Source organism: Trachypithecus francoisi, unplaced genomic scaffold (assembly GCF_009764315.1).
Source record: "Trachypithecus francoisi isolate TF-2019V2 unplaced genomic scaffold, Tfra_2.0 Lachesis_group1, whole genome shotgun sequence".
Lineage (NCBI taxonomy): Eukaryota > Metazoa > Chordata > Mammalia > Primates > Cercopithecidae > Trachypithecus > Trachypithecus francoisi.
The window spans coordinates 10,683,122-10,755,210 of NW_022681454.1; the positions used below are offsets into that span (position 1 = coordinate 10,683,122).

Genomic DNA, 72,089 nt, shown 5'->3' on the forward strand with positions numbered 1-72,089 from the left:
GCCAATTTCTGGCTATTTAGAACTACTGTCAAGTTTGTATTGGAGTCAAGCAGCATTGTAGAAGAAAATAAGGCATTTAGGTTTCAGATCAGGTGTGAGTTGAAGAGGTTTTAAGTTCTTGAGAACACAGGCTACAGAGAAGTAGTAGGAATGCAGGGTGGAAGGTTGCCCTTGGTGAAGGAGTCAAGCCCAGAGAAAAGAGAGAGTAGAGACACAGAGAGAAGGAGTTCAGGGGTTCTTGCCCTCCAGAAAAGCAGGAAAGGGGTCAGGGAGCAGAAATAAGGTATTGGGACACAAAAATAAGAGATCGGGGTGCAAAACTAAGAGGCCGGGGCACAAAAATAAGAGGTCGGGGTTCTTGCTCCTCCCCCAGAAAAGCGGAGAAGGGGTAGAAATAGGGAGAGAAAGGGTTGGGGTGCTTGCCCCTCCCCCAGAAAAGCAGAGAAGGGGTAGAAACAGAGAAGGGGTCGGGGTGCTTGCCCCTCCCCCAGAAAAGCGGGGCTTGCTGCTAAAGGTGAAGGACCAAGACAGGTGTCCCTGCAGCGTGGTCAGACACCTCTGAAACGTGGGTGAGTAATCAAAGAGACGTCCCTGCAATGATTAAACACCAAGGGAAGGCTGCCTTCCTCAGTCCGTGGGCGCAGGTGTTTTGGGTCCACGGATAAAACGTGTCTCCTTTGTCTCTACCAGAAAATGAAAGGAATTGAAATTAAGGGAGAGATTGAAGGGTGGTGCCAAGATTGAAAGGAGAAAGAGGTTGAGGGATAGTAAGAGAGGTTGGAGAAGAGAGTAAAAAAGGGGCCACTCACCCGATTTAAAATTGGCGAGATGTTCCTTGGGCTGGTTGGTCTGAGGACCAGAGGTCATAGGTGGATCTTTCTCACGGAGCAAAGAGCAGGAGGACAGGGGATTGATCTCCCAAGGGAGGTCCCCTGATCCGAGTCACGGCACCAAAATGTCATGCGTGTCCCTGTGAAGAGACCACCGAACAGGCTTTGTGTGAGCCACATGGCTGTTTATTTCACCTGGGTGAAGGCAGGCTGAGTCCGAAAAGATAGTCAGCGAAGGGAGGTAAGTGCGGGGCCGTTTTATAGGATTTGGGAAGATAAAGGAAAATTACAGTCAAAGGGGGGTTGTTCTCTGGCAGGCAGGAGTGGGGGTCACAAGGTGCTCAGTGGGGGAGCTTTTTGAGCCAGGATGAGCCAGGAAAAGTACTCTCACAAGGTAATGTCATCACTTAAGGCAAGGACCGGCCATTTTCACTTCTTTTGTGGTGGAATGTCATCAGTTAAGGGGGGCAGGGCATTTGCACTTTTGTGATTCTTCAGTTACTTCAGACCATTTGGGCATATACGTGCAAGTCACAGGAGATGCAATGGCTTGCCTTGGGCTCAGAGGCCTGACATACATAAAATATGATCTGTTCTTAGTCACTGTTTTCAGGCTCACATTGAATTTTTCTTTGTGTTAAGGAACATGGAATAGTCCTATTTCCTTTTTTTTTTTTTTGAGATGGAGTCTCTCTCTGTCACCCAGGCTGGAGTGCAGTGGCGCTATCTTGGCTCACTGCAAGCTCCACCTCCCGGGTTCATGCCATTCTCCTGCCTCAGCCTCCCAAGTAGCTGGGACTACAGGCGCCCACCACCATGTCCGGCTAATTTTTTGTAGTTTTAATAGAGACGGGGTTTCACCGCAGTCTGGATCTCCTGACCCCGTGATCCGCCTGCCTTGGCCTTCCAAAGTGCTAGGATTACAGGCATGAGCCACTGCGCCCATCCTTTCTTTGTAAATTGACACATTTTTTATTGTACTTAAAATATGAGGTACAATTTGATGTTTTGATACATATATAATGATTCAATTAGGATAGTTAGTGTACCTATCACCTCATTCATTGTTTATTTGTGGTGAGAACATTCGAATACTTCTCTTCTAATTTTGTAATGTAAAACACTTTACTCTTAACAATACTCACCCTACTGTGCTGCAGACCACCAGAAATTATTACTCCTAATAGGAGCTTTGTACCTGTTGAACAGTCGTTCCTCATTCTTCTTCCTCTGCCCCACTTCCCCATCTCTAATAATCACTGTTCTGCATTCTGCTTCTTTGATTTCAGCCTAAAAAACTTTTATTGTAGATTCCACATATGAGTGAGATGAGGTATTTGCCTTTCAGTGCCTAGCTTTTCTTCACTCAGATGATACATTCCAGATTCATTCATGTTGTTGCGTTACAGAATTTCACTGCTTTTTATGGCTGAAGTGTTCCATTGAGTATATATACCCCTTTTTCTTTATCCATGCATCCATTGTTGAACACTTAGGTTGATTCTGTATCTTGCCCACTGTAAATAGCGCTGAAATAAACTTTTTTATTTTTAATACTTATGGGTACATAGTAGGTGTATTTATTTATGAGATGCATGAGATATTTTTATACAGGCATGCAATGCATAATAATCATGTAAGGGTAAATGAGATATGCATGACATCAAGCATTTATCCTTTGTGTTACAAAAAAAAATCAATCCAATTATACACTTTTAGCTATTCTGAAATGTGCAATAAATTATTATTGACTGTAGTCACCCTGGTGTGCTATCAAATACTATATCTTGTTAATTCTATTCAACTGTATTTTTCCAAATATATTATGCCCATTAACCACCTCCTCTTCCCTCAAACTCCTACAAACACTACCCTTCCCAGCCTTGGGTAACCGTCATTCTACTCTCCATCTCCATGAGTTTAATTGTTTTGAATTTTAGCTTCCATAAACCAATGAGAACATGTGAAGTTTGTCTTTCTGTTCCTGGCTTATTTCACATGACATAACATCCTCCAGTTCTATGCATGTTGTCTCAAATGACAGGAATTCATTTTTTTTAATGGCTGAATAGTAGTCCATTGTTTCTATGTACCACATTTTTAATTTATTACTTCTGGATTTATTTTTCAGATTATTCAGTGTTGGCGTATAGAAATGCTATTGATTTTTGTATGTTGATTTTGTATTCTGCAATTTTACTTAATTTGTTTATCTGTTCTAGCAGTTTTTTTTGGTAGAGTCTTAAGTTTTCCCACATATAAGATTACATCATCTGGCCGGGCAAGGTGGCTCACGCCTGTAATTCCAGCACTTTAGGAGGCTAAGGTGGGTGGATCATGAAGTCAGGAGTTCAACACCCGCCTGCCCATGGGCAGGGCCTGCTGAAAACTCAGAGCCACTTGTTGGGATGGGTTGTTCACTTCTGTCTAGGGCTTGTTTAAATTCTCCCTCAATGAAAGCCAGCTGAGTCCTTCCCTGTGTTTCTTTCTACTGTGACAGGGCAGTACAGAGTTCCAGTGTAAACTACCATAATTACTTCCCTCTCCCTTCTCCAAGTGAGTAGATTCTCTCTACACACCACACCGCATGGCTGCTGCCACAGAAAGAGGAAAGGGTGATGTAGGTGATTCAAGACCGTCTTTCCTACCCTCTTCAGTGCCTTTTTTCTTAATATAATGTTAAAACTAGGTACTGTGATGGCTCACCTGAATATTGTTACTTATGAAGTTATTTATTTGTGTGTGTAAATAGTTGTTAAATGTGGTATTCCTGCAGTGGAGACAATTGCTGAAGGCTTCTATTCATCCATCATGCTCCACCTCCTCCTCTCCAGCTGCTTTCATTATGAATTTATACACAGTAATGGGATTGCTTCATCATATGGTAGTTCTATTTTTAATTTTTTGAGGAAACTTCATGCTGTATTCCATAATGGTTATACTAGTTTATAATCCCACCAATAATATGTAAATGCATCCTTTTCTCTACATCCTTGCCGACACATGGTTTCTTTTGTCTTTTTGATAACCATTTTACCTGGCATGATGTAATATCTTGTTGTGGTTTTGATTTGCATTTCTGTGATGATTTATGATGGTAATCATTTTTTTGTATACCTTTGGCCATTTGTACGTCTCCTTTTGGGAAATGTCTATTAAGGTATATTGGCCATGTTTTAATTGACTTATTCTTTTCGCTGTTGAGTTTTTTAAGTTTTGTACATATTCAAGAAAATTAGCCCTTTGTCAGTTCTACAGCTTGAAAGAGATTTTCTTCTATAGGTTCTCTTTCCTCTGTTGTTTCCTTTGCTGGATAAAATATCTCTAGTTTGATATAATCCCATTGGTTTAATTTTGTTTTTGTTGCTTTCCTTTTCATGTATAATTTTAAAATTCTTTTGCAGTCCAATATTGTGAAGCATTTCCCCTCTGATTTTTTTCTAGGACTTCTATAATTTCAAGTCTTTTTTTTTTTTTTCTTTTTTCTTTTTTTTTTTTTGAGACAGAGTCTGGCTCTGTTGCCCAGGCTGGAGTGCAGTGGCCGGATCTCAGCTCACTGCAAGCTCCGCCTCCTGGGTTTACACCATTCTCCTGCCTCAGCCTCCCGAGTAGCTGGGACTACAGGCGCCCGCCAACTCGCCCGGCTAGTTTTTTGTATTTTTTAGTAGAGAGAGGGGGTTTCACCGTGTTAGCCAGGATGGTCTCGATCTCCTGACCTCGTGATCCGCCCGTCTCGGCCTCCCAAAGTGCTGGGATTACAGGGTTGAGCCACCGCGCCCGGCCCTCAAGTCTTATAGTTAAGTCCTTAATTCATTTTTCATTGCTTTTCGTATATAGTCAGAGGTAGGAATCTAGTCTTATTATTCTGCATGTGTATATCCAATTTTCCCAGCACTGCTTATTGAAAAGACTGTCTTGTCTTTAATATGTGTTCTTGGCACCTTTGGCCAATATTAGTTGGCTATAGATGTATTCATTTATTTCCAGGCTCATTCATGTATTTCCCAGCTGTCTATTTTATTACATTGGTTTATGTGTCTGTATTTATGTCAGCACCCTGCTGCTTGGGTTACTATAATTTTGTAATATATTTTGAAGTCAGATGTATCGTATCTGCCGCTTTTTTCTTTTTGTTCAGGATTGCTTTGGTGATTCAGGCTCTTTTGTGTTTCCAAATGAATTATTGTACTGTATTTTCTATGTCTGCAGAAAATGCTATTGGTATTTTAATACACATTGTGTTAAATCTGTATTACTTTGGGTACTATGGTCATGTTAACAATGTTTTTCAATCCATTAGCATGAGATTTTTCATTTATTTTCATTCTTCTTAATTTCTATTATCAATGTTTTATATTTCTCCATGCACAGATCTTTCCTCTGTTTATTTAAATTTATTCCTAAGTATCTTTGGGTTTTTTTTTATAGTTATTGTAAATGAATTTGGTTTCTTGATTTATTTTTCACACAGTTCACTATTAACATATAAAAACACTACTGATTTTCTGTGTAGATTTTGTATCTTGCAATTTTGCTAAATTTGTTTGTTAGTTCTAACAGTTTTTTGGTGGAATCCTTAGGATTTTGTATATATTACCTCTCTGTATCTATTAAAATGATCATAAGGTTTTGTCTTTTTATCTGTTAACGTGGTGGATTACATTTCTTAAATTGCATATGTTGAACCATTGTTGTACCTTTGGTATCAGTCCTACTTCATTATAGTGAAGGCTGTTTTTAATGTGTTGTTTAGTTTAACTTGTTAGTATCTTGTTGATAAATTTTACATCTATGTTTATCAGGGTTCCCATCTGTAGTTTTCTTTTTTTGTGTGTACCTGTCCAGTTTTGGAGGTGGAGTATTGCTGGTCTTGTAAAGTGAGTTTGGAAGTCTCCCCTTCTCTTTAATTTTATGGAATAATTTAACAAGGATTTATATTAGTTCTTATTTAAATGTTTGGTAGAATTCAGCAGTGGAGCCATCCAGGTCCTGTTCTTGTCTTTGATGAAATATTTTTAAATTAGTGATTCAATTGTCTCAATCATTATTGGTCTGTTCACATTTTTTATTTCTTTATAATTTTATCTTGGTAGGTTTTATGCATCCAGAAATGTATTCATCCCTTGTATGACATCAAATTTGTTGGTGTAGAGTAGTAGATAATTGTCTTTTATAGTCCTTTGTATTTCTGTGATATCCATCAGAATGTCTTCTTTTTCACCTCTGATTTTACTTCTTCACATCTTATTTATTTATTTATTTATTTTTAGTTAGTCTAGCTAAAGGTTTGTTAATTTTGTTTACCTTTTAAAAAATCAACTCTCATTAATATTCTACTTTTTTTCTTCATCTCTGTTTTGTTTATTTCTGCCCTGAGCTTTATTATTTTCTTACTTCAATTCATTTGTAGTTTAGTTTGTTCTTGTTTTTCTAGTTTCTTGTGGTGCTTCTTTAGGTTATTTATTAAAGTTCTTTTTAAATTTTTTTTCTTTTTTTTGAGAATGAGTCTCACTCTGTCACCCAGGCTGGAGTCCAGTAGCACAATCTTGGCTCACTGCAACCTCCACCTCTCAGGTTCAAGCGATTCTTCTGCCTCAGCCTCCTGAGTAGCTGGGATACAGGCACGTGCCACCACACGCACCTAATTTTTTTGTATTTTTAGTAGAGACAGGGTTTCACCATGTTAGCCAGAATGGTCTCAATCTCCTGACCTCATGATCCACCTGCCTCAGCCTCCAAAAGTGCTTGAATTACAGGTGTGAGTATTTTAATGTATGTGTTTATTGCTACAAACATCTTTTTGAGAATTTTTTTTTTTTTTTTTTTTTGGTGGCTCATAGGTGTTGAGATAACATAGTTTTGTTCTCTTTTGTTTAAAGAATTATTTTAAAATTTCCCTTTAATTTCTTCACTGATCCATTGGTTATTTAAGAGCATGTTGTTTCATTTCCAAGTATTCGTGTGAAAGTTTCCAAAGCGTTTCGTTGTTGTTAATTTCTAGTTTTATACTATTGTAGTTTAAAAACCTTGATTTTAATTTTATCCTCTTAAATTTGTAATACTTCTTCTGTGGCCTAGCATATCATTTATCTTGAAGAATATTTTTTGTATAGTTAAAAAGAATACATATTCTGAAGCTGCTGGATGGAGTGTTTTGTAAATGTTTGTTAGATTCATTTGGTGCAGTTAAAGTCTGATGTTTGTTAAATTTTTTTGTCCATTGTAGAAAGTTGGGTATTGAAATTTCATATTATTATTGTGTTATAGCCTATCCCTCCCTTTAGATCTAATAATATTTGTTTTATATAGTTGGGTGCACTAGTGTTGGGTGTGTATATATACATCTATGTGTATATATATGTACATAGATATATGTATACACACCTGTTATTTTTGTTGTTGTTCAGTTGCTCCTTTTATCACTACACAATGACTTGCTTTATCTCATTTAAAATTTTTATTTAAAGCCTATTTTATCTGAAATGAGTGGCTACTTTCTCTACTTTTTGGTTTCCATTTGCGTGGAGTATCTTATCTTATTCCTTCACTTTCAGTCTGTTTGTCTTTAATAGGGAGAGGAGTCTCTTATAAGCAGCATATAGTAAGGCCTTTAAAAAATTATTCACTACTCTGTCTCTTTTGGTTGGGAAATTTTATCCATTTACATTCAGGTTTATTGTTGATAAGTCGAGAAATATTCCTCTCATTTTGGTAATTGTTTTCTGCTTGTTTTGTAGATTTTTGTTCCTCTCTTATTCTCTTGCTGTTGGCCTCTCTAATATGGTGGTTTTCTGTATGCTCAGCTTTGTTTCCTTTGTTTGCTTCATTCATTCATCTGCTGTAATTTCTTTCTTTATGCTTAACATGGGGCTAACATAGAATCTGGTAGTTATAATAGACTATTGTAAACCTGTATGTTGTTGTTTTTACCATTTGACTTTAAATCTTCATACTAGAGGCATGGAAGATTTACATAGCACCATATCACTGAAAACGTCTGAGTTTGATTTATGCATTTATTTCTATTGGTATTATACTTTCATGTGTTTTCATGAGAGCAATTATATCTTTACTGAATATAGTACTATTGGCTGGCGTTCCCCCCCCACCCTTTTGGCAATTCCAATATATCACTTTACTCTCTCTTGGCCTACAAGGTTTCTGTTGAGCCCCTATACGTGATTTTATGCTTTTCTCTTGTAGTTTTTGGAATTATCTCTTTATCTTGTCGTTGGCTTTTGGCAGTTTCATTATAATGTGATCTCAAGGGTAACTTTTTGAGTGTTATGTCTTTGCAGACCTTCACTTTTCCTGGATCTGAATGCCCATATTTCTCCAAGACTTGGAAAGTCTTTACCTATTATTTTTTAAATTGGTTTTTCATGCCTTTCTCCCTTTCATCTCCCTCTGACAATTCTATAGCATAAATATTTGTTTGCTTAATGTTGTCCTAGAGGTCTTATAGTCTTTTTAATTCTTTTTAAATTGTTATTTTGTTTTCTTTCTGAATGGGCTATTTCAAAAAACGTGTCTTCAAGTTTAAAAATTCTTTTGTTTTATCTAGATTATTATTGAAGCTCTCAATTGTATTTTTAAAATTTCTATTTTTGAATTCTTCAGCTCCAAGAATTGCTTATTTTTATATAATACCTATCTCTTGAATTTCTCATTCAAATCATGAACTGTTTTCCTAATTTCATTGAAATTTTGTTTATGTTCTCTCATATCTCACTGAATTTTCTTTTCTTTTTTTTTTTTTTTTTTGAGACGGAGTCTCGCTCTGCCACCCAGGCTGGAGTGCAGTGGCCGGATCTCAGCTCACTGCAAGCTCCGCCTCCCGGGTTTACGCCATTCTCCTGCCTCAGCCTCCCGAGTAGCTGGGACCACAGGCGCCCGCCTCGTCGCCCGGCTAGTTTTTTTTTTTTTTTGTATTTTTAAGTACAGACAGGGTTTCACCGTATTAGCCAGGATGGTCTCGATCTTCTGACCTCGTGATCCACCCGTCTCGGCCTCCCAAAGTGCTGGGATTACAGGCTTGAGCCACCGCGCCCGGCCTGAATTTTCTTAAGATCATTATTTTTGAATTGTTTTTCAGGCATTTTGTAAATATCATTTTCTTTGAGGTCTGTTACTGGAGACTTACTGTGCTCCATTGGAGATGTTATTTTTCCTTCTTTTTCCATGTTTCCTGTGTCTCTCTGTTGATATCTATGCATTTAGTGGAAGGGTTGGTTTTTCTAATTTTATGGAGTAAATCATAGGTGGGTCCTATGGGTTGTTTGGATATGATGCATTGGCTTTGGTTTTGGTTGGACTCAGTAGTGTGGTCTCCATACAGTTTCTTCATTTTTTATCCTCATTGGTGATGTCTGGGATTGCCTCAATGACTTAAGCTGCAGAAGTTTGTGATAGTGGTGACATGTTTTTGCTGAGGATGAGGGCACTAGGTTGGATTTCTAGCCCAGTGTAAGTGGGCAGGGAGGGCCGACAGGCTATCTGGTGGGCTCTCTGTGCCGGGCTGGGTAACCACTGGGCTGACTGTCGAGCTATATATGCACAAGCAGGCTGGCTAGTTGTGTGATGGTCTTTCCAGAAAATCAGGGCAAATGCAGTGGCATGGTTGACTATTCAACAGCTTCCCTTCTATGAAGATCCATTAGTTTCCTGCAGAGAAGTTGTGGCAGTATTGTGTAGATTTAGATGCTAGGATCTCAATCATTCTGTCAGATCCAAGCTGTCGGCAACCAAGGGCATGGTGTTCCAGACATTCACGGAAATGTGATGGAATGACAGCAGGCACTCAAAGCTGAAAAGGGTCAATAACCCCTGGTCCCCAGAGCAGGACGTGCTTTAGTAGTGTGTCCAGTTTCAAGATGGCACTGTGCCAAATCAGCTTAAGAGTGGAGGCAAAGGGATCTCGATGTGGGCTCCTTTTCTAAGACAATGCAGCCACAAAACCTCTCAAATACTCTCTAAACTGGATAGGAGGCCTGTGAGGAATGGGGGACCCTCCTGAAAAAAAGGAGGAAACAGTAGAGGGTTCTGGGAAAAAAAGACACAGATGGAGCAGCAATAGTTACTGATAGATGTTAGAATTCAGTCAATAGCTAAAAAAAAAAAAAAAAAAGTTTGACATAGAAGTAGGGAGAAAGAGTCTATTGCTGTATACAGAAGTTTCTCATTCTCCTGGAGACGTAAGGGAACAAATTCTGCTCTTGTTCCTTTTTCATAAAGCACAGAACTTCCAGGCTACAGACACTAACTCTTGGCCAGCACTCTCTCTAGTGGTGGACCTATGAACTACCCCTCTGCACTTTTCTCAATTCCATGAAAATGCAGAAGACATTCAGTATTTAATAGTTGTTTATTACATCTGGGGAAAGAGAAATACATCCACATTATATACATATCCATATATAAAATATAGATGTATTCATATGTATAAAAATCCATACACATATAGATATCATATATATTCATACAAATATATTTATTATATTATATAATATATCCAATATATTGGATATGTGTGTGTGCATATATATGTGCAATTCCAATAAAGAAAGTAATTTCCAATAAAGTAAGCATTTCCAATAACGACAAAATAAAGACATGAGATCCCACCTAATAGGAAGAGGTGGCACCTGCAGAGAATAAACTTGCAAAGATATTCGGGAACCCGGAAATCCATGATAAGGGAATGGATCTGGAACAGGCGACGTGTAATTTACTAGCTGTAAATTCTGATAGTTCACATAAGCAATCTATGCCTCAGTTTCCTTAACCGATCTATTTGGGTTGATCGTATGTCCCAGCTTGCCTGGGACAGTTTTGGTTATGCCAATTGTCCCATATAATTATTAATAATTCTGATTTTACTTTCTAAAGTGTCCCATTTGGGTGATGAATGATATGGTCACCATAGTTATGTGATCCAAGGGTAGTTTTTATATACTTTCATGGGGAGAAACCATTAAGCATGGAGCAATTGAGGTACAGCCAGGAGTCAAGTGCTTGGCACTCAGCGCATTTTTAAACTAAGGTTTTGTCTGGGGAGCTAATTTCACCAACGATTGTTAAATGTCTCTTTGTATCTTCAATGTGTTATGTAAAGATGAGAGAATGGAGAGAGTATAAGCTATGGATCTTATCAAATGAATAAAGTTCATACTACTCAGAAGGCAGGAAAACCCTCTTGCATTACACATTTCTCTGCATTTTCTGGCCTCTTGAAATCCTTAAAAATATTTAAAATCTTTCACAAATAACTGAGAAACATTGACATTTTCACTGTATTATAAAAAGATATGGAAAAGGACAGAAAGCAATGATAATGAAAGCATTATAATTTGGGTTTGGCTTAAGCTGGGCATTCCTACAGCCGTACCTTTTATTTCTATAAAAACACACATATGAAACAACTTTAATATCAAACAACAAGTGATTGGAGGAGTACTTATAGAGCATCCATACAATGCAACATATTGCCGCCACTATAAATGATGGTATGGAGTTATATTTATTGACATGGAAAATAGCTCATAACATACCATCAAATGAAAAAAGCTATTGCTTACAAGCAGGTGCAATATTATTATAAATTTATGTACAATTACATAATATATAGTTATATGTGTTTATATGGTTTAGGAATGTCTAAAGTGTTCATCCGCATATTAATAGTGATTTTCTCTGGGTGAGGTGATTGCAGAGAACTTTTATTTCCTTTCTATTTTTTAAACAATGAATATGTTTCCTTTTAAAAAACACAAAACATACAATTTACATGAAATTACAAAAGGAATTCTTTTAAACTGTAATTCAGAGGTTGAAATACTTGTGCACAGATGATGAGAATAGGCATTGATATACGAAAGCTAAATAGTCAGAACCTACACACAATTAGAGCTCTTTTTACCATCAGTATTTGAGCCTTCCTGTAACTCCATTTCTTGTAATTACCCCCTCATCACCACCAAGAAAAAACAGTCGACCCTAAATGTGGCACCACAATTCCTGTGGTGCCAGTTTTAAAGAAGGTGCCAAATAGCCTCATCCCCTGATTTAATACCTTTGTGCAAACCTGTGCCACCTCATGTGGGCTGGACTTGGTGACTAACTTCTGTCAATAGAATTAAACAGAAATCACATGACATAAAAGTAGTGTGACATCACCCAGAATCTATCGCTTTAGTTGTCATGTCACCACTTAGGCAGACTATGAAGAGATACATAGGGTGAGAAACGGAGGCCTTCAGTCAACAGCTGGGGAGAAGCTGAGTCCCGTCAACAATTCAAAAGACTGCAGTCCCAGCCAACAGCTTGATGTAACCTCATGAGAGACCCTGAACCACAACCACCTAGGTAAGCCGCTCCCAGATTCCTGACCCACAAAATGACGTGGGATAAGAAATGTTTGTTGCCACAAGCTGGTAAATTTTGGCAAAATCCATTACAAAGCAATGGATAACTAATACAGTTTTAAACTTATTTGAGAAGTTCTGTCTCAGGAGCAAGTAGCTAAGGAACCCTAATCTCAGCCAGTCTTTGCTTCCATGCCAGGCTCACTTGCTTCTGCACTGATAAAAAGATTCCTTGAATCAGCTGTTATGTGTTTTTTCTTTCTTCAATATCAATCATGTTTCCTGTTCTTGGCACTTAGTATCCAAGTCGGATATCTCAAAGACACGTGATAGTTGTTTTTAGGTTGAAATCTTGCCTGAAATAGGGATTCCAGATGCACTGCTTGTTTTGATCTCTGAGTCCTGACTGTTCTGCCATTTAGTTGGGACTTCCTGAATTTTCTGGGCAGAGACCCATATACCACCTGGACATCTTCCTTTGGCCAGTGACACCACAGTACACACTTGTAAGCACCGTTTCTCTAAAACAGTACAAGGGGAGGAACATGTATTGACTGTCAGTGTTTTAGATATGATTTAATTTAATTATTCAAAATGCTCTGAAAAGAATTATTTTCATTTTATAGACAAACATTGAAGGTTCAGAAAGGGTTAAAAATGTCCTGAATTATGGAGTTGGTAAATGCAAACCCATGTTTGCAACTTGTACATATTTGACTCATATATGCATGTACTTAACCCAAATAATGTATGGTCTCCCTAACAAATAGTTCTTTGTGGTAAGCTAGTGGGAAAAAATCTTTCTGACAGCCCCCTTAGCTGCTTCCCTGAGATCCTTTTACCTGTATATTCACTCCTCTTCAGTGGTCATGATGTATCTGAAGTTGGTTCCTTCTGGTGGGTTCTTGGTCTAGCTGACTTCAAGAATGAGGTCGCGGACCTTCGCAGTGAGTGTTACAGCTCTTAAAGGTGGAACGGACCCAAAGAGCGAGCAGCAGAGAGATTTATGGTGAAGAACGAAAGAACAAAGCTTCCACAGCGTGGAAGGATCCCGAGCGGGTTGCCGCTGGGTCCCCGGCTTCATTCTTGAAGTCAGCGAGACTAAGAACCCACTGGAAGGAACAGACTCCGGACACAATGACAGACCTAACCACAGCAAGGAGAACATTACTATTATTCATGCCACTGGCACGTCGGGTCTGGAATTGTTTTGCATGACACTTTCGCGGTAGATGCACCTCCTGGGCCCATTCTAGTTCATCACTATGCTACCTGTCGACCAAAGTTTATCCATGTGTAACTTCTTCCTCAACTTTACAGTAGGGACTCTGCTCTCCTGCTAGGATGGAAGTCTTCCAGGTCCCAATCATCTGATTTAAAACTCTGACAAGCTATGTGGCCAAGTCCTTTTCCTGGGTGGGTACTGACCTTGGCTTCCAGACACCTTTCCCCCTTGATTTATTTCCAAGAATGAACAAAGAAGAGCAGATCAGGTACAAATATACACAATTGTAATATTGTTACCGCCTGCAGTTTTTGTGTAGTTCTATCTCACACACTGTATTCATTATACCTTTATCATCTTGGGATCATTTTCATCGCAGTAAACTCCTAAACCAGTTGTTCAAACCTTAGTGTGCATGAGATTCACATACTCCACTACTTGCTTCTGTGAACTTGGAGAAGACAAAGTTCTTATCTAAGCCTCAGGTTCTTTTTGTAGTGGTGATTTTTCATAAGAGCTATCCTATAATGTGGCTATAAAAATTAAATAAGATAATCCATGGGAAGCACTTGGTATGCTTCAAGACAAATAGCAAATGGTAGTGTTCTTTGTTATTAAAAGGCACAGGTGGGGCCTTCGGATGCCCATTTTTAGTAAGCAACTCTAGCTATTACAACACAACTTGCCATTAGAGCATACTACAAGAATTACTAACAGAATACAACTAAACCTTGTTTGGTTATTTTGATATTATTGATCTTATGCATTTCCTAGTTTCTCTTCTCCTTAGCCTTTGCATCTGACTCACCAGGGAATGTTCTCTCTGTTTTTAGACTTTTCTGTTTTATTTCTGAGATGCTAAATAGCTGTCTCTCTTGCAAGATATTTTATTTTATTTATTTTTTATTTTTTTATTTTTTCAGACTGACAACCTGGCAATAGTGATTGTGTGGAAAGTGGCCTGTAGCTCTCCCATATTCCACCAGAGCCCCTTCCTCTAGAGTTAGTCCATAATCTGTATTGGTTGTTGTTTTCTCCACATCCACTCAAATAACAAATATTTCAGGATGCAAAGTATATCTTTTTTTCTGGAATAAGAGCCCAAAGATTACGAGCTACTTGCTAGTCACGGAAATGTCTATGATTTAGTATTAAATTTCAAGACAAAAAGGCACTTCCATTTTGGTTATGATGGATAATGGATTTCGGAATTATTCTTTGCTTGTACAAACAACAATGACATGAAAAACGGGACAAATAAATGGAACTAGTTTTAGGTCTTGGCAACAGAGATCTCAGAATGCATGCTGTTTTTAAATGTCAGAAACATTCAAGATAGCCCTTATATTGGACAATAAAATGTTTCAATAATCTTTAAAATTAAGGCAAACATATTGACTATGATAAAATTGCATTAGAAGCCAATTAAATATTTCTAAAAATATCCAAAATATTTAGTAATAAATTGGAACAAAGTAATAATCTATAATAGTATTATTTATAATTAAATCAATACTAAATACAAAATAATGCAAGATAAAATAATTTAAAGATAATTACATATAATTTCTAATATAAAATGACTGTTTCTAATATTTAGATAAAATTTGTGGAATTAAGCTAAAGCATTGCTTGGAGAAAAATCTATAACTTCAAATGACTTAATTAAAAAGATAGGTTTAAGATTAATAATGTAAGTTTAAACATTTGGAAACTAGGAAAAGAAAGGTAAATTGATATTAAATAACAGAAAGGAAATAATAAGGATGAAAATAGAAACACATAAACAAGAATAGCAAACAGCCAACAAAAACAAATCATCATTCATTGAAAGGACCAATAAGATCAATACACCTCTAGATTAAATGATCAAGAAAAGAAAGAGAGAAAACACAAATTATCAATATCAGGAATGAAGGAGACATCGCCAAGAATTCTAACAATATTACAAGAATCTCAAAAGATAATTATGAAAACTTTTGTGATAATAAATTCTTCAAGTTAAATTAAATAGAAAAATTCCCTGAAGTCATATTCCCAAAACTGTCTCAAGACAAAATAGAAAAAGCTGTGTATCTATTAAAGAAAGTTAGTTTCTAATTAAATATATTTTAGTCAAGGAAACTCTAGGCATACATAGCTTCCTTAATATATTCAGGCAAATGTTTAAAGTACTGCACATCTTTTTTTCAGAAGATAGAGAAGGAAGCACTTTCCAATTCATTTTATGAGCTATCATTACTGTGACAACAAAACCAGACAGGTATTACAATGAAGCAAATCTCAAGACAGATCTCTCTCAGGAGCAGATGCAAAAATTCTTAACAAAATAAATATTAACAAGTCATATCTGATAATAGACTGTAATCAAGTCACATTTATTCGAGGCATGCAAGGTTGGTTTGACATTGCAAAGTCAATCAATATACATTATCATATTAACAGATTATTGAAATGACTAATGTATTTAGTCATTTCAATACAGATAAATGACTAATGTATTTAGTCATTTCAATAAATGCAGAAATATTATTTAATACAAATTCTCAGCAAACTTAGAATAAATGGGGACTTCCTCAGTCTGATAAAGACATGTATAAGTAATCTTCAGCTAAGATCTTATTTAATAGTGAAGCCATAATAAAAAAAAGGACAATAATATCCATCCATTAAAAGGGATGTTGCTTTCCCCATTGTGTTAGAGCACCTGACCAGTGCAATAAGAAAACAAACAAGCAAACAAATAGTATGTGTAGCTTTTGCAATAACATGATGATGACAAAAGTTAGGAATAAACTAAGGGACACATTTATAAAACTTAATAAAAAGTATAAAGCATCGCTGAAATAAATTTAAAAATTCAAATAAATGCAAAAATATACTATATTAACAGCTTTGAAGATTGAATATTGTTCCTGGGTTGGTTCTTTTCAGATTGATAGATTTTATACAACACTAATAAAATTACAGTAGGATTTTGCCGCAATGATTCAAAAGTCATATGTTCATTGTAAAAGTCATGTATTCATTTCAAAAGTTATAATTGCCAAAACTGTTTTAAAAAGGAACAAAATTGAATTTAATATAAAGCTTCAGTGATCAAGGGAGTGTGAATTTTGCATAAAGATAAACAAATAGATTAATGTAACAGATTATGGTTTCTACAAATATACCTATAATTATCAAGTTGATTAGTTCTCAACAAAAGGTAACAAACCAAGGAAGAAAATTAACATTTTAAATAAGTTTTGCAGAATCAAATCGATAGCCATAGGAAAAAAACTATTGTCAGCCCCTGGTTCATCCTATGTACAAGAGTAAATTTGAATGGATCTGACACATGAATTTTAAGGTTAAAATTATGGTTTCTAGAGGAAAACAGGAAAGACATCTCTGTGATCAAGGCACAGTAGATAAAGACTTTTTTGAAAGTACAGTTCCAGAAAACATTAAAAAGTAATGAATTGAACTTTATAAAAATTAAATTCCTCAGTTCATCAAATTACTCTTTTAATAAAATTAAAATGTATCATTAGCACAGATATCTGAGAAAGAACTTTTTGCAGAAAAAAAGAATTCCTTCAATTAAAAAAAAGGGGGAATGATACCTAAAGACCAATAAGCACATTACATTTTTTAATGTGCTCAGCATTATTAATCATCAGAGAAATGCAAATTCAAATCAAATTGTGATATAATACAAATCCACAGGAATAGCTAAAGCCACTACACCAAAATGTTGGTGAGAGTGTGGAACTATAAAAAAAGTGTTTTGTTTTTCTTTTTTGAAAATGTAAAACATTACAAGCATTTTGCAGTACTATGGTAGTTTCTTACAAAGGTAAATATTCAGTGATCACACTATTCCACTACTAGTTATTTTAACAAGAGAAATAAAAACAAATGCCGCAATAAGACTTTTATGAGAATGTTCAGAGCAGCTTTATTCATAATATACAAATAAAACAAATTCAAATATCTGTTAACAAGACAATGAATAAATAAAGTATGACATATTTATTAAATGAAATATCATTCAGGACTATCAATATTTGTATGGATGAAATGACATGGGCGAATCTTAAAAAGATAATGTTGAGCTAATACATTCTGACCAAAACAGTACATATTGTAAGATTTCATTTATTTGAAATTCTATTATAGGCAAAGCTTAATTTATGGAGATAGAAATCAGAGTAGCAGTTGCCCCTGGGTGGGAGTTTGAATCCAGACTGCCTTGGGAGGTGGCAGAGAGGCCAGGCTTTCCGAGATGTTGCAAATGTTCTCTTCTGACTGGGGAAAGGTTATATGAGTATATGCATATGTTAAAACATATTGCAATGTAAATTTAAATTCTATGTATTCCACTCTATGTAGCTATATTGGTGTACTTACTCTGTCATAACAGAATACCATAGACTGAGTGGGTTAAACAACAGAAATTTATTTTCTCACGGTTCTGGAAGTCAGAAGTTCAAGAACAAGGTGCCTTCAGAGTTGGTGTCTGATGAGGCCTCTCTGTCTGACCTTTGCTGTGTGCACTAGGGAGAGAGAGAGCTCTAGTATCTCTTCATCTTCTTCTAAGGACACCAGTTCTACTCAGTTAGGGACCTATCTTTGTGACCTCATTTTACCTTACCTCCTTAAAGACTGTACCTACAAAAATCAAAAAAGAAAAAAAAAACTTTATCTTCAAAAAAGTCACATAGGGAGCTAGAGGTTCAACATATGAATTTGGGAGACACACAATTTAGTTCATGACAGTAACTTATAACCTTAAAATGGAAAAAAAAAGGCAAGGAAAAGATACATTTATGTTCTATGGGAAGTTTCATTTCTAGTTATATTAAAACTAATTATTATTATTATTTGAGACAGTGTCTGACACTATCACCCAGGCTGAAGTACAGTAGTGCGATCTAGGCTCACTGCAGCCTCCTCCTCCTGGGTTCAAGCAATTCTTCTACCTCAGTCTCCCTCATAGCTAGGACTATAGGCATGTACCACCACACCTGGCTAATTTTTGTATTTTTTGGTAGAGACAGGATTTCACCATGTTAGCCAGGCTGATCTCAAATTCCTGACCTTAAGTGATCCATCTGCCTTGGCCTCCCAAAGTGCTGGGATTACAGATGTGTGCCTGGTCCTAAATATCAAATATTAAAATACACTTAATTTCCAGTGATACAAAAATTAAAGTGATAAAACATCCAGGGTCACATATTTACCAACAAAGATAGTAACAAATGCTCTGAAGAGTCAGTCAAAGGAAGCCAATTAAATAGCTTGAATTCAACACAACTGAGCTGTTTCCACTATGCTGGTCTTACTGGCAATGACACTTAAGAAAGGAGTGAGGTAGTTTACCTTTAAGTAAGGCTTTGATTTTGCCAACTTAATACAGAGCCACATCTATGATCAGACATTATACCTCTCACTAATCCATTTGTCCTTCTGACATTTAGAATGATTTTTCAAGATTCCACATCAATCACACACCTTCATGTATTACATATGTGGCAAATTACTATTTGATAAAATCTAATTTAATTCCATACAGTCAATGTTCCATAGGAAATAAGCTCTTGAGGGCTGGGCAAAATTGAGAAGCTTGAAATGTTGTTATTTATTTTTTCCTTCTACGCCATAGGGATCACTGTGTAAAGACTCATAGGAAATGCTTTCCTAGATGTCCTCCCAGGAATATCTCCTGTGCTACAACTGGAAAAAGTAATACTCTTTCTTCTGTCTTTGCATTAAACGTATATTGAGCATGTTTTCTCTTTCTAAGCACTGCAGTGGGTGCTGGTGATAAGAAATAAACACAAGTAATTTTAGCCATGAGAACAGTCACATACCCATCACTCCAGGAGATGTGGTGGTTGCCAGCAGAGACAAGACTGTGAAACTCTGTCTTGGGCTAATGAGGAAAATAGATGTGTAAGCTTTGACTGTTTGAGTAAACTGAAGTTTACTGGGTAGAGGTCGAGTGAGAAATGACAAGAAAATCCCAGGTGCAAGGAATAGCAGTGAAGCTTTTAAGACTTGAAAAGAGCATGGAGCATTTCTAGAATTCAGTGGCTCTGTATGCCTTTGTGGAAGATGAAATGGGAAAGGTAGGGAGAAGAGAGAATATGTTGAACAGTGTTGAATATCATGCTTTCGTTCTTCTAGACTTTAGTGAGTTAAGAAATTTTTAAACTGAATTGTATCATTAGATTTCTCTGTCAGAAAGGCAGGAGTCCCAGCTCTAAGGAGGGTGGGGGGAAGGGACCTAGCTATAAAATCACTGTCATTGGGAAATTGGATTACAAAGAGGCCAGCACTAAGGTTGTTTGCAATGATTTTATTAATTGCTTTAATACTTAGTAGACCACATGGAATCAGCTAATGAGCTAGTTACAAGGAGGATATAGAGAACACATTGACATCTCAATAATCTAAAAGCATATAAGTCATTCGTGGAAGCAGACAGGTGAATGAGTACTTAAAAATATCAGGGGCATCTTGACATTTTTTCACGATCACTCTCTTTCCAATGTCTTCAGTGAGCGAAATAATACCAACTTCTCACCTTTATTAGGTATTTTGTAATTTCCAAAGTATGTCCATGTATATCATCTCACTTGAGCTTCACAAAAGCCTCTGTAATGGAGGAATTTATCCTAGGAAGAAACTGGGGCTTATACAAAGAAAATGATTTGCATAACAGCCTAAGAGTAGTCAGGAACAGAGTTGAAGCCAGAATTTATTTATTCCAGTGCACTGCACAGCTTCTCTGTGAACTCTAGTTCCGCATTTATAATCATCTTCTTTATTTCTTTTGAATCTTCAAATCCTGATTGTTTACCCAGCAGGCCCATTGGCCCTCTCTGACCTCTCCTTTCCCAAGAGTGTGATGGTGACTGTCAGCCTTCTAGAGCCTATGCTGCTCCCCCGCCCTGCTCCATATTATTTTGTGTCTTCCCGGTTTCTGTTTGTATCATCGGCCTCTGACCCACAACTTGAGCATCCCAAATCCTTGGGCCTATCTTGTGCTCCATTTGACTGTCTCCTTCTTATACCTGGACTTGACCTACTTGAAGAAAGTTTTCTTCAAGACTAATTTCAACAGACTTTGCAAGAAATGGCTGGCAGCATGGCCATATATTTATTCAATCATATATGCATTCATTTACCAAACATACAATGAATACCAACTCTGTGTCAGATACTTTGCTAAGCACTATTAAGTGTTATCAATGGAATTCACATGAAGTAGAAAGTGGCTAACTTTCGGGAAAAGAGAAAATAAAGTGTTAAAGAACTCTCAGGTTTTTGCCTGTATGAACTGTGTTTATCACAAGGTGTTGTCCCTACTTTAGGCTTTAATCTCACCTCCTATTATTATTCGAAGCTCATTGGTCCTACTAAATTATCAGCTTAATAAAATTAGTATGGAAGATTATATTTTTGTTCTCAATTTTTTACTCCTTTTCCGCAATAAGATTAAACAATTGGCTCGCCTGACATGTGACTTGCTCCTCTGTGACATTGACCTTGGCCATAGGACGTACTTTGGTCAATTAGGTGTTAGCAGATGATATTTTTCATGTCAGAGACAGGACTTTAAGTGTTACTGCATTTTGTGGCTCAGTCTCCTTGAGTTTCCGCCCATGGTCCATGGCAGGAATGCTCCTGCACTTTGGGTGCACACATAGAGCATTTCTTAACAAAGTCTCTGGCAATCTGCACCCCACTGGCAGAACACCCTAAAACCTTGATGGATTCCTGCTTACTTTTCTCATCAATTGAAACGTTACCGCCTGCAGAAAATCTTTGCCACACCCACTGTATATCTTCCCACTCTCCCTTTGGACTGTGTGTTCCTTAAAATCAGGAACCTGTCGATTTCATTTTTCTATCATTGTCCACCAGCCAATGTTTGAGATAAAGGAGGTATTCCGCAAAGAGCTGTTGAATGAGTGTATGAATGAGAGGCCTGAGATTCCCAAGAGAGAGGACTTGGAGTCTCATGGACAAACTTTTTCACACACATTCACTCCTAACTATTGAGTTTTATGAATATTTTGGTAATCTACAGAAAAAAAGGTAATTGTGCCTGGGTTGACTTTGGGAATCATTGCATAACAGAATTTTTCTAAAAAATGCACCCTCAAAAGATTTTGTCATAATAAACACATCATAGCAATAATAATTTCTCATAATTTTACTTTTTGATCATTTAATTTTCATTCCACAAATATTCATAGAGTGACTCTTATGTACCAAGTTTTTCATTTTACAGTTGAAATAACTGAGTACCCAAAAAGGAAAAAGAGTTGCCTTGTTCAAGATTAATAACTCTAAATTGTAGCTTAATGATCTCTGGGGTATAGGGGACTCCCTGAAAACAAATTAAATTGTGTATTTTCCAGAAGACCCTAGTTCTTCTTCCTCCAGGTTTAACATTCAAAAATGGAAGTGGATTTTGCACTGAGGCAGATCAGAACTCTAGTGCATTTGTACATGTGTATGAGAGTGTGTCTGTATGTGTGTGTGCGTGTGTCTCTGAGTGTGTAACCATGTGTGTGAGTGGGTTTGGCCATATGTGTGTATATGTGCATATGTGTGTGACCCAATATCCAGGAATTCCACCCTGCTGAGCAAAATGCATTTCATCAGTATTTATTCATACATACTACTGAAATTTGAACTGTCTTTTGAAGTTGATAAAGTATTTTAAAACTCATTGTATTTTGCTCTAGGCAGAGGTATTCTAGTCTTTTTGATTTTGGAAAAGGTAACCGAAGCAAATATAATGACTACCACAGATTGAGAAATGTCAGTGTGCCAGGCTCTGATCACAGGGCTTTGCAGATTTTTAACTCACCTAACACTCAGATCAACTACATAGTATAGACTCTATTGATATATATTCACACTCTTATGTTAATATCGTAACCAATTAATATCACCCACATTTATCTGATGAGGAAACTGAAACATAATGTGTTCAGTAACCTGTCTCAGGCCACACACATAGCTGGCAAAATGTGGTACTGTGATTTGAACCTCAGCACTCTGACTCGAGAGCGAAACTCTGAACTCCTCTAAGATACTAATGATGCCTCGTCCATCATTTCCCAACATGGAGGTGGAAGATCAAACTTCTGACTTAAAATTTGTAACTTTTCTCATTCTTTTTAAAAGTCTCATATCCCTGCTAAACATTTTAGTTTACAAAGCACGTTTACCATAATTCATTTATTTATAGAACAACAGATGGGTGAAACAAATAAAATTACCTTTCTTCAATTCACAGATTAAAAACTGGGATTCAGGCTCCAGAGTATTCAAGAGGCTTACCTAGGGTTATACTGGCAGTTAGCAGCAGACCTGAGACCAAAACCCAAGACACACAAGATGCAAGGATCCTCAACTCGTATGACCTCTGTGGTCCACGTGCTTATTTTGAGTTCTGCTATTCCGAGTGAGCTATGTTTACAGATGTCTTAACCAGTGTGGGCTGCTATACCACAGTTTCACAGACTGAATGACTTACAAACAACAGATACCTGTTTCTCACACCTCTACAGGCTGGAAATGCAAGGTCAGCATTCCAGCATGCTCAGATTGTCATGAGAGCCCTCTTCTAGATCGCAGATGGCTGCCTTCTTGTAGCCTCACATGGAAGGAAGGAAAGAGAGCTATCTAACTCCTCGGCCGCTCCTTATAAGAGTACTAATCCGACTGATGAGGGCTTTACCCTTGTGACCTAATTACCAGCCAAAAGCCCCACCTCTGAATATCATCACATTGGGATTAAGATTCAACATATATGAATTCGGTGGGGAGGAACACAAACATTCTGTTCATTGAAACAGACATGGTATAATTTCTAACTTTAATAAAAAGATAAATAAACCAAAGTGACCCAGAATTTCTTAACAAACAAGCCATGACCTTTATGCTACTGGGTTCTTAGAGCAGACATCATGGAAATGGGCCAGATGTAAGGTGATTGCAGTATTTGGAGATACATAGGTGAAAATAACACTTGCAGCCCTCATGTACTTAGAAGTTTTTATCTCAAAGAAAATAGAAACAATGGAATGTTCACAGTGCTGACAGCCAGGGCAATAAAGTCTCACTCAGGGAGCAAGGGAGACGCTTGTTGGAATTCAGTAGCAGAGGTTTTGATAGGCACCGTTTAATCAAACATATTATATCAGACTCATGGACTGTTAACTCTTTTGTAAGTTAGTCCAACTTCCATGTCAGGTAAAACGTGACTCTTTTTTGTATTGGGATCATAGGCCAATCCATATCATGTATCAGTTATCTATAATTAATATTAATTGTGACCGTTTGTGCTATTGTTGAGTTATCTCAAGTTATAGGACTATTATATAGCTTTGCTGAAGTTGCACAGCCAATTCAAGAGTAACTTCAATTGCTAATGAATATGGTTCCTTTTTTTTAGTCATTTTTCTCTTACACCATTAGCCATCCAATCTATTAGTCATTCCAACTACAAATTCCAAACCTAGATTTCTGTATTGCCTGACATTTTTCAGAGCTCATCTGTAGGTATTTTCTCACAGTCTTCTACAAAAGACTTAGAAATAGATACCACTGTTTCCTTTTTAAAATTTAAGAATTTCCTTTTAGAATTCCTAAGGCTGGAGAAATACAGATACTTGCCCGAGGTCACATGGAGAATGTAGCAGAATCTGACCAGAATGCAGGAGAATTTTAACTCCAACTTGAGACTTTTTCTTCTGTCACACATGGGGTCCTGACCGATATACAAACATGTAAAGAAATTTGGATTCTTCACTCCTATGCTCGTATTATCTCAGAGCTAGCTGACTCTGTTAATGCCTCCCTATTAATCCTCTTATTGACTATAGGATAAAATAAAGCCCTTACTCCTCAACCTGAATTTTATCATCTGAACCGTGTCTATTTCTGCAGTCTTATCACCAACTCTTTTCCTGTACTCATTGCTCCTTCCATCACACAAGATGACTTATAATTTCAAACCATGTGCATGTTTTCTAGCAATTCTGCCTGCATTGTTCCTCCAGACAGCCTTGCAATCCCTTTTCCATATGCTTGGTTAAAACTTACTGTTCATGATTACTTAGATTATATGTCAACTAATTAAGTATACCCTTTGGATTTCATCTTTGTGCCATATATAGTGGTAGGCCAGGGGCATTCAATCTTTTGGTTTCTAAGGGCCACGTTGGAAGAAGAAGAACTGTCTTGGGCCACACATAACATACACTAACACTAAAGATAGCTAATGAGCTTTTAAAAAGTTACAAAAAATACCTCATAATGTTTTAAGAAAGTTTATGAATTTGTGTTGGGCCACACCCAAAGCCATCCTGGGCCACATGCAGCCCACAGGCTGCAAGTTTGGACAAGTTTGTGCTAGGCACTGAAGGTCTAGATAGAGTGACCAATTGACCTGGTTTGCCAGGAACTGAGGGAGTTTCTGGGTTAAATAATGTACAGTGCTAAAAGTGTAATAGTCCTATGCAAAATGTTGGTATCCAATATCTAGAGGACAAATTGACTCCTCAACTGCATCATCTCATCCCTAGGCATTTGGATCTTGCCTCCTCTGGGTTGCCTGCTTCCTGTCTCTGCATTTACCTTATTGCTTTAATTATTGGTGTATCAACTGTCCACCTCCCAAAAAACTGTGTGATATGGTTTGGTTTGTCTCTGTATCCCTACCCAAATATCATCCTGAAGTGTAATTCCCACCTGTCTAAGGAGGGTCATTATGGGAGGTGATTGGATCATGGGGGTAGTTTCCCCCCTGCTGCTCTCATGATAATATGAAAACTCATGAGATCTGTTGGTTTAAAAAATAGTAGTTTTCCCTGTGCGCTCTCTCTCCTGTTGCCTTGTGAAGAAGGTTCTTGCTTCTCCTTTGCCTTCTGCCATGATTGTAAGTTTTCTGAGACTTCCCCAGCAATGCAGAACTGTGAGTCAATTAAGCCTCTTGTATTTATAAATTACCTATTCTCAGGTAGTATCTTTATAGCAGTGTGAAAATGAACTAATACAGAGAATTGGTAACCGGAGTAGGGTACTGCTATAAAGATAACCTGAAAATATGGAAGCAAATTTGGAACCAAGTGACAGGCTGAGGTTCGAACAGTTTGGAGGGCTGAGAAGAAGACAGGAAAGTGTAGGAAAGTCTGGAATTTACTGAGACTTGTTGAATGGTTTTGACCAAACTGCTGATAGTGATATGGACAATGAAGTCAAGGCTGAGGTGGTGTCAGATGGAGATGAGGAAGTTGTTGGGAACTGGAATAAAGGTAATTCTTGCTATGCTTTCCCAAAGAGACTGGCAGCATTTTGTCCCGGCCTTAGAGGTCTGTGGAAATTTGAACTTGAGATAGATAATTTAGGGTATCTGACAAAAGAAATTTCTAAGCAGCAAAGTATTCAAGAAATGAGCTGTATTGTTTTGAATGCTTTCTGTTACATGCATTCACAAAAGGATGGTTTCAAATTGGAACTTATGTTTAAAAGTGAAGTAGAGTATAAAGGTTTGGGAAATCTGAAGCCTGACTATAAAGAAAAAACTCATTTTCTGGGGAGGAATTCAACCTGGTTGCAGAAATTTGCAAAAGTAATGAGGAGCCAAATGTTAATAGCCAAGTCAATGGGGAAAATGTCTCCAGAGCATGTCAGAGATCTTAACAGCAGCCCTTCTTCTCACAGGCCCAGAGGCTTAGCAGGGAAAAATGGCTCTGTGGGTTGGGCTCGGGGTCCTTCGTCTCTGTGCAGCTTTGGAGCTTGGTGTCCTGCACCCCAGCCACTCTAGTTGCAGCCATGGCTAAAAGGAGACAAGATACAGCTTAGGCCATTGTTTCAGAAGGTGCAAGCCCCAAGCCTTGATGGCTTCCATATGATGTTGCACCTGTGGGTGCACAGAAGACAAGAGTTGAGCTTTGAAAATCTCTGCCTAGATTTCAGAGGATGTGTTAAAATGCCTGGATGTTCAGGCAGAAGTCTGCTGGAGGGGTGGAGTCCTCATGGAGAACCTCTGCTAGGGCATTACAAAGGGGAAATGTGGGGTTGGAGCCCCAACATCGAGTCTGCACAGGGACACTGCCTAGTGGAGCTGTGAGAAGGCTGCCATACTCCAGACTCCAGAATAGTAGATCCACCGACAGCTTGCACCATGTGCTTGGAAAAACCACAGGCATTCAATACCAGACCATGAAGGCAGCTGCAGGGGCTGTACCCTCCAGAGCCACAGGGGCAGAGCTTTGCAAGGTCTTGGGGGCTCACCCCTTGCATCAGCGTGCCCTGGATGTGAGACATGAAGTCAAAGGAGATTTGGGAGCTTTAAGATATAATGACTGCCTGACCAAGTTTCAGACTTGCATGGGGACTGTGGCTCCTTTGTTTTGGCCAATTTCTCCCATTTGGAAAGGGAATATTTACCCTATGCATGTACCCCCATTGTATCTTGGAAGTAACTAACTTGTTTTTAATTTTACAGGCCCATAGGTGGAAAGGACTTTCCTTGTCTCAGAGGAGACTTTGGACTTAGACTTTTGAGTTAATCCTGGGTTGAGTTAAGATTTTGAGGGACTGTTGAAAAGGCATGATTGGTTTTGAAATGTGAAAACAAAACAAAACAAAACAAAAAAAACATGAGATTTTGGAGGGGCCAAGGGCAGAATGATATGGTTTGAATCTGTGTCCCTACTCAAATCTCATCTCAAATTGTAATCTCCGTGTGTTGAAGGAGGAACCTAGTGGTAGGTGATTGGATCATGGGAATGGTTTCCCCCATGCTGTTCTTATGATAATGAAGAAGTTCTTGTGAGATCTGATGGTTTTAAAAATAGCAGTTTCCTCTGTGCACTCACTCTCTCTCCTGCTGCCTTGTGAAGTAGGTCCTTGCTTCTCCTTTGTCCTACGCCATGATTCTAAGTTTCCTGAGGCCTCCCCAGCCATGCAGAACTGTGAGTCAATTAAACCTCTTTTCTTTATAAATTACCCAGTCTCAGGTAGTATCTTTATAGCAATGTGAGAATGAACTAATACACTGTGAAACATTGAAGGTTAATGGTGGAGGAGGATCATGTACCTTCTTTACTCATCCCAGATCCTGGCTCTGAGTCTGTATGTAAGAATTGCTTTTTGAATATTGGCAAATGATTTTGCAGAAAAGACCTTATATTTTCTCAGTGGACACTCAGGAATTGGATAGTGCATGTGTTCTGTAAGAGGGGAACCATCATTGCCCTGAATATGTGGAAGGGTTGTTTCCTGAACCCGGATATGCTCCATTCTCTCAGTTTCTTTAGTGGTACAGAACAAAAGAAGTTTGGATGAGATCAGTTCAGACAGTACATAAAATGGCTATTTCTGTTTTTGGTTTTTTTGTGTGTTTGTTTTGTCTTTGAGACGGAGTCTTGCTCTATTGCCCTGGCTGGAGTGCAGTGGCCTGATCTCGACTCACTGCAAGCTCCGCCTCCCATGTTCACGCCATTCTCCTGAAAATGGCCATTTCTGAAAAACACATAAAGAAGGTGAATTGCTGAGAGAAGAACTAGAATGAAGAATAAGAGCAGTGGGGAAGTGTATAATAAGTGGTACAATTAATGCTTTTTATATTCAGTATGTAATTATAGCAGAGATACAATGATTCTTAAGAGAGAAATGGCTGAATCTACTCACAAAAATGGCAGCTTACTCAGAAGGTTTTATAGTCAAGTTTCGAGAAATAATTCAAGATAGGAATTAATTCCAAATTTAACAAACTGTTCCAGAGAGCTTGGAAACAGATGATTCACTTGAACTTATTTTATGAAGCTGAGATAATCTTGGTATCAGACCAAGCCAAGACAGATGATAAATGAAAATTATATAGCAATTCCAATTATGGACATAGTTGTAAAATTTTAAACAAAATATTAACAAATTGATTCCAGTAATAGATGAAAGACTCAGGACTCATTTGGGTGCATGCCAGGAATGTTGGTATAGTTTAATATTAAAAAATCTTTTAAAGTAATTATCTTCATTAGTCCATTAAAGGAGAACCATAAAATGACTTCAATAGATTCAAGAAAACATTTGCTAAATTAATTTTTAATATATAGAAAACCTAAAACATTATAGGTAAGCATTTTAATAATCCTGGATTTCAGAAGATTCTAAACATGACACAGAACTACAAATTACAACATAATGAACTCTACATCAAAGACACCTTAAAAAGTCAAACAAAAGATCATAAACTGTAAGAATATATTTTCAATGTGTATAACCAACAAAGAACTAAGATCATCAGTTTACATCAATCTTGGACCATATCTCTGTTTTAGCACTAACACATAAATGTATAGATTTGCTTTTTTGTGTGTTTGTTTTTAGGAGATGATGAGCTCCTGGGTGAGACTTGGGTTTGTGTCATTTTGTATCCCCAGCACCAAGAATTGTACCTGACACTTATTGGTGCACAGCCAATGTCTACTGCATGATTAGAAGGTTTAACTGGAAAAACCTACTAACCTCTGGTATGAATGGTTCACCATGTTCAAGATAATGTGCTGAGTCACCTTCAGTGGTTTATAAATGTTAACCATTCACATCATTCAGGGCTTTAAGTTGAAACAAAACAAACTTCACTAGACAGTTGAGGATGCTATGACAAAATACCATTGATTGAGTGGTTTAAACAGTAGACACCAATTTCTCACAGTTCTGGAGACTGAAAAGTCCAGAGCAAAGTACCAGCAGATCTGGTGTCTGGTGAAGATCTACTTCCTGAAGGTTTCCAGATGGACGTCTTCTCCATGTCTCCTCATATGACTAAGAGCAGAGGAAGAGGAAGCAAATTCTTTATAATTCTCCTTACAAGGGCATTAATCCCTTTTATAAGGACTCCACCTGTATGATCTAATCATCTCCCAAAGGCCCTACCTTCTACTACCATCCCATTGAGCATTATGGTTTCAACATATAGGTATTTTTTTGAGTGGGAAGGGGACATAACCATGCAGTACATACCACAACCAAGTGAATGCTTCTTTAGACAGAAAGAAAAAAACGCTTACTGAAAAGATAGGGAGTGATTCATAGATTTCCAGGAAGATTGGAGAATCAGACTCAAAAGAACAGAAATAAGGAGAGGCAGGCCAGGCGCGGTGGCTCAAGCCTGTAATCCCAGCACTTTGGGAGGCCGAGACGGGCGGATCACGAGGTCAGGAGATCTAGACCATCCTGGCTAACACGGTGAAACCCCGTCCCTACTAAAAAAAATACAAAAATCTAGCCGGGCGAGGTGGCGGGCGCCTGTAGTCCCAGCTACTGCAGAGGCTGAGGCAGGAGAATGGCGTAAACCCGGGAGGCGGAGCTTGCAGTGAGCTGAGATCCGGCCACTGCACTCCAGTCCGGGCGACAGAGCGAGACTCCGTCTCAAAAAAAAAAAAAAGGAGAGGCTCCTAAACCAGAACCACTGCACAAATGAAGCTGCAGACTTAATCTAGTGAGGGCCTGAATGCTGTTGCCACTGCTTCTAGCACTGTACACGAGATCTCCACTGTGCTGTAGGCCATCACTGGTAGCTGATTCTCCTACTGCACCTCCTACCCACAAGAACATAAAATTCTCCATTCCTAGGTCTTTTGCTATCCCTAAGACCAGACACATTCCTTGGCTGGTAGGCAAGGTCGCAGGCCTTTATATTTTTCTGAGGGATTGGAAAGTTAAATCTTGTCCTCTATCAACCTATAATTAGGGACATGGTTGTTCTGTATATAGGCACAGGCTTCAGGTGCTCTGCAGTCCATGAAACATTATATATCTACAACATAACCTTTCAGCTTTTGGACACTGAAACCACTTTTTTTCTATGTCTAAGGGCATAGTCTGAGTTAAGATGAAAGAAAGGGGTTCTCAGATTGCTCTTAACAGTCTGACCTCAGCAACAACCATCTTAAAACTACAAGGTTCTCAATTTGGGTGGGAATTCCTCCCAGGAATCATTTAGAAAGGTGTTGTGAAGTCTGTTTTTTGTTATTCACTTTTAGACCTTACTATAATTTGATGTGGGGAGAAAGAGAAGTGAAACAACTCACAATACACAGAACACTTTATGAAGCAAAGACTTGTCCTGTCTCCTGTGCACATCTTCTGAACAGTTAACCAGTACCTTCCCTGGGGTGAAAGCCCTCACTGCATGGCTACTGTCTCACTCTATGTGGGGGCCCAAAGCCAGGCCAAACAGTCCACTGGGGAATTTCAGAACCAAACTTTGTTATCTGCACTAGGCAAGGAGAAGGGAAAATAACCTGATCTGGAAATACATAGACCTGGATTATGGTCCATTGCATTTAAATTTCTCTTGAACTGAGGGGACTATCTGAGACTGGGCAAGGCCCCAGGGCTACAGACTTCAGAAGACCACTGGCTCTCTACTGCTTACCTACTTCCATTTCTTGGGGGCAATTTCATCATCATTTTAACTTAATAGCATCTTCATTTATTTTATTTTCAATGCTCTTTCCGTGTGTGTGTGTGTGTGTGTGTGTGTATTAACACAGTAACCTTTAGATATTATGTAGCTGGAAAGGTTTTATTCAATAAAGTTATTTTACATGCTAGACTGACTTGTACTTTAAACACTAATGGTCATTGTGTTTACAATTGTAACCCATTTTATTGACCATATTTGCTGTGAGTAAAAATATATATATACACATACATATAAACCCTACTGAATAAATATTATCTTTGATCTTAGAATTTAAGCTTTTTTACAACATTGTTTATGGAATTGTACAGTAACTAGAATTCCTAGCTATAACTTCTAGGACTCTTTTCCCTATAGAAGGAATAAAAAAGTCATAATGAGAATAACTAATGCTTACATAGTGCTTGGTGGTTTATGAACATTTTCAAATCTTACATACCAATGAAGTAGGTATTACCAATGTGCAACTGCAGTTCATAGTGTTTGAATCATTTGAGCAGAGCGACGCAGCTTACACAAATTGGAGTCAGGATGTGGCACCAGGTCTTGAGCCTCCCAAACCTGTGCTGATCACTGCGTGTCAATTGCTTTCATCAAATGTTATTTTGAAAATCCAGTATCTTCTTCCTATGGTCATTGAGCATCTTTAAACTTGAGGAGGAGAAAATAAAGTAAAAGCATCATATAATTAGATCAGAAAAAAAATATTTTTCTTTTTACCGTTTACATGCAAATATTTGTTGGAGGACATCATCCAAAGTGAAATGAGAAAAATGTTACTTGAAACCACAATGGTGACAGATACAAAAATCATTCAAGGGCAGCTGTGGACACATAAGTGTGTGTAGTAAGCATCCTCATTTGTTTGATGATTTCCTGAGCTGGGAGCAATTTGATCAGCACATTGGAGGAAGGTGGAGGGAAATAACACGATAGCTGTAATGACCTAATTTTCCGATAAAAGGGTTTTCAGACTCCCGAAAGAAAACATTATACTATATCATGAAAATAAATTAAGTTGCGGTGCTGATGAAAACAGTATCATTGGTATCGCTTTTCCATATCTGAGGGAATACCTGGAGATTTATTGCTTGGATCTTACCTAGTTCATATCACCAAGAGATACTTATCGCTTGAATCTTACCTAGTTCATATCACCAAAGTCTGATCTCTTCAATGCATTTACCATATGTGTAAGCACTAACTGTTTTAAAAAAAAAATTAGAACTTCTATGTGTATTAAATGTCAACATAAAATGAAATAACCATATAATATGATTCATCATTTTTATAGTTTCTGTCTGTTGGTGTTAGTATTTAAGTGGTTGTCAACAATTTTTGCATACAACAATTATTATACATTTAATCCTAATAAAATTCAGTGAGGTAATTATATATATATACACACACACACACACACACAGATTCATATACAATTATTATTATTGTCACTTAAGCAAAGATAACATAGACTGGCAGCAGTTAATTGACTGCCAAATACAATAAAGCTGGAATTCCAGCCTGCTTCTCTGACCCCAAATCCTGAGTTCTTAAAAATTCTTGGTGCTGCCTATTTTATAGCATATCAAGGTTTCACTACAATACAAAGTAACCCACTGAATGACCTTTCTCCTCAGTTTTCTTTTTCACACTAAATATACCACAAATATAAAGCCCCTTCCTGCCATATCCTCTAGTAATCTTAGTCATATTGCTTTGAGCCAATGACTTAACTAATTCTGTTTTCAGGGCTCAGCTATGGAATACGTTTCATTCATGTTGCTGGTGCATATTTCTGCTATTCATTTTTCCGAAATCACTAAGTGTCATCTTTGGTCCTTTCAGGTTTGGAGAAAAAAAAAAAAAAAACAAGCAAGAATATCACTTAGAGTGTGATCTAGAAGTAAATTATGTTTCATAATGGGCAACAATTATGAAATAAATCTGATTTTTTAAAATTTAAGATTTTGAGCTAATAAATCTTAAATTATATGCCTGCAGAGTACAGGAGCAAGGCGGTTGGCCATATAAATGTTTTGCAAATACAGAGAAAAAGCTAAGTTAATTTTTTCAAATTATGTCAGTCATGAGGTCTTTTTCCTTAATTTCTTATAATGTTAGCTACTCTCATGTGCAAACAGAAAAAAACTGAATGCACATAATGTAAGTAAGCAGACATCAACAACAACTACAAAAACAAAAGCAGTGACATTTTGGTTGAAAAGCTGTCTACTACCTTCTCTCTAGTGCCCATCATAATAAGATGACTTTTATACACCATGCGGTCATGAAATCACATTTTCTGATAGCAAATACTTTCTTATTTTACATGATGAAATTAAATATATGATAAAACCATTATATCACAGAATTCTATAAAGACACTCTGACTTCCAGGAGTGTTATCACATAAATGGGTTTGTGATCCACTGAACTAGATATTAAATATCTCTCACAGTGGCGGTGGTTTATAGGTTTATAGTACACAATATGCTTTTTGAAATCAGGACTTTCCTAGAAAATCAGTCAGATATGAGTATCCCTATATGTATACATTGAGGGTGAAAATGTAAATATACCCAGAAGACTTTCATTATGACAAAACTTTATGGGGGGAAAAAAGAAAAATTCTTGAGAAAGTTTATCCTCCTCCTCTGCTGCCTCCTCCTCCTCTTCCTCCTCCTCTTCCTCCTCCTCTTCCTCCTCCTCTTCTCCTCCTCTTCCTCCTCCTCTTCCTCCTCCTCTCTCTCTCTCTCCCTCTTCTTCTCCCTCTCCCTCTCTCTCTCCTTCTTCTTCTCCTTGTTCTTGTTTGTGTAGGAGCCCAAAGCATTTAGCATCATCCCTGGGCATATAGTGGATGTTCACAGAAATGTGTATACACAATCTGCTATTTGAGGATGAGTTTTTCAGTCTGTATTCTGTTTCAAGCCCTGTGCGATTTGTCACTCTAATCTCAAATAGCTTTTTTAATGTAGGGTAGTGTATGAATGTTGGACAAACATTAAGTGTAAGTGCACAGAGTTCAAGCACTGTGAGAGATGCACCTATTATACCATCGTGTACAAGTATGGAAGAGAAAATGATGAGAAATTATTAAGCATGATGGCTCTAAGAGTAACAGACAGAGAACTCAGGCAAGTTGGAAGAATGGGAACTACCAGCAGAAAAGTCAGATTAAGGGTATTGTAATATCTAAGGTAAAGTATGATAAGCCATGTGAACAGAATCAGTGAAAGTCAGCTTGAACAAGCAAAAGGAAACTTAAATCAGTTTTAGACGGCAAAAGTAACAAAACTTTCTGCCAGATAAAATAAGGGTCAGTCAATGGAAAAGGGTATTTTAGTATAACTTCATAAATAAAGGAGTCTTTAGAAAAGAAGTTTGTGGAAAGAAGAGCTGGGTTTGAGAGCACTGAATTTGAGGGGCTTGAGAGATACACAGGCAGATCTATCTAATCGGAAATGACTTTGTGCTAAGTAACTAGCAATGGTGGGGCTGTAGGGTCAATCCTTCCACTTGCCTTCTTCCCCCATCCTCTTTTCAAGTTAGGCTTTCTTAGATCAACCCCTACGTTGCTGGAAAGAGATATAAATTCTTCCTCTCCAGTCCCAGACTGTGATGTGATCTTCAGCAATTAAACATGTTAAGATCAGCTTAAAAAGAGTGGCTGCAGTCCTGTCCCCAGTTTTTTGGGGGCTATCCTGATTTAAGAGGGTTGTCCCAGAGTGATTATTAACAGTACCCCTTTTCTCTTTCAAAAAAAGAAAATGTCCTGGATTGATTACCTTTACCATTATTGTCTTCATTCCCTTCATCATCATCATCTTAGTCATATAGATGATGTTTATTTACTTTGCATGATTTCTAACAGCTTTAAATAATGTTTGCTGCATTATATGTTTCGATCCTCGCGACACCTCAGTGGGCAGGTGGGGACAGAAGTTGTCCCCATTTTAAAATAAGGACACTGATGTTTCAGTCCCTGCACAGCTGCACAGTCACACAGCTTTTTGGTAAGGCAACAGCATGTGAATTAGTGTGTTTTGGGCAGAAAATTGTGAGCTTTTTTCACTATACATTCATTTATTAACTTGACATTCTCATAGCCTTTTGATTGGATGATCTTATGGGGTAAAAATCCAAAAACTCATGATCAGTGGGAAGTTATAGATGATGCAAGGCAAATTTTAATGGGAACATTTTAAGAGACACACACTTGGTTCACAAATTCACATTTTCATGCCAGATGTTTCCTCTTGCTTACCAAGCTCTTCTCCTCCTTATCGGCTTGAGGCTGAAGTCAGCAACTTTGCTTCACCTCTTCTGCCTGGGCAGGGTAATAGGAAATTTTTTTAAAATGTATCCTCAGGAGGCATCATATTTAAAAGGATATCCTTCGAAAGTGAACACATTTTCTAGCAAAGAAACAAAACTTTGACCTGGCACTGAAAACTATTATCACACATGTGAATATTTCCTTTTTGGTTTGCAGAACATAACTATCAACTTTTCCTCATTTAATTTTCACCAACTAAAATAGGGGTTAGTAACAGCAAGTATGAGGGGACCTAGTGCTCTCCTGAGTCTTTCAGATGCTGAAAAGCACATTTCCCCCATTACAACACCAGGTTCTCTAAGATGAAATTATATTCTCAAATTATATTCTCAAATTGTATGGTTTCTTTTAAGAAACCATTTCATACAATTTTAAGGGAAAGTACATCTTGCTCGACCTGGAGAAGTCTTTGAGTTTCATTACAAGTTGAACTAGGAAACTCTGAGATTAACCCTTACCTCCAAAGAACAAAACGTTACTTGACCTTGAACAAAATATTTCCTTTCACTGAATCTCAGTTTCCTTATTGAAGACTCAACAGTAATTATCTGTTGGCCGGGTGTGGTGGCTCAAGCCTGTAATCCCAGCACTTTGGGAGGCCGAGATGGGGGGATGACGAGGTCAGGAGATCGAGACCATCCTGGCTAACCCAGTGAAACCCCGTCTCTACTAAAAAATACAAAAATCTATCCGGGCGAGGTGGCGGGCACCTGTAGTCCCAGCTACTGGGGAAGTTGAGGGAGGAGAATGGTGTAAACCCGGGAGGTGGAGCTTGCAGTGAGCTGAGATCCAACCACTGCACTCCAGCCTGGGCGACAGAACGAGACTCCGTCTCAAAAAAAAAAAAAAAAAAAAAAATTATCTGAGAAGGACCAGATTGTAGGTATGTTGTTTGCTGGACATACCTTCTTGGTTACAGAATTATACCCAGCTCCGCCATTATAACTCAAAAGCAGCCATAAGCTATATGTAAGTGAATGAGGGTGGCCATAATCTAATAAAACTTTATTTATAAAAACAGATGACAGACTGGGTTTGGTCTTTGGACCACAGTTCGCCGTTTGCCAACCGTCTTTAAGGGGAAAATATCTGCTGCACAAAGTTGTTTTAAGAATGTTATTGACTAAAATATGTGAACCAAGATATATGAAGTACCTGATAGAAGGTCTGATGTTTAAAATGACAACTAATTTCTTAACTTTTCTCTCAACATTTTTCTCCCACCTTACCCTAATTCGCCTTGAATGAACATTAAGATCCTCTACAAAATGGAATGCATTGGCTGACATTTCATATCTGTAGCAATTCTTCCTTTGTTTCCTTGTTATTTTAACACTTTGGGAGGCAAAGGTAGAGAACTGAGAATATTAAGTTTTTAAACCTTGAAGCTTTGAACAAATTTGAGCTCTATTCAATGTGTGTGTGTGTGTGTGTGTTTAACATTCATTTCTTTTAAAACGGAACTTAAAACAGCCCTTTTAGCGAAATTCACAACATACATATAAAGAAGCCTGTGATTTAGGCCAAAGGTCCAGTTAACAGCTGTGAGTCTTTGTTTAAATAACAATAATAATGAGGAATCCGCCTCGCAGGCATTTATTATTTTAAGTTTGACCTCGTGTGCTTGCATTTTATGTCTGTCTCTGCCAGCCTACACAAGTGAGTTACTAGAATAGCCCTTCATTTTTCTGAACCGGTGTATTGTCTTCAGAGTTTGCCCTCTTGACTTCAGTTTTTCAATTGCTTTCTTTTCAAATTATCTTACACATCTCTTTTTTTCCCTCAAGTATCTTTAGAGTATTAATGCAAAAGACAAGTTACTCAGAAGCACTAAACTATAGTAGATTGAGGTTAAAACACACTGACTTTGCAGTCAACTCGGTACCAATTCCAGGCCTGACTGTTATTACTGATTACCTACATGTCCTTGAATGAAACACTTTGCCAGGATGAGTCTTAGACTTCTCATCTATGAAATTGAGATGAAAATTGTTATTCTTCCTGCCACCCTACATTTCCTGTGTGAATAAAATGAACACCAGCTATGAACACAAAACATTACTAAATTTCTCATTTTTTTCCCTCATTATTATTGCTAAAATCACCAAAAAGCTATAATTTAAATAACCCTTAGTACGGACCCGGAACTATACTAATCATTGTGCATAAATTAACTTAGCTAAAAATTATAACTAATGTATCAGGTAAATATTTTTCCTCCCATCTTACAGAGGAAAAATCTAAGAAGTCTAATGGTGAAGAGATATGGCAAGTCTCACTGTAACTAAATGAACTGGGGATGAATCTCTGAAATATTAGACTCCAAAGTTCTTCATCTTAATCAAAATGGAACTTAAACTGGATGTAAAACTTTACTTTTTTAATTGCCTCTTACAATACTTTAAAGTTTAAATTTAAAAATAATTATGTAAAAGGTATGTTTTCTCTTTGACATTTTTATTCTAAAAAATTAAGCACTAACACATTATTTACAAAGAAATCTTTTCTCTTCTTGCTATCTTTTAAATGTTATTCTTAGTTTTTATTGGATATTTACAAATAATAATTGAATATTAAGTACAAAGTGATATATGATATATGTATACAATTTGGAAAGATTACATCAAACTAATTAACATACCTATCACTTCAAATACTTATCATTTATTTTTCCAGTCTAACTATTGTACCCTTTGACCAACAACTCCTCATTTCCACTACTCTCTAATCTCAAGTAACTATCATTCTGCTGTCTGCTTGTATGTGTTAGATTTTTTTAGGTTCTGCATATAAGTGAGAATATGTGGTGTCTGTCTTTCTGTGTCTGGCGTATTTCACTTAGCATAATGCCTTCCAAGTTCATCCATGTTGTCACAAATGACATAATTTCTCTCTTATTAAAGGCAGAATAGGATTCTGTTGTGTATATATGCTATATTTCCTTTAACCATTCATTGGTTGATAGACACCATCATCTGGGATCATGAATAATGCTGCAATAAATATGGGAATGCAGGTATCTCTTCGATAAGCCAGTTTCAAATTCTTTGGATATATACTCAGAAGGGGAACTGCTAGAACATAAGGGAACTCTATTCTTAGCGTTTTAAGGAACCTCCATACTCTTTTGCATTACGGTTTTGTGGGCCTGGCTTAATCAGGTGAAAGTCCTTCAGGAGGTACCTAGACCTTCCTGTGGAGAGTCTTTACACATTGATGGCTTTGAAAGAGTAAGATTTCCTGAGGTAGAGATCATATCAAGAGAGCCACATGGCAAGGAACTATAGCCACTCTCTAGAAGCTGAAAGTGGCCTCTTGTGTCATGTCAACAGCCAGTACGGAGCTCAGGCCCACAGTCTAAGTCACAAGCAATTAATTCTACCAACAAACCGAATGAGCTTGGAACTGGCTGTGAAAACTCGACCCCAGACAATATCTTACTTGAGGAAGACCAGTGAGATACTGAAGCAGAGGACCCAGCTAGACATCCCAGAAATTCTGACACAGGGAAATTTAGAGATGATGAGTTGTGCTGCTTTAAGCATTTATTTATGTGCTAATTTGTTATGTAGCGATGGGAAAATAATACCAAGGACAGTACATTCATAGTCACAGGCAAAAATAGGAAAGAGGGCAAGAAATGGGTTAAATTTGATGTTTGGTGGTTCCTAGTGCAGGGAGCTTCCTAGCACTTCAAGGAGTGAAACGGTCTTGTTTTGGGGAACACTACTGAAAGTTCCAGGAAAGCCTGGCGTAGGTGGAAGGTGAGCAAAGGGGAGAAGAACTGCCTTTTTCAAAAGTTTGTGGTTGTTACCAGAGTTAGAGCTTAAACCAGACTCTTCTGACCTCTTAATGAGTTTTAATACACTTTGATGCTCCACTAAAAATTCCTAAGTATTTAAGTGGAAATATACATACATACGTAGATGATACTGCAAATGCATCCATTAAAAATTCATTTATAAGTATTCCATATACCCAGATAATCACACAAAGTGTTTGCTCTTCTTTTTCTTTGAAACATGGGAATATCTTTCTACATTTTTTACTTGATTCTCTCTTTGTAGAGATACAAATAAAGACCCTATAAGTTGAATTACAACATGTAAAGACATTAGAGTTTACTTGAAATTAAATGAATATACTTTATCCTCTAAGATATATTGTTAGCAATGGCCTTTCTCACCCTTCAATTGATTAATAAATTGTACTTACTGCTACTGCGTAAGGGGATCAGGGCACTGAGTTGACAGGGAAATCCATCTTTAGACATGAGAACACTTTGGCTTTTGAGTTACTGTTAAACTTTTTTAAATTTTTTTAGTGCACAGTTTGACAATGCATTCTGTTGCTTTCCCTGATTGTTCAAAAGTTCTTTTGTAAAGTGAAGCCACATTCTAAATATTAGCCTGTAATGATTCTATTATCCAAATAGACTGCCTCTTCACTCTCAGGAAAAGGTCTGCACATTTGAAGAAACATGTCAAAGGAAAACTTGGGTTAGTCTAAGACTCCTCTTCTATTTCCTAAAGGTACAGTTTAGTGCATGTTTAGTTTTGATAAACTAGAATGGCTGTATATTGATTCTCTCCTTTTTAATCTCTGTGAGGAACAAGTAAACAAAGATGTTCTATAGGACATGTTTCTATAGGAAATGTTTCCATAGGATGTTCTATAGGACATGTCCTGTTTATGAAGGACACCTTACAAAGTGGAGGGTAAAAGCAGAATGGAGAGGCTACATAGATACTATGCTGAGGATTCAGTGAGCAGAGATTAAGTCCACTTGTTTTTCCAAGGTCTTAGCTGTAAATAAACTAGAGTCCCTTCAGAAGAGGATAAAGGGCCGATAAGCAAAGCTCTGTTTAGAATCCCATGCTTGTGTTCATTTTCATTCTCTATAATCATTTCAGGGATTCTGTGGATCACTCTCTCTTAGAAACTGACAGCTTCTTACCCTGGTTGATGAGTTGTAAGGGCTTTGGTATTAGATTCAGCAAAAGCAGAAAAGGAACAGCTGGAAAGGGACAAAATGAACTAGGTATCACTTTGAAAAATGGATATTCTGAAACCCTATTTTTAACAATATGATGCTGAAAGCAGCAAAATAAAGTAAACTGAGGAAAGCCACCACCTAGATTATTGAAGAAGAGCTCTTTCCAAAATGGGATAAGTTAGCTGTATCCCAACTATCCTAGATAGCTATCTCCAGAGAAAATGAGGCCAGGCACAGTGGCTCACACCTGTAATCCCAGCACTTTGGGAGTTTGAGGCGGGTGGATCACGAGGTCAGGGGTTTGAGACTAGTCCGACCAACATGCTGAAACGCTGTCTGTACTAAAAATACAAGAAAAATTAGCTGGGTGTGGTGGCATGTGCCTATAATCCCAGCTACTTGGGAGGCTGAGGCAGTAGAATCACTTGAACCTGGGAGGCAGAGGTTTCAGTAAGCAGAGATTGAGCCACTGCACTCCAGCCTAGGTGACAGAGGGAGACTCCGTCTCAAAAAAAAAAAAAAGAAAGAAAGAAAATGTGACTTAAGTATTCATATTCAAAAAGTGCACATAGTTAGCAATATGACAATTAGCAATATCCTTTTGATTTGAAATACAATTTCTAGTTGATTCTGCTCTCTTGATAGGTAGACTCTCAATGAACTATTCTGGCACCTGATTATGGGCTGTTTTGCATGCAAAGGAGGAATTCAGTGAATCTGGACAGAAAAGGTCCACTACATGAACTTGTTCACCAGTAAATACTACTCATTGGTTTCACTCAGAAATGGTCCACATACATACATTATGGTAACATATATAAAAAGGATACACAAGTTGTAAGACAATGTTGTGCATACTCTATGTGTATCAAATACAGATGTCTTCAAATGTGTTCTTTCTCTTAAGGAGAGTGTTCACATTTAACTCATTGCATTGTCAAAGCCTGGAATTTTGTTGAAATTTAGTTGTAACTAAAAAATGTCATTCCCTTTCTTCATTTCCACCTCCCCTAAAACTACATAATTGATTTCAAAATGAGCATTATGGATTCAAAGAAGGACCAAATTGGTTTAGTAACAGAAATGTAATCCCACAATAGAACTTGACGCAATAATTATTTTCTATGCCACTCTAATTCCATTCCTGGATGCTGTATTGTCTGATAATCTTTGGAGGTTTTTTTTATTTTAATTTCTGCACTTTTTGAATCTTCATCAACTGCCGTTTCAATTTTTTGGTAACTAGTAAAAGTCCTTTGACTTCTGGACTTATCTAAATGCCCTTTGTTGTGGCGGTATCATCTGAAATCTTCACAATAAGTATTTAACACTTCCGTCCACCACAGCATGCATTGCTGGACACAAATTATGAATCATTAAGCAAGTAATGGTGCTCTTAGACGGATGTCACTCTTGACATTTGTTCTGAGTCCCTTAGACACATCTCCACTTAAAATGCTAAATCTCAATAATCTCCTACTTTCTTAAAAGATGAATAATATACAAATAAATAAAAACAGATGTGCAAGGGAAATTCAGTTACAAAACATGTTTATTTTAACAAAGCAGTCCTTCTTGTGCCATTGGTATAGATAGATTCTCTGAAATATGAAATTAGATCAGTTTTTGTTGATAATGTTCATGTGAATATTTGGCATCTGCATATTTTTCTAGTTAAATAAATAATCTTAGAGCACTAATTTACTCTAATGACATAGACAACATTTGGCTTCACAGAAAACAGAAAACCAATCTAAAGTCCATTTCCTATTTATGGGGTGTATACAACATCCAGTTGTAACATTCACTGAAGTCTAAAAAATGAGTTCAAGCAAATTTAAAGCACGAGGACACTGGCACAAGAACTCTTTGCCATGAATGGTAATTTTAATTGAATTACAGATGTTATCCATATGCATTTTCTATCAATATTTAAACACTCAGCCTTGCCTTTCTCTTCTGTAAGACTTCTACATCTTATTGGTATTCTACCATCGCCTAAACCAAACCTTCCTGCAATTATTTGTTTACAGTCTTTCTCTCCCACTAGAAATATGTTGAGGACATACCACACATGTTTCTATAGCTGCAAAATGTAGTCCGATGGCTCTCCAGCATGATGTGAATAATATCTATTGGTTAAATTAATTAGATTACTTCTGCTTTTATAAAACTTGATATGACCTCATTTCCCCGTGACACCAATGCTACTCTGTATTCCTTTGTCTGTAGATTTCCAAAAAATTCAATTTAATAACCACAAAGATAGGATTTGATTATATAATATACATTGTTCTTTGGCTCTTTTATTAATTATGTAATTTATTGATCCATTTATTCACTCATGTATTAATTGACTCAATAATCAAATAGTTCAGATTTTTTTTTGTTTTTTAAGGATGGGTAATACATCTAAAATAGAATTTTTTAATTCCCCCAGATTTCTAGTCCAGTGCTAGATATAACACTGGTTGTGTATCCTTGAGCACATTACTTAACATCTCTGCCACAGTTTCCACTGTTATTAAGTGGAAATGCAATAGCATGTTGTATTGGAAGTGAAGATTAAATTAATTATATAGGAAAGTGTAGCCATGGAATAAATACTATATAACTGTTTGTTGTTGTTGCATTATTAGCTGACTAATAAATCCATGCCAAGTTGCCTGATAAACACAGTTTATTCCTGGAGAGCAAAGATTTTAAGAGTAGTAAATTAGGAAGTTTTTTTCTAATTTCTACAGTTCATAGAGTCATTGCTTCTTTTATGATTAAAAAGTTCAAAAGACAAACATAAAGCTGTATAAAACATAGTGATATACTAAAACAAAATTATGAGCAATAAACAAATGAATCAATCAGCCAAGTTACCAAGTTACCTATCTTTTAAAAATATACAGCAAGTTATGAATATACTGGAATGTTTTATTCTGAAACATATAACCATTTTTCAACTTCTAATATGGAAAAAAAAATGGCCAATGCAGTTTGACTGGTGCATGCTTGTTTCAATTCTGCTTAGCTCAAGTTCTGAACTCATCATCACAAGTGGTTTTAAACACTTTTAAATTGTTCTTCTAAGATAAGCAAAGCTAATTTACAAAGTTTCAGATTTTTTTCTCTGAGCCACAAAAATACACTTAAGTTGTTCTCTGTTCATTTATCTATATTTCTGAACTAATTTATTTCCTATTTTTAACAAATCTAGCTAGAACATAGTTGGCAAAGTGGAGAGCTGGGAGTGAGTTGAAAGGCTCCTTGTATCTCACATCTGCACTTTTCTCACTGTGTTCACCTTGAGCAGGTCATTTGGCTTCTAATCTTAGGATCCTCATTTGAAATGGTGATATGCAGAAAAATAGAAAATGTGAGTGGAGTGACTCGCACAGTACAGTAGATGCTCTGTGAAGGCTATTTCCATCATCCCCAAGCTTTCTCCTTGAAGCTGTAATTTAGTTTTTCAAAATAGAACAACGTGATTTTTTTGTTCCTTCTATTGGAAATCCCAGCCTTTCTTCTTCCAGAGAAGCTTAGTAATTGGCGTCATTGGCAGCCAAGTGTTATTAAAAATTTATATTTGGAAATCGTGCAGGGTCCTTAAAAAACATCTGATCCATGTTCCTTCTCAGAATATAATCATCATTGCAACAGGCCTGAATTCTGATTATTCATATCATCCTTGAATATCTCCATTTTCCAGGAACTCCCTCCGTCCATAGATGTTGCATTGTAATTCTGTCCATCTCGGCTAAGATCTAAAATTCATTTTCCTGCTTTCTCTCCATTGACATCTCCCTAACTCCTGGACTAACCACATAACAAGTCTGACCTCTCTTCTTAGCCCACCTCAGCTGTGTCATCCAGCTTCCTCGCTCTCCTTTTTTCATATTTAATCTCTCAGAGAAAGACTGTTCCTTGTTCTGAGGTTTGGAGTAAGTTATTGACTATCTTTGGGTGCTCTGTTTATTTAGCTAAGGGCACAGATAATATCCACTTTTCTTGGTTGTGAGAGACAAATAAAATTATATGTACTATTCAAAAAGCATTTATTAAGCCCCAGGTATATGCATTTATAAGGCCCCAGGCCTTAGTCTAGAACGTGGAGATGTAACAGTGAACACAATAAACAAATGTCTCTTAGGAGCTTTCTTCCGTGTGGAGGAGGCAGACAGTACACAACCTATCATTAGCACAGTAAACAAGCAACATAGATAATAAGTTTGTAGGTAGTGATAAATGATAACGTAGAGTGGCAGGACACACGTGATGTTGGGGTAAGAGGTAGTAAATTTAGGAAAGGTAGACAGGGAAGACTTATGAGAAAGGTAACATTTGAAGAGACTTGGAGGGCCAAAGGAAAGAATTAGATGTATTTGGGAATGACACCATTCCAGACAGTTGGAACTGCAAGTATGGGGGCCTTGAAATGGGACCTTGACATCATTTCTATCATGAAATAAAAATCAATAAACTTAACATTTATTTTTCTACAGCAATGTTTAATTTAACCTAATAGTCTCTGAACATTCTTTTTTTTTTTTTTTTTAAGAAAAATCTTATATTTTCTCCCCACAGCAATGCACATAGGGAGACTGGTAGTGATATTATCATAAGAACAACAATACACCTATTTAGAATTTAATTTTACAGGGCTCATAAGCATTAGCTTGCTTTCCCAGACTCATTAAGTTATTGGAACATTGGCCACCCAAACGCTTTTTGCAATCAACATTTTTGGATATGCATTTAGCTTTCAGAGACAATCACAATGATATTTCATCTGCAAATGTCTTGTGTCTTCTAGTGTTATAGAAAAGAAACAAACATCTACTGCTTTTCGTTTGGAAGACACACATGTCAGATGTGGTTGAAGCTTGTCCATGGAACATGAAATTTCAAACTGTAAACATAACCCAAATAAAATATTAAGGGCAAATGCATAACTAAACGTTAATGAATACTGTTGTTTATTTCCTCCTCTCCCTTTCCTTCCTATTTTTCATAAATGTTTTAAAGATTAACATTTTAATATTTTATCAAAGGGCTCACGATTATTTGACATTGTCTGATAAGATGTGTCTAAGCAAGAAATATGTTTGTAATATATATATATATATAATATGCACACATACATATTTATCATGGGTGATGTATCACATGGAGGCCAAATTGTGCTCTCTTTTCTAGGAAGGGACACTTTTCCCTAAAATGTAGCCAGTATGCCACATGTAGACCAACAATGCAGCTAGAAAAAGTCTCACTTACTCTCAAGGGAAAGGGGCGGGGGAGCAAGACTATTGTCAATCAAACAACACCTGTTAAATCTGCCTACTTGGGCTTACGTTACAATGACCCATTGGGCATAAAGGGTACCTTTTACCATACTTGTTTTTTAGGATTTTATTATTTCTGAGCCGCAATCTGTTGTTGTTGTTACACTACAGAAAGTTGAATTAGGATTAAGATATCATTAGATAAATTCAGAGTTGCAGATAATCACATAAAATATAAACTGAGAGCAGAAAATATTCAGATAAAAATCTTACTCTGGGTATTGTGGAAATGACTGTATGTCTGATTATTTGCTGTCAGTTTCATTGAACTGTAACATTAGTGTCCAACTCTGCTTAACATTTCCTTAAAACTTATTTCCTTTTTTTTTTTTTTTTTCCAGAAATCTCCAAGTGAGAAGACCTTACTTGTCTTCTGAAAGCCTGGTAACTTTCACCTGCACATAATGCTACCATCATGATTTCCTTTTTCTTCCTTCTTTCCACCTTTCCCTTCACTCCTCTCCCCTCCCCTCCCCTTCCCTTTCTTTCCATTCTTTCCTCATCTTTATTGAGGAATAATTGATAACAAACAAACAAAACACTTTGTACATGTTTAATTTGTACAATTTGATGAGTTTGGACACGCGCATGCATCTATGATATTATTCGTGTAATCAAGGTAGAAGTGCATTCATCACCACCAAAAATTTTCTTATGTCTCTTTTGTGTGTGTGTGTGGTAAGAATGGTTAACATCTGATCTACTCTTTTAACAAATTTTTAAATACTCAATACAGTACTGTTAACTATAGGTACTATGTTGTGCAGAAAATCTGCAAAACTTATTCATTTTGCATAAATTGAAACTTTATACCTTTGAATAACAACTCCTCCTTCCCCTAACCCAGACCCTGGCAACTACCACTCTCTTCTCTGATTCTCTGGGTTTGAAAATGATAGATACCTCATGTAAGTAGAATCCTACAGTATTGGCCTTTCTGAGACTGGCTATTTCATTTAGAATGGTGTCTTCCAGATGTATTCATGCTGTAACAAATGTATAATTCATTTCTTTTTAATGGCTGAGTAATATTTCTTTGTTTCTCTATCTTGACTGTTGTGAATAGTGCTGCAAGGAACATGGGCATTCTAATAGCTCTTTGAGATTCTTATTTCAATCATTTATTGACTGTGTGTGTGTGTATGTATGTATATATACACAAAGACACAGAAAATGAATTGCTGGACCATATGATAATTTTATTTTTAATATTTGGAGAAACCTTCCTACTGTTTTCCAAAATGGCTCTACCAGTCAGCATTCTCACCAATAGTACTAAAATGTTTAAATTCTTTCCATATCCTTGCCAATACATTGTCTTTTTATATATGTAATAGCCATCCTGATGGGTATGAAGTAATATCTCATTGTGCTTTCACTTTGCATTTGCCTAATTAGTGATGCTGAGAAATTTTTTACATACTTGTTTGCCATTTTTATGTCTTCTTTTGAGAAATATCTATTTAGATCCCCTGTTCAGTTTTCTGTAATCAGGTGGTTTTCTTGCTATTGAGTTCTCTGAGTTTCTAATATATTTTGGATACTAATCCCTTATCAGATGTATGGCTTGCAAATTTTGTTTTCTATTCTATAGATTGCTTCTTTACTCTATTACTTGTTTACTTTGCTGTGCAGAAGCTTTTTAGTTTAATGAATTTCCATTTGTCTATTTTTGTTTTTTGTTGGCTGAGCTTTTGGGTTCAATTCCAAAAAAGCATTGCCCAGACCAATGTCGTATAGTTTTTCCCTATTGTTTTTTCAGTAGTTTTATAATTTCAGGTCTGACATTTGTCTTTAATCCATTTTAAGTAGATTCTTGTGTATAGCGTATGTGAAGGGTCCAAATCCATTATCTTGTATGGGGGTACCTGGTTCTTCCAAAACAATTTGTTGAAAATATTCTCCTTTCCCTATTTTGTCTTTTTGGCATCCTTATTGGTGATCAGGTTACTGTATATATAATGCATAAATTTATTTCTAGGCTTCAAAGACTCATTGATCATGTTTAACCATCAGATTTATAGCATGCATCCCAAAACATTTTATTATATATTTTTTTACTTTTATAAGTTATATATAGGTACCATACATTATATATAACATAAGATAAAAGTAAATCAAAATAGAAATAATGAGAATAAGAGAACAAATATACAAATATTGTAAATATGGAATATATTCTAAACTCACAAATATCTTCTTCTGCAGTCTGAATAACAAATTGTAGCCCAGTTCTTGTAGCTAAATTGTTATTTTACTACATTTATATTTTTCTACCTTTTCCTTTTTAAAGCCATCTTTACACATTTTTTCTTTCCCTAAGTTTTTCAAGATTAATCTTCTGAAGTGGGAAAACTGGAATTATATCGGGGACTCCCCAGGGTAAAATTTGATTCTCAAATCTTCACTCTTTTTCCCCTGAAATATAAAACATGACAGTATATACAAAAGAAGTCTTGCTTTCAAATCAGTATGTTGGAATTAGACTATTTAATATATCCGACATTTATTCTGCATATTGAAACTAGATGTATAGGATATACCTAGGTAAATATTACAGAAGGGACTTCTTATTTTCTCTTTACAATCAAGTGTACTATGATTAGATACAAAGTTGATATTTCTCCAGCTAGATTACTTGATGTTAGGTATTTTGAACTCTCATGTTTCAGGTAGAGGAAAAGAATATGAAGAAATTAGTTTTGCTGAAGGTCACCCTTAGAATCAGTAATAAAATCCAGATGTATGAGTCACTAGTAGGTATTTTACCAATATTTGTTTTAGATAATTTGATCAAAACACTAACTAATCTATCTGAAGATAGTAAATTTCAAGAAGTAAATTAATGTATTAATGATTGTTCTGAAAAAATATATATTTTGTAACTTGTAAAATGTGCCAGAGAAAAAAATGAAAGACAAAGAGATCCTCCCAAGTATCCTCTGAGTGGGGATAAAACGTCCACTAGAGGGCATTTCTTGTTGGACACAGTTGTCAAGGCTGTAAGCTCATTCCCCAAAATGCTATGAACTCGTTTTATCAAATTGGGAGTAACTAACTAAAAAAATTTAATGCGAATTATTTTGATGCTTCAGGATTCACACAAATAAGATCAGAACCATCTTTCCATTTCAAAATTGACAGAATTTGAGAGGCTGTCCATTTCTGATAACTCTCCTTGCATGCGTACATTTTTTTAACCATTAAAACAAATTTGAAAGTAAAATTTTATTATACAAATTTAGAGATGAGAAAACTAAAGTCAACAAATCTATGTGTATTGTGCTCTTATTCACATGATTTCTATGTGGTTTCATGCCCAATGGTGTCTTTGCATAAAAAATATACAGATAGATGTAACTATGCTTATTTTTCTTGTGTGTGTTATGCTACTGTTTAGCTATATATATTTCAGGTGTATGATATGATGTTTTAATATACATATACATACTGAAATGATTACCACAGTGAATCATACTAACGTATCCATCTGTGTACATAGTTATTCTTTTTGTTTGTATGTGTGTCTGAAATCTACTGTTAGTAAATTTCTAATATTCATTACAATATTATTAACTATAATTCTCCTGCTATGCATTAGACCTCTAGACTTACTCACCCTACATAAGTGCAAGTTTGTTTCCTCAGACCTACAGCTCCTCATTTCCCCTGCTCCCCATCCCTGCCTAGTAACCACCATTCTACTATCTGCCTGTATGAATTTGATTTTGTTACACTGCACACGTAAGTGAGATCATACAGCACTTATCATTCTGTGACTATATTATTCCAGTTAGCTTGATTCCCTCAAGGTTCATCATGTGGTCACATATTCTATAATGTTCTGCTTTTATATAGCAGAATAACATTCCATTCCATGGCCGTTGCATGGTTTCTGGTAGTTGTCTAACCGTCTTAGGTATTCTTTGCTGTGCAGAAGCATCATTCTTATTTCTGCCTTTATCTTCATATAGTGTTCTCTGTGTGTGTGTGTGTGTGTGTACCTTCATGTCCAAATTTCCTTTTTACATGAGAATACCAGTCACATTAGATTAGGTTTCCATTGTACTCTAGGATGGCCTCTTCTTAACCTACCTAGCTATATCTTCAATGACCTTACTTCCAAATAAAGGCACGCTTTGAAGCATTAGAGACCTTCAACATATGGGCTTTTTAGGGAAACATTTCAACCTACAACAGTCACTTTATGTTTTACTCTGTGATTGGCACTAGACTGGGTCCTCATAAATATAAATATAAGAGAGGAGCCGTTCTTGCTCTTTAGGATGCTATGTGGAGTCCAAGAAGAACAGAGAGTGATTAATTGGGAAGACGTTGCTTCAGACAAAAAAAAAAAATGGCTTTAGGGTGGAGAGTGACCTGATTTAGAACCAGTTCTGACAAAAAAAAACTTCACATGACCTTGAGCAATTTATTTTATCATTTTTTTGTTTCTTCACATATAAGATAAAATTCTTGAACTGGATCTGTCACTGCCCAGCAATAATACACATTGGATGTGAATTTTGTAGAAACACTGGGTAGATGATGCCTAAACCATCTTTCAATTCTAAGAGGTTGTCTTATGCATCTGGAAGAGCCTGAGAATGCTTTTGTGTTATACGTTGAGCTTGACACCAAATACTGACCAACTTGGTGACATCCCTTCTTTCCTTACCTCCCTTCCTTTTCAATACATATGTTTCTCTGATATTGTATGTTTTTAGGACATAATTGCTCTAAACTAATGCCTCAAATTTTGAATCCTAATCTAAGACATATGAGGTGTGACTGATGCTTAGAAAATTATGTTGATAAATTATAAAAACATCATAAATCCAGGATTTATTATTGTTTTTTATTCTAGGACTATCTCATTCTAAAATTATTGTTCTTTCCTCTACTATATGATCAAGTCTTTATAGCTTTTGAAAAATTCAATCTTTCTAAATACTCTTTTCAATTGGATTTGGAGTGTTTTAAATTTTCCTTGAGCTTCATTTTTAATTTTTTTAATTTTTTAAAATGTTTTCTAACAGGGGCATGAAACATAATAAGATTTTGATATTCTTTATTCCTTCCTTGTGCTGCTAGGACAGGACAGTTTTCTCTTCGATATTTTCGGGAGAAAGAACAATTAGATTGTCATCATAAACTCTTGTTGTCAAAAGACAGTTTAATTCCATTGTCAAGTGCTGATATCTTTGGTGCTAACTGCTGAGCATTAAGGAGTTCTGTTCTTACTGCCAGAGGCTTACTCATGCTAAATCCTTGTTAGCCTCCCTAATCATAAGCCGCTTAAATGAGGAAAAAAAAACAAAACAAAAAACAGTGCTTCCAAATCTGAACCAAGTATGCTATATAAAGTTGGTGGACATGGTAACAACACTTGCCAGAGGAATATTCTAACCAGCAGTGATATGGCACCCTGAGTAATGAGCTTAAGCAATCACCTAGACCTTGGGGTATCATCCCAAAAGTAAAAAGGAAACATACCTAAAGAAATAAAGAAATAACAATATCTAAATTATTAAAAAGAGCAATAGATAAAATGATACGAAGAATTTATTTGGATCTTCTACCCTGAAATAAGCCCCTCTCTGCCATGGTGTCATTTCAGGCCAATGAGCTATACCCAGTGATTCCAAAGTCCACATATATTTATTCTGTTCTCATTGTGCAAAGTAACCACTCTGAAGTCAAGTGAGTCATTGTCGATAGTACTAATTGCATTAGGTTTTATATAGTGTGTCTGAACATACTATATAACAAACATATACGGTACATGATTTTTGCCTGTTATATATATGCTTCCGTGTGTGCATATATATATATATGTACATATGCAATCATGTATATACTTGTGAAATAGAATACCTACCAATTGCTAATGAAGGAATTTCTCTGATACCAATTCAACTTGTATGGGGAAAGCTACTTGCCTGCTTTATTTCTCAATTTTCTCATCTATGACACAGTGTAAGCTGGTGCACATGTTATCTGTGTTGTCTCCTAGCTCTTAAATCAATTTTATAACATGAATTGCAAAGCGAATATGCATTTATCCAATAGGAGAAACACACTGTGACCCTTTCCAACTTCAGAGTGTAATTGGTATATTTTACATTGCAAGTAACAGAAGCCCCTTGGAGCCAAATTGATCAAAATACGGTATTTCAGAAGGATGAGTGAATCCTACCTCAGACATAGATGGGTACATAGATTCCAATGAAAAAAATGTGGCACTGTCTTCTTGTAGCTCTGCCTTTTCTTCTGTGCTGGGCTCTTGTTTACCTGCTATAGGCTGATATTCTCCATATGATAGAGTATGTGTCCAAACACGGCCTAGCTTCACATTTTCCTGGCCTCCAATGCAACAGTCTTTTAGAACTGCTGTTAGAACAGTCCTGGCTAGAGCTTGGATTTCTGAGTTGAGACATGTGTAAACCCTTAAATTAATCACTCAAGCTGTGTGGACAATTTTCCATGATGCTCTGGACTAGGATGACCCATCCAAGAATTGTCAGGAAACCAGCTTATCAGCCATACTTATACAGATTTATTCCCCCATATTTCAAGCAAGTGAGCCATTTTGCTTGAACCAATACATACTTTTCTACAGTATTTACAACTAAGAACTCAGATACAGTGTCTTAAAGGCTTATTTCCTCTTACTCTTCAACATGAGCCTCTGCTTTAACCATTGTCAATCACTATGAATTTTCTTGTGTTTCCTATTTTCTCAACTCTGGCTTATCCTGATAGTTTCCTCTTCTTCCTAAAGTCCTTAGCCTGCCTGTGTTGTATGCTTTCCCACCCACAACTCCAGATTTTCTCTACAAAATGTTAAAACAAATAAATATACATAAAAACAAAACAAAAAAATAACTTAGCACACCTCCCCAGTAAATATTGCTTTCCCAATGCTCTTGCAGAGAATTATTTTCTAAACTCCCACAGTGCCCTAGATTTCCCTCTGTTAATGCACTTACTACAAGATACAGTGCTTTTTCTTCCCTACTACTGGACTCTTGCATAAATAAGGCAAGTTTTTATTTAAAGAGGCATAAATACAAATTGAAATATTTTATTTAAAAAGAAAAAAATATATTGGAAGGATCCCAGTACTTTCATAACTACCCAAGAGCTGTCTTCATATTTCTTGTCTTTGTCTTTGCTGACTTTGCATGTCCATTTTATGCTCTCCTTTTCCAGAAATGCTGAAATACATGATGACTGCCATCCCTTGAGTCACATGCCCTGTAGCTGCCACTTTTGGAAAAGGGCTTGACTCTCTGTCCTTGGGCCCACTTTGAAAATCCCTGGGAAGTCCTTGGAGTCAGATGATCAGGCCTCCACCCTTCTGCCAAAAAGTCTGTTCCGGGAGTTTAGAATTATATAGAAAAGACATGGACGTGGGGACTCTTATGCCATGTATTTGAAATAGTAGCTGCAATATAATAAGCTTTCAGTGTATGAATGAATTCAAAAGGATATTATCATGCTGATACCTTCTAGATCAGGAGTCTCCAACCCCTGAGACATGGACTGGTATGGGTCTATGGTCTGTTAGGAACTGGGCTGCACAGCAGGTGGTAAGTGGCAGGCAGGAGAGCATTACCACCTGAGCTCCGCCTCCCATCACATCAATGACGGCAGGGCACTAGATTCTCATAGGAGTGTGAACCCCACTGTGTGCATGTGAGGGATATATGTTGCACACTCCTTATGAGCATCGAATGCCTAATGATCTGATGTGGAACAGTTTAATCCCAAAACCATCCTCCTGTACCCATAAGTCTGTGGAAAACTTGTCTTCCATGAAACTGGTCCCTGGTGCCAACAAGGTTGGGGACCACTGTTCTAGAACTTAAACAGTGAAAAAAGTTTCAATTTTAGACTCATATAAGTTGCCAGTTGGCGTAAAGTACTGGCTTTTCTCCCTTTTGGAGAATGCTCAGGAATAATTGACTTTTTCAGATTTCAGTTTTCTGCACTTTTCATCTGTATAAAAGGGTATTTATGTTAAGGATATATGGGCTAAAGGCCCAGATTCCAGATTAATAGCACAAAGCTTTCTTGTGAGTTAATACTATAATTATTATACTTTTTTCCCTTAAGACTATATATTTTTTTCTGATATTTTTCTCCCTAGCCAAAATGAGGTTTAAGAAATTAAAGGCCAGCTTGAATGTGGAAGCTGAACTATAACTACAGGGCAAAAAACTAAATCTTGTCATAATATTCATGGGTGGTTATTAATAATGAGGACTTGCAATACTTTCATCTAAATTATCTTGGCCATGGAATTAAAATATACAGATTACTTTCCATTAACATTAAAATACCATGAATAAAAGACCAACTTTGTAATAATTAGAGTAGGTTTCAGAATTCTTGCCCTGCACTCAACTCGTTACATTTTATTTTTTCATTTTATTTTTAATTGTTGCAACCTCTGCCTCCATTTTTTACTTATTTATACAACGACAATTTTAATGCTTTTCTGACAAAGAGGTAATGTGAAAGCAAGATACATTTTCCTGTTTTAATGCATATATAAACATAGTGCTAGTTCTCTTGTGTTAACTTTTTTTTTTGCCTCATCTTCAAGCAATGATGTTTCTAGAATTTCCTTAGAGGAAGAGTGAAGAGTAAGCATTTGGATTGGACCAGGATTTGGAGAACTTGTCATGTAGCTCTATAGGCATATAAAATACATCATTATAACTTAGAATGTGAATTATAGAACCAACATGAAAGTTAGCAAAGTATTCTAAACATATTTTTATGATCTCTACTTGCAACAAGGAAACTGTTAGGTTTTTCTGTTAAAGAATAAGTGCACTAGAAACAAAAGTTTCTGGATTATCAAAAGGAGATTTGAGGGGCAAGGCTAAAGCCCCCCAAACCTTCCTCAGGATGAACACAAGCCCCATATTGTCCTGTTGCCCCTGTTCCATGTTGCTGGGCTCTATTCTGGCACAATTTTGGAAAGTGTTGCTACAGTTCCGCCCCTCATTTCTTTCTCACTTCAGAACAATGATGCCCTTTCCAGATAAAGCATCTTAATTAAACAGATGACATTTGAACTAGACCTTGAAGCACAGGTAAGAGTTATATTGGGAAAGAAGTAGGAGAGGAACACCCAGAAAATAACATTTATGAACATAAAGGCACAGAATATAAATGTCTCTGACAAAGATAGAGATCAAGGGTAAATTTTAGTGTGGCATGGATTAATTCACTAACTCAATATATATATTTACATAGATAGCATGGATAGATACTAGAAATAAAACAACTGATTAGACATGGGCCTGACCTTACAATGTTTAGCAAATATTGTGTTTCCTGAGGCAGTGGTTCCCAACCTTTTTGGTACTAGGGACCGGTTACATGGAAGACAATTTTCCACAGACTGGGATGGGGGGGACTGTTTTCAGGATAATTCAAGCACATTACATTTATGGTACAATTTATTTCCATTGTTACTACACTGTTATACACAATGAAATAAGTATACAACTCACCATCATGTGGAATCATTGGAAGCCATGAGTTTGCTTTCCTGCAACTAGACGGTCTCCTCTGGGGCCGATGGGAAACAATGACAGATCATCAGGCATTATATTCTCATAAGGACCGTGCAGCCTACATCCCCTCCCATGCACAGTCCACAATAGGATTCACGCTCCTGTGAGAATCTAGTGGTATGGCTGGCGGATCTAACAGAAGGTGGAGCTCAGGCGATAATGTAAGAGGGAGAGGCTAGAAATACAGATGAAACTTCACTCGCTCACCTGCCACTGGTTTCCTGGTCTGCGTCCTGGTTCCTAACAGGCCATGGATAGGTACGAGTCTGTGGCCCGGGGGATTGGAGACCCCTGCCCTAGAGTACACATGCAGTGGATGTTGAGAAAGAGATTAATTCATTAATGCAGAGTCTTCAATGCCGAACAGAAGATTTGAGGGTTTTATCTGTTAAAACTAGTAACAACACTTGTGTTTCACTACTTCTATGTCAGGCACTACTCTAATAACTTAAAATTTATTCACTCATCTATTATTAGAACAGCATTATGATATAGGAATACACTTGATATATCCATTTTACTGGTGAGGAGATTCAGACATAGAGTAGTTATTTAACTTGGGTAAGGTCTTCAGAGCTAATAAGAGGAAGAACCAGGACTTCAGCATGGGTAGGGTGGCTTCAGAGTTGTAGTCTTGCTGTTTGTAATCACCAACATGAAACTACAGTGATGTTTCAGTTTACATAACAAAATCCTAAGGCTTAAACATGCCAGGAAATTAATTTAAAAATATCGTAGTGTGTATCACTGTCCAGCCTAGAACTCCAGTCCAGGAGAACGCCAGTGCTCCTTCTGCTTCACACAGAGAACACATCAGTACTGTGACACACAGAAAGGTTTTAGTGGGATGCTTGGCTGAGTCAAGAGAAATATGTTTACAATGAAAGAGGTGATAGTGTTGCTTGTCTTTGTATTGATCAGCCCAGTAGAAAAATATGGGAGACCTCAATCAGCTGAAGTTCAGCATGTTCAAAGGTAGACAAAGTTTCTTGTTGTTCTAAGTAAGCTTAAAATTGAGCCAAAAAGGCCTTGATTGATAAGGGTGATGGATACATTTTTGAGTGTTTTCACTGGGCACGATTCACAGAATTGTATAGTCCCAGGCTATCTCACCATTAACTGCCTCATGGGGACTATCTTGAACTTCTCCAGGACTTGAACTGTAGGGAAATGCATGCAAGAATAAAAAGCATTAATGAATTCAGGATTTGTTTCTCACTAAACAGCAGTTTGGGGTGATGTCACACACACACACAAAAATGGAACAAGTCAGCCCCCTTTCCAGCATTGCCTCATTTAAGCTTGGCACAGAAGGACAATTGATGCTGACTCAGAGTTATTTCAAGATGCAAAGAGCATCCTAAATTATCACACCCCACGTAATCCTGGCCACCCTGTATTCCCTCTCCTTACTGTCCCATAGGTGGGTACATCCATCCCAGATAACAAGCTTTGACTCATTTTAGGCCCTTTTCCTTCTGCACAAGATCCTGAAATTTTCCCTACTCTGTGTGTTTGATGGTGCAGAAGACACAATTCTCAAAAATAAACTAGCTTATCATTAGATGGAAGCAAGGTATCTCACCTTTATCAATGAGAAAGCAGAGTTTGGAGGACATAGTGCATTTCTCATGCAGATATACCCTTTGCTATTGGCTCCTGCCTTTAAATTAGAAAGCCTTACTCTTCCATCTGCAGGTATTGCTATCCCTTTACAAGCCTCTGCTCTCAAGGAAAGAAAACTGTGCAATATATGACAAAAAGCAATATAGGCTTCAGACTCTCCAAAAAGGAAAAGAAATTGTGTCAAGAATGTAGTTTATTACTTCCCAATTGACTCTAAGATTAGTAACTTTACCATGATGTAATGAGTGATGAGACAGAGAGAAGCAGAGTGTTTCACTAACTGATGTCAATCCACAAGAAAGGAGAAGTATTTCCCTCTTTCCTTCCTCCACATTGTGTTCTCTTAGAACCGTGCTTTAGTTGCCCAGGGAAAAGAACACAAGTTTAACAGGCCAGTTTTCCTGTTCCCAGATGCAGTCCCACATCCAATGCCAACAATACTTCTTGGAATGAATACCCTTTAGAGCTATCAATGAACTGAACTGACCTTCCCCTTCCCCAGCCCCTGTAGACTCTAAAATGGGTCAGAAGAGCACATTGGTTAAAACAACTCTAAGGCTGAAAATTTAATCTCTATTTGATTTTCTGGCTCACATTCTTTTATAAGTAACATTGCCAAAATAGCCTAGTAGGAGAACAATTTTGACTTTGAGTGATAACATAATTATACTCCAATCACAAAATATCAATAATGAGAGGACCCACATTTAAATAACATTTTTTTGCTACTATAACATTACTGGAGCAATATTGAAATAGATTAAATTATTTTGCAACTTAAAGTCTAAATATCATGCTTCCAAAGAATTAAGGTTCAAATCAGTTTTTTCTCTGGTACTTGTGAGTTAAAATTTAAAAGATTGTAAAGTTCCCACTCATTTAATTTTTTGGTCACTTGGTCTCAGTTGGAAGAATTCTCAATACATTGGATGAGATAGTGATCTCTAAGTATTTGAAAATCAAACTCTTTCTCACTGGAAGGGGTGTATTTTCCTCTTCATGGTCTCAGAAGTTGTATTTGTTTAGCATTGAGCCTCTGATGTTCTTTACTATTTAAAAAATTCCAGGAAGTTACTATTAAAGAAAAGATTATCATAGCAATGGCATTTATTCTGAGAACTGGATAAACAGAGCAATCCATCATGGCTTCTAAAAGAGTTTTCACAGAGAAAAATATTTTCAGCCAGATCATTTGTATTGCCTAAGACTGCAGCAGAAACTTAGTATTGTGCTGAAAGAAGATGGATATCTTGGTGGAGACCTTGCTGGCATATCGTTCAGTTCATGCTATTTTTTAAAAATCTAATAATTGAAATTTTAACTCAATTGGAAAACTTTCTCACCAAGGTATTAATGCTGGATTGTTTTACTATATCAATAAAATTTACTTATAAATACTGCCTGATAAGTCAGAATGGATTTGCTTGCTTTTCCACTCATAACATTCAAAACCTCCTGGCTTCCATGTCTGCCGAATGGGGGTTCTACAAAGTAAATGGAGTTCCCCAAACTTTCTTATGACAAAGCGTTTTTCAGTTCTGAAATATTAAGGCTGCTTCTCCTTCATTTATCTTTGAAATTTTTAAGACACAAAAATATCCCTTCTTTGAGAGGATTTCCCCCCTTATTAAGTAATTAAGAGATGCAGAATTAATTTATCTCCAGATAGTGTTGACAGTGGGAGGGTGAGTTAGTTGAACTTGACCCCATGGAAAAGCTGGTTAATATGGTTGGCTGTGTCCCCACTCAAATCTCATCTTGAATTGTATTCCCCATAATTCTCATGTATTGAGGGATGGACCTAGTGGGAGGTGATTGGATCATAGGAGCAGTTTCCCCCATGTCCTTGTGATAGTGAGTTCTCACAAGATCTGATGGTTTCACTTCCTTCAATTCTCTCTCTCATCTGTTGCCATGTAAGACATGCCTATGTCACCTTCAGCCATGATAATAAGTTTCCTGAGGCCTCCCCAACCATGCAGAACTGTAAGTCAATTAAACCTCTTCCCTTTATAAATTACCCAGTCTCGGTGATATTCTTTACAGGAGTGTGAGAACAGACTTATACACTGGTGCTGGCTCTAGACCTGCAATTTCCTTCCTCAACTTGAATACTAACTAAAATTTGGCAGCCAATTTAGCCTCTTCCCTAGGTCTGGTGTTAACAATTTCAACCTAGAACTACCCTTATGCTCTGTAACACACTCATAATTCACTTTCTTTCAGACTAAGCACAGCATATATTCCTCAACCACTGAGGCCTAAAAGTTCTTTAGTGATGATACGTTGTCTCTAATCAAACTCTTGCCTCAGCTGACCCTTTTAACTGATGACTCTGAGGCCACCACTCTTTGCATGGTCCCTGTTCTTCATGCACATAAACTAAGTACCAGTCAAGATCATGGTGCTGGGACCTGTACCCACAGGTAGTCTCCAAATTTGTTGGGACTCCCATTTGTTGGGGCATCCTTCTATATAAGCTATCACAGAACCCTGGCCAGTGTCACAACAGCCTGCAGTAACATGCCGTGGTGAAAATATTGCAAAGATTCAAAGTCCCTAGATCATGCCACACATTTGTAAAGCCAACTCCACAATGAAAAACCAGCTGCACTGTGTAATGCAGGTGGCAAGTCACTAAGATTAAAAAAAAGAGCCAGCATGGCCTGTGCTTAGAAAAGCACAGTTTACAAGTATCTGTTCAAGCTCTGCCAAAAGCCAAAATCATTCCATGCATAACTTGTTTCCAAAATTTTACACCTTGCTCATTTCTCAAGGTGTATAGCCCACACATCTGAGTTATTTTAGAGAAGCTAAATGAATAACATTCCTTTTGCCATGACCTGGATGACAAACTCACTGAAAAATAAAGTTTCAAGCAAATAAAAGCCAAAATATACCCGTTATTAATAATAAGGGTAGACTGGGGTACAAAACTTATATTTGTGAGCAACTGGACATACTAACACTAGCTTCTGAATTAGACACACTTACTGATCCAACCATAGATCATTCTGCATGGAAACAGACCTGGTAAAAGTTATAGAATGAAGGAATGACACGTGATAAATGCATCTGCTATGAGACAAACTTTTAAGGTACATTGGTGGCACACAGAAGATCACTCTCTTCTTGGATTGGGAAAGATAGTGTTGGGCTCTCAGAAAAGGCTGGAAGGAAGATTCTTGTTGCAGTGGTTTACAGGCTTTAGTAGGAACATTCTAGATGAGAACATAAGTGGGTGGAGATTCTAGGAATAAAAGGCACACTATGTTGAGCAAAGATATATGGTGTTTTTTGAGAAACAGTAAGTCACTTATCATTATTAAAGTATAAAGAAAAAAGGGAGAGGTGGGAGGCTACATGTTTAAAGAGATTAAAAGGTGCCAACTTATGAAACCCATTTAGGAGGCAATTAGGAGTTTCCGAAGGTTGTAAGTAGCAGAAATTCATGATCAAGTATGGCTTGCTGTTTGCTGCTTTTACATATGGTATTTCTGAAAACATATATTATAATGCTATTAGCCCAATTAAAATTATAATGGTAAAAATAACGTTCACTAAGCACTTACTGTATACTAGGACTTTTGTTAAAGCCTTTTCATATGTTATCTCTTTTAATATCTAAAGCAACCCTGAGGGAGGGAGGAGTGTCATCCGCATGGCAGAGTGGATGATAAATGGTAGGACCAAGGTTCAAATTGACATCTCCCCACTCTAAAGCCCTGGGTCTCAACCCTCACTCCCCCTGTATTTTTAAATAAAGCTCCCTTATCTTGTCTGAAAGCAGGAAGTTTTACATCATTAGAGAAGAGGGAAGAAAGACATTTGTACTGGGAGGAGTTGACTGGTGCCAATCAGGAGAAAGTAGCTACAGAGTCATGGGGGAGCTGTGTACCCCACAAAGAAGCTTTAAGGGAAGGGACTGAATCAAGTCAGAAATGTCCCCAAAGCAAGACTAAAGAACTGAGCAAGAGAAGCATTTTTCAGACACCATAATTCAGCTACAAGTGAGCATTCAGATGGAGGTATTATGAAGAGGAACTGAGACTGAGGGCAGAAAGTGCCAGCCAGAATCCTGGATAGGAGAGCAAGAACCAGGGCCTCGTTTAAGAGACAACCTGCTTAAGGCAGAGTAAGGTGAGACTGGATTCATGCAAAGACCTGGAATTCAAGTAGGTTAATGAACAGATAATGTGTGCCTATACTAGGAAGTTACAATAATAATGAAGGTGCTAATGATCATATGGAATTGGAGAGCATAATGAAAATATACACACTGGAGAGAAATTGCATGGGTTGCCATCTCAGCTTTGTCATTTACTATAATAGTTCCGTGACCTTGGGCTAGTTATTTAACCACTCTCTGCCTCAATTTCCTGATCAGTAAATTGAGTTAATAATTATTATTAATTTTTTTTTGAGACGGAGTCTCACTCTGTCACTCAGGCTGGAGTGCAGCGAGGTGATCTTGGCTCACTGCAGTCTCCACCTCCCTGGTTCAAGCGATTCTCCTGTCTCAGCCTCCCAAGTAACCAGGATTACAAACATGCATGACCATACCCGGCATATATATTTATATACACATACATATATATTATATATGTAAAGTACAATATTTAGAATTATTTTAACTTTAAAATTGAAAACTGAAGCTCTGAGAGTCTGTGTGACTTTCAGAGGATTAAATAACTGATAAATAGTAGAAGTAGAATTTGAGCCAGGAAAGTATGGTTCTTGAATGCATGGATTTAATCCTTATTAAATGCTTTATCTTCCAAAATATATGACTTAGTCTTCTTTGTTAACAAAACTTACTTTACAAAATACGGAACTCTAAATTGTATATATCAAATAATATGTGTCTATAGCTGAATTCTGTTGACCTATCCAGTCATCCATTCCATAGTTGTAAGAGCATTACTTGTTTTAATTAATGACTGTGTTCATATATACATAATAAAATGTTTCACCCGTGTGGTTGCTCATTGCTTCTGAAATGCCATCAATCTCTGGTGATAAGTTGTATTAATTCTGTTATAAATTTACAGTCGTGGAAAAGAAACATAGACCCATCCAGCTGTTCACTTCCTCAAGCGACTTATCTCCATCTGTTGTGATCAATCTATCCTAGCACCCCTTCAGACTCCCTGCCAATTAATTCCCCTTTGTAAGGTAGCTTTCTTCTTGAGTTCTTCCATGGGGCTTTCCCCATTATAGGTGAGAATAGTGGTGAGCCATGAATCAGAGAATAATAACAATGGTCTGGGGTAGGCAGAGAGGGTGAAATTGAACTTGACCAGTGTGTCATCCTCAACAGCAAAGCACTCTTTTTCTCCTTTCAGCAGAAAGTCAGTGGCTCCTAGTAAGCAACCACTTGATGCCCTCTGAGATCGGAGCTCTGCTTAGAGCCCCGGGTTCATCTTGCCATCTTGTATCCATACTGGCCTCCAGTTAAATACACTTAGAGACATCTGAATGCCCTGCACCTTCTGTCGTTGCTGTGATTTTGCATGTGCTGCTCTCCTTGGAAAAGATTCTTTCCCCCTACTTTGTTTCACTTGATAATCTCAGATCCTGCTAATGTATCATATATGTAGTCTACCTTCACAGGCACGTCCCTCCTGTATTGGTTTATTAGTTTTACTGTAACAAACTGCCACAGACTGAGTAGCTTAAACAGCAGAAATTTCTCACAATTCTGGAGGCTAAAAGTTCAAAGTCAAGGTGTCGACAGGTTTCCTTTCTTTGAAGGCCCCTCTCCTTGGCTTATGGAGGGCAATCTTCTCCCTGTATCTTCACATTGTCTTTCCTCTTTTTCTGTGTCCACATCTCTTCTTATAAAGACACCAGTTATATTGAATTAGTGTCCACCCTCAAGCCTCACTTTAGTTATCTCCTAAAAGATCCTGTCTCTGAAAACAGTCACAGTTTCAGATACTTGGGATTAGGATTTCAATGTATGAGTATAGAGGAGACACAACTCAGCCTGTCATAAGCATTAACTCCAAAAGAGTCCCTTCTGCTGATATTCCAGGCAAGCAACGAGTGCCTCCCTCAGAACTGGGCTCAGCTGTGTCATGACTATGTGTTCAGATGTCACCTACTGTAGGCTGTGATCTCTCACGCTGTGGCCTGGCTCCTGTTAGTCTCCTCTCCTCAATTAGGTAGCAAACTTGTTGGCAGTGTAGGTGGCTAATTGGTAAATTGGTAAATGATCCAGAAAAAGAGGATCTTGTTAATGGAAATGTGGTTATTAAACATAATTTTGAATTTGTCTATCTTTTTATCTATCTTCTTTCTTCCATGTACTACTGAATTGCCATTATTTAATTAGGAGATTGGATATGTCTATCAGTTGTTGTCTACTAAAAAGAAAAATTAAGTAATTTTAATTTCTTCACCAACTTTCAATATCACCCTTCACTTTTATTCGTGCTTAAATACGATGTTTCTTTAATTTTTATATTTCCTGGTATCTTAAAGGATGCACCTGTATTATGCAATTAGCAGCAGTTAGCATATGGCTGTGAGACAGGATGGCTGTGGATGATTTTCCGTAAGAGGCATGGCTTCACTTGGACTTGCAACGATGGGGAGTGGGGTGGGATGCAGATAGGTGAACTAACGAAAGAATAGGGAAAACACTGTTTGACCTCCCATCCAGAACTCTTTCCTGGCCAAATATGCTTTAGGGAAAAAGGCCATCATGTTGCATGATTTTCTCAACCTTTGTACTGGACATCCTTCTTGACTTTCCATCAGTCACGAAGAGACCTTCTGAGGATACAGAGAGGACTAGGAAATAGCAATAAACAGTGGGACAAGAGGTCTGCAATAGGATTGCTAGACTAAAAAGTCAAGGCCGGGCGAGGTGGCTCACGCCTGTAATCTCAGCGCTTTGGGAGGCGGAGGAGGGTATATCATGAGGTCAGGAGATCAAGACCATCCTGGCCAACAAGGCAAAACCCCATTTCTACTACAAATACACAAATTAGACAGGTGTGGGGATGGGCACCTGTAGTCTCAGATACTCAGGAGGCTGAGACAGGAGAATCACTTGAACCCAGGAGGTGGATGCTGCAGTGAGCTGAGACTGCACCACTGCACTTCAGCCTGGGTGACAGAGTGAGATACTGTCTCAAAAAAAAAAAAAAAAAAAGTCAAAAAATAACAGATGTTTTTGAGGTTGTAGAGAAAAGGGAATGCTTAGACACTGTTGGTGGGAGTGTAAATTAGTTTAGCCATTGTGGAAAGCAGTGTGGCAATTTCTCAAAGAACTGAAAAACAAAGTTACCATTCAACCCAGAAATTCCATTACTGGGTATATACTCCCCAAAATGTAAATTATTCTTCCATAAGGAGACATGCACGTGTATGCTCATTGCATCATTAGTCACAATAGCAAAGACCTAGAATCAATCTAAATGTCCATAAATAGCAGACTGGATAAATAAAATATGATACATATATACCATGGAATACTATGCAACCATAAAAAAGAATGAGATCCTGTCCTTGGAGGAAATCAAGCTAAATGCTCATCAACAGTAGACTGGAAAAAGAATATGTGGTACATATACACTGTGGAATATTATGCAGCCATACAAAAGAATGAGATCATGTCCTCTGCAGGAACATGGGTGTAGCTGGAGGCTATCATACTTGGCTAACTAATGCAAGAAAAGAAAACCAAATATGGCATATTCTCACCTATAAGTGGGAGCTATATGATGAGAACACATGGACACAAAGAAGGGAACAGATACAGCGGCCTACTTGAGGGAGGAAGGTGGGAGAAGGATAAGTATCAGATAAAATAACTGTTGGGTACTAGGCTGAGTACCTGGGTGACTAAATAATATACACACTAAACCCCCATGACACAAGTTTGCCTGTATAACTAACCTGCACACGTATCCGTGAACCTAAAATAGAAGTTAAAATAATAATGGTCTGGGATGAAGCTGGGGCTGGACAAGAGGCAAAGAAGATACCTGATGGATGAGATCCGCTGGAGCTGTAAATCTTCAGCATTTCCATCCACTGTCCTGCTGGCTCATGGCAGTGTTTGCTTCAGGTGTTTAATGAACTGCTGAGAGATCAGTATACGTGGCAGATAACTTTGAAAAATTTCCCTTGACTCAATCAAGTGTCTTAAATCCTTATTAATTCTGATGACATAAGCCCTTTCTGATTAGCTTAGTTGCTAAATATTCACTCATAAGTGTTGATAAGGGCATAAGAAATTTCATTCCCTTAGACCTCTGAACTCTATGTGGGATTAGCAGTTCATTGCTGCTGATAAACCGTGAGAAAGTACCTTTCCAACTTCCCAACTGTTAAGTATATTTACTGAATATATTCCAGGCTCAGGTATGTATTCTAAAATTTTTATTAAATAACATCTTTTCCACAAATATTACACACACTTACAAACACACTTGAAAAGTATTTATTCATTTATTAAACATCTGTATTGCATGGCTAGTATATACTCAACATGGAATCATTTTTCAGTACACAAAGATGGAAACATTAAGGTCTGAATGAGTTTAAAATGAGAGCAGAGAAGCATGCCTGTGACCTAGTAATTTCAGTATAATACCAAATGTGAAACTGCTTTCATTGACCAAACTAGGCTTTCAAAGGTAAATACAAAAGCTAGTTTCATTCTTTCTTCCATTGCTACTTCAAATTTACTCTCTAGAATGGTAGTTTTTCTTGTTTAAAATTATAGAACAATTCCACAACTTTCCTGATTAGTGTTAGATAAGATCCCATCTCCTCATCCCTTTTGGACATTAAAAATCCAGGTAATAACCAAATAACTCCAATTCAAGTTAAGGCCGTATGAATATTCAGGACTCTTAGTCAAATTAAAGCCCAGGATCTGATTGAAGCTCAAATGTTTTCAATGGGCAGTGAGTGAAAGTTTGCTGCTTCTCTCTTTGACTCATACTTGCAAAGGTTGGCTACTGATGACTTTTGGCTGAATTTCTCTCTAGGAATGACCCTTAACTAAAGAGAATTCTTACCTGGAATTCCTCTTTCCTTGGCATATATATCCATCCCCAGGTATCAGGATAAAAAAATACTATATCAGAGAGTCCATTTCAAAACTCTTCAATCTAGTTATTTCTCTGGGTTATTCACCAATGATTACTGGGTATTTCCCAATAGCATCACACAGGACCCCTTTGTATGATATTACTCCATGCTGATGTTCGTAAGTGTTATACCTGTCATGCACTTACTCTGCAAAGAGGGGAGAAAAACAAACCTGCATGCTTACTCACTGTATCCCCAGGATGGAGCACTGTGCTCAGTATATATGAGAAATTTGGCAAACATTTGCTGAACAACTGGAACCAAAAAAAATATTGCAGTGCTTTTATTCCAGTAAATTTTTTCTTTGTTAGTTTGTCAAGGGATAGAAGGCTCCATTTACTACCATCTGATACCAACTTGAGTTAAAACTTCCTCCACAATTTTTAGCAAGCCCTCTTAAAGGTAAGAGGAAAGGTAAAAATAAATGAAATAAAAACTCAAAGTGCGAAAACATCTTATCATCTATAATGGTACTATCCAACAGAAATAGAATGTGTACTACAAATGCAAGCTACCTGCATATTGTTCAGTTTTCTTGTAGTCACATCAGAAAAACAGGAAAAAGCTAAAATTAATTTTACTGATTAATGTATTTTAATTTAATATGTTAAAAATATTATTTCACCATGTAATCAATATAAACACTTTTAGATGCTTTGAATTCCGCTTTAGTAATGGTTTTTAAAATCAAATGTACTCTATACTTACAGCAAAATGTACAACATTTATATCTGCAAAATGTGAGGGTATAAGTGTTAGAAAAAAAATCTCAATTAGTAGAAGTAACATTTCCAGTGTTAAATAGCCACATATGCCTAGTAGTTATTATGTCACACAGTGCAGGTGGATAATATACTCCAACAGGGAGTTCTAAGATATATTTTCCCAAACCTCACAATATTATCTATTATTTTTATGTGTATGTATTCATATATATGTAATGTTTTGTTTTCCAAAACATGTTTTGTAATTCTAGCTGCTAGCAATATCTGGGTTCCAGATTTGCATTTGGTTGCTTTGAAGCAACTATAATTTTTTCCTGCATATATTAAAGAAAACTTTTCCGACAATTTAGTTATAAGCATTGGCCAGTGTTTTATTAATCTTGCAGGACAGATTTTTTAAAAGCCTCCAGTGGCCAATTCAAAGATTTAGTCTTGGTTAGTGTTTCACAGGGCAAGGGAAGGAACAGGTAGCTTTGTTAGATTATCTATTAAATATCAATAATCATGTCAAATACTGGAAGAAAAGAAAGTCTCCTTAAGGGGCACTGGATTCTTGATTAACAGTAAGCTGGCAGTCAACTGGGTTGGTGATTATAGCTTAATCTTATTAAAATGCAGCAGAAAATCACTAATACTAATTTCTTCCCAGAAGAAGGGTATTGTGAACTCCATCTCAAAAGTGTTTTTGTTTTTCTACAGTAATGGTGTCATTACCTCCTGTTGTTTCAGAGATCAAATTTGGATTTTTTTTTAATGGAATAGGACTATTGAAAAGTCTTAACTGTTAAAACATAGAGTGTGGGTGAGAAAGTTTTAGATAATGAGGTGAGAAAAAAAGGTTGGGCCTCTTAAGTTTTTTATAGCATTCTTAGGAGTTTGGATTGTATGGTTAGCCTCTGGACAGCTATGTCCACATCTGAAAAAGTAGAGGTAATTGAGAAAAATCTTGTAATAAACTCAAAGTGGAAACAGTGAAATTGCTATCAACGTTGTCATCTTCCTAGACATCCCCAAGCCTTCCAGACTGGACTTACACAGAATGATGGAACTTAGTAAAAATGAATCCAATCTCATATAGAAATAGTGGACAACTCAGCATCACTCACTCACTTCCCACTATTTTCCAGCATTTACAAGAGCTTGTATTTCTTATAATGTCTTCCTACTCAATATTTTGCTTTCTCTCGTCTTTTTATTTTACCCCTTTTGGTTCTTATAGCTGTTCTCTTTTTCAGTACCAAAAATTGACCCAAAGATTAAAGAAAATTTATTTTACTTTGATTTTCTCAAGGCACTGTTCTGACAGGATCATTTCTTCAAGTAGAATTTAATTAAATTTGGGAGTTAATGCCAAGTAGGTAACAGCAAAGATCCAATCAACACACAATTTATAATTAAATATTAGGTAGCTCTGCCCTTCAAAGAATCTGAAAGATTTATCTCTTGGATGCCTTGTCTTTCAGAGATCCCATGTCTCATTTTGAGCATGGCCATTTCTCTACCATATACTCTCACATGATTTTATTTCTGAGAACACTTACTCTTCTTATCTGAATCCTAGGCCATCAAGGTCATATCCTGAAGACTCTCTTTCTCTTCTTATCTGAATCCCAGGCCATCAAGGTCATATCCTGAAGACTCTCTTTCCACACCAATGTTCCATTAAAGTGTTTGCAAAGCCATACATATCTTCTCCCTCAGATGTATGCAGTTAGCTCTTAAACCATCTCTTCCTCCCACCTTCCCCCCACACAGACTTTTCAACTTCCTCAAAAATAATTCCAGGAAATGTAACATTAATGCCAACTAAGATAAAGAGGTAGAATCTCCACTCCCCAGAGATGGGGGACTCCTGCTGTAGCAAGACACAACAGGCAGTGCTCCTACATGTAAGAACAAGGACGCAAAATAAAAAATAAATGGTGAGAATCTCCTCTGCAGGTGCCTGGTGAAGCCATTCTAAGCTTTCCTCGGTAAATGCAAATCATCAAGCAAAACATGACTTTTTTCAAGGAATTTTCAAGGAATTCGCAGAATGCCTTTTCGATTCTGGTGCACTTTCCCAAACAGACACCTCAAAACCATGCCTTCCTCTTAGAAACAAAAATACGTCTATATAATTAAATTATTCACTTAAAACTGTCACTTCTTTGGAAGGGCAGTTTCGTCTGTTACCCGTAGAATAGTATGGTTGAAAAAAGTTTTTATGGTTATTATGGCCCCTGTGTGAGAAAATGCAGCATAGACTGGCAGGTTCATGCAAATGCTGCAATTCTGCCTTTGTGTTCACAATGTAGTCACTGTGTAGTGCAGACTGAGCACACATTGCCTGTAAATGGGAGACCCCTGAAGCAAGGGGATCCTCAGGACTGTAACCTCAGCTCAGGTACATGCTCAAACTCTGCATAATTAGCATTGCAGCACCTTCTCTTCATTATTGAAATGGAACACTATTTCCTTTTCAAACAGTATTTTTTGAAATGAAATACCGTTTGAAAAGCCTGGCCTATATTTTGCTTACCAGTTTTCTTTGTCATCCCTAAAATTAAAATAAGAGAACAAAACAAACAAAATCATTTTTCAACCAATCAACTCAAAATATGTTTCTATTTTTAAATGTGTCTGAAATGCCCCTATTTTCTTCTGTATTTTATAATCACCTACCAAAATGTAAGGATGTAAGTGTTACAAAAATGTTTTACTTCAAATTCAGCTGTTTTGTTGGAATTTATTAGACAAAGCTAAAGAGTTTTCTGTGTGGAAACAAAAGAGTGTTACATGCAGTGTACAAAAATCCCTAAAACTGTTGGCATTTCTGCTTTAAGATGGGTAGAAATTGGCTGCAATTTTTAAAAAATTATTATATAACATTTATCATCTGTTGGATTAACAAAATCATTTCAAATGTTGGAATACCCCAAAAGTTTTATTAGGGGAAGGAGAGAAGAGTGGGAAAAAGATCATAACATATATTGCACACACCTTTTACGCAGATATCGGATCAGGTGTTTTACATGTGTTATCATTTAATCTTCACCAAAACTTCGGGTCATAGGAGTTATGTACCCATTCACATTTGAGGTACATAAAGATTTAAAATTGTAATTCCATGGAAGTGAAATAGAAAATATAGACTACATTTTGTCAAGCTGAAGAGTTATTGTGTTCCATTTTCATTAATCAGGGATCTTCCAGGAGAGGTTAAAAATAAGAGAGAAAAGTGAATGTGCTTCCAATGATTATAAATATTTTTAGTGTAGCCAAAGAAGGCAGTTAAGAAGAGATTTCATATGCATTTGCTCAAAGCATGTTGTGAACTCTGCGTTTGGCCCTGACTTCAGACTCAGGTTAGAAGCCGCAGAGCAAAATAAAGTCTCATTGTGCTATAGTACCACGGAGTCACTGATTTCAAGCAGTGTCCACAGCTTCCCATCAGCCATCTTCAGTATTCTTGAATCCAAACGCTTTAGGCAGTTTCGAGATATTCAGTGAACTCTCAAAGGACCAAGATTTTGCCAAGTGTTGTCACTGGTTAGCATAGAGAAGAGTCAGCACCAAAGGCAGTCCCTCAAAAACGGCAGTTTCAGAGTTGCTTTCAGTAATGGCAGCCCTGTTGCTATGAACGGAGCGCTCCCTACAGGGACAGTTAGGAGAGAGGAGTGCAAATTCTAGGCAGTTGGTTAAAATTAGCACTTTCGTCAATCATGAATACCTCCGCATGACCAAATATGTCTATATATGCTTATTGCAGGAGTTTACTTATATGTAATTGAAAATGTAACTTAAGCATCAGGTGATTTTATTCAGTAATAGATGCAGATATTTCAGATTATATAAAAGTATCTTGTGATATAAACTATTAGGCTAAAAACTTAAAATACATAAGTACATATGTATGTATATATATGTGCATATGTAAATATATATGTGTATATATATTTCAGGTTTTTTAACATTTGTGTATGCATAATATGTATGGATGTGTAGCTAGAAGCCGGATGGTTATAATTCCAGTGATGGAGATATAATATGATATCAATTAACTTGGCAATATAGCCCAGGGAAAGGAGGAAAACAAAAGTCACAGCTCTGGTGAAAAGAAAAATAATATTTACAAACGTCTGTTTAAAATACAAAGGTGAGATGATCAATTAAGGAGCCAGGAGTTCAGGAAGTTAATTGAGATCTAGTCCACTAAGAGGTTTCGATGTCAAAGTAATATCTTAATTATAAACCTAATACAATTTTCAACTGTTTGATATCTGCTGCCAAGGACAAGTAATGTATAATTTTATCTCATCAAAATATCCCAGCCAGTTCAAGAATCAGAGATGTTTGTTATAGCTTGAAGAAGGTTAATGTCTATAGATGGTACACAGTTTGGCTATTTGTATTAATCTTTTTGAATAATAATTTTTATTGGCAATGTTCCATGGTTGTTTTTCATTTACTTCTCTTTAAAAAAAAAACAAATTAGCACAAATGGGCACTCAACATCATTGAAGTAACAGCAAAGTCACATAATAAAAGCATGGAATTAAGCCAAGCTGAAGATTCGGATGCAATAAAACAATCACCCATTATCATCTCAATGGTTTCTGTGCCTCATTTAATCTAATATTTCTATTTTGTTCAAGTGAACAAATTAACTTTTAAAAATTTACTTTATGGAGGTAAAATTTACATAGGCTCAAATCCAGTCATTTAAAATGCTCAATAAGTTTTAACAATATATGTATACCTATGCAACCACTTCATATGTATTTTTACATACTACATGTGTGTACATATATGCACGCTCACACTACATATTTGTGTACATTCAAATATATATACTACATACACACAAGTAACTATATACTAGGTATACACTATATATATTTATATATAAACTGCTTATATGCTTGATTATATAATGAGCAGTGAAACTCTAGTTTCCAAGTGACACTGTGGTATAGTGGGAAATGCATTTGACTATAAATCAAGAAATCTAAATACTGGTGTTTGAGAGAGTCTGAAAAATAACACTTTTTCTCTCTGAGCTCTGCACCCATTAAGGAATAAGGTAAAAGACTAAGATGGGAAAGAGACAGTATGAGCTGAATCTGTCTTGTGTAACCTTATGAGAGCTAATTGTGTGCATGTCTTTTCAAGTACTCATTCATTGACATCATGGTCATAGTGAAATGAGTCTAGGTGGAGGTATTTATACCACAGAAATCTGTAGATGCTGCAAGTCTGATATTTTTTTTCCTAGAGTCAAGCGTTAGTTTATCAGCATGATCCTATTAAGAGATCAAAATATTACTATTACTAATGGAGAAAATACTGGTCGAGTGGGCCTCCCAATGCTGAACTTAGAGTTGAGAGTTTTCATTCTCATCCCGGCAGCCACGGGGCACCATAGTCCATTCCCAGACTGCCTGGTCTCTGGAATGA

General features: G+C 37.0%; 1 long non-coding RNA gene across 1 annotated transcript; it reads left to right on the plus strand.

The window, feature by feature from the left end:
* The first annotated feature begins 12,038 nt into the window (after positions 1 to 12,038).
* LOC117085146 lies at positions 12,039 to 46,076 on the plus strand. Its single transcript, XR_004437816.1, has 3 exons — positions 12,039 to 12,194; positions 19,069 to 19,148; positions 45,934 to 46,076. It is a non-coding gene; the product is annotated as an uncharacterized LOC117085146 (long non-coding RNA).
* The last annotated feature ends 26,013 nt before the right edge of the window (positions 46,077 to 72,089 follow it).